Source organism: Chionomys nivalis, chromosome 21, assembly GCF_950005125.1.
Source record: "Chionomys nivalis chromosome 21, mChiNiv1.1, whole genome shotgun sequence".
NCBI lineage: Eukaryota > Metazoa > Chordata > Mammalia > Rodentia > Cricetidae > Chionomys > Chionomys nivalis.
The window spans coordinates 8579198-8650484 of record NC_080106.1 but is presented as its reverse complement, the minus strand read 5'-3'; the positions used below and the strand labels follow the sequence as shown (position 1 = coordinate 8650484).

The 71287-nt window shown below is 52.0% G+C and overlaps 1 protein-coding gene and 1 long non-coding RNA gene across 2 annotated transcripts; one reads left to right on the top strand and one right to left on the bottom strand.

Moving 5' to 3' along the window:
- Positions 1-36294: 36294 nt before the first annotated feature.
- LOC130863658 (uncharacterized) lies at positions 36295-66952 on the bottom strand. The gene is made up of 3 exons (XR_009055742.1): positions 66695-66952; positions 45618-45800; positions 36295-37011 (listed from the first exon to the last, which is right to left on the bottom strand). It is a non-coding gene; the product is annotated as an uncharacterized LOC130863658 (long non-coding RNA).
- Positions 66953-67804: 852 nt separating this feature from the next.
- On the top strand, positions 67805-70546 carry Foxf1 (forkhead box F1). The gene is made up of 2 exons (XM_057753784.1): positions 67805-69099; positions 70366-70546. Exons 1-2 carry the CDS (start codon positions 68124-68126, stop codon positions 70524-70526), a joined length of 1137 nt encoding a protein of 378 aa, XP_057609767.1. The 5' UTR covers positions 67805-68123; the 3' UTR covers positions 70527-70546.
- Positions 70547-71287: the final 741 nt, after the last annotated feature.

The following is a 71287-nucleotide window of genomic DNA, read 5'->3' as shown; positions in this document are numbered from 1 at the left end:
TCATCACTGCTATTATTTATTCCTGCTGTAGATCCCAGACAGCCGGCCTGGTTTCTCGGCTGGAAACCTCTTTCCTATCACAAATATTCTCAGGCACAGTTTTTAACATTCTGATGAGTTTTAACTCCTGCATGACAAGTCACAACGAATTTGCTAGGGTAGGGCGGGTGATTGGCTGCTTGTTTCATAAGTTAGATGTGAGTGACAGAGCTTCCTAAGTCCACTCTCCTTTATGTGTTCTGGTTCTGAACCTTTTCAAAGAAATCAAAAACTACCAAAAAAGCAAGTGGGCTGCACCCCAGTGGAGAGAGCATTCTCTCAGCAGGCACGAGATCTGGGCTGCACCCCAGCAATGGGCAAACCAGACATGGCGATGCGTGTCTCTCATACCAGCGCTTGGCAGAGGCCAGGAGACTCAGGAGGTCAAAGTCATCCTTGGCAACATAGAATGTGCTTGAGGCCAGCCTGGGTTGCATGACCTTCTATTTCAGAAGTAAAAACCAACTGAATTAAACCAGAAAGCGATAATTAGAACAGTACAATTGTCCATCACACCCCCAGACAGCATGCATGTAAGAGACTATTTGGACAGGGGATAGCCTGTAGGATCCCCTGCTCACCTCCCCAGCCCTGGCTTTAACCATTCCTCGCTTCCTTGAGAAAACAGGAGTCCAGCACGTTGAAGAGGCTTTGCTCCAGCACGTGCCAGGATCAGGTGGGGTGACAGTTGGGGGTCTTGGGGGTCTTAGCTGTCTTAAGCCACTGAGTTTGGGGACTTTGTTACACGATGATCCCTAACTAATACAGACACATTTCTTCATGCCCATCTGTCAACAACTATCACCGAGTCTGGCACACAGTACCATTCAAATTAACATTTGTTGAACAAGCAAACAGATGAAAGCATGAATTAAAATAGCTCCTTAGGGCTGGGCAGTGGTGGCGCACGCCTTTAATCCCAGCACTTGGGAGGCAGAGGCAGGTGGATCTCTGTGAGTTCGAGGCCAGCCTGGTCTACAAGAGCTAGTTCCAGGACAGGCTCTAAAGCTATAGAGAAACCCTGTGTTGAAAAACAAAAAAAACAAAAAACAAAACAACAACAACAAAATAGCTCCTTAGGAATACCATCTCGCACCCTTAAAGGAAACGAACAAGACATCCACCCATCACACACCAGCAAGCCCAGGGAGCAGCAGCCATTCCTGTGCACCTGAGCACCTCCCATGTCATGATGGAGGATCCCTAGCTGGGATCTTCATCCCTAGAGCCCCAGATGTTGGCAGGATTGGTGTCTGCTGAGTGCAACTGGGAGAGGGAAGAACTAGGTGAGGGGAGGAGGAGGAGGCAGCTGTGCAGATGGGAACCGCAGGGTACGAGAAGGTGGTAGGATTCTGGGTAGACAGTGGACAGACCTCCACGGTGTGACTCTAACCTGGGCTGCAGGAGGAAGGAGTCACAGCCTCTCTTCACAGACATTGGTTAAAGGGGGCCTTTCTTTTCACAGACTAGAAATCACCTACAGAGGAGCCTGACTTCTACGCCCTCTGCCGTTCTCTGCCAAGAAGACAGCAGCCATCCACTTTGGCGGACGCACTTCTCTCTCCTGTGCGGCTTCTACTGAAGCCAATGGGAACCTTGGGATTCACAGTACAGACAGGAGATCCCAGTCTCTAACGTTGACATCTGGGCTAGGTAGGCATTTGCTGGGGAAGGGGCGGGTGGGTGCTGGCCACATTGTAGCCCATCTAGTGTGCCCTTCTGTCACTCCACCTCAGTAACACCCCAAACTACAAGCTGGAGTACCTTCAGGAATTGCCGGGTATCCCCAGACCCCTGGCCCAGCTGGCAGAACCACTGGGAACTCCGCTGCAGGGAACCTGCTCATTTCACTTCTGACTGAGATCAATGCTTCAGGTCATCATGGATCCTTCCTCTAAAATGAGAGGCTTTCAGTTGACCAGGCTGCCCTAAGCAACAAGCCCTATTTTGTTAAGCACGCCTCTTGGCCTTCAAGTCATCCCACGGTTCCTGAGATTGTGTCGAAAGCCCTGGCTGGATTTCACCTCTGTTTTGCAAAGTCCACCTCAGGCCACATTTGGCCCCAGTCTTGACTCTCTTTGGTCCTGTAGAAAGTTCCTGGGAAGCTGTGGGCTGGGCTGAGCAGAGGTCTGTGGCAGAGGAACTGCTTTGAAGGTCCGGGCCAGTGTGGCCTTCACCTCCCTGTGGATTTCCTGGTGAGCTGGGGCCTGAGTCTAGGAACAATAGCCGCAGCTCCTGAGCCTTGGTGGCTCAACCTCTTCCCCTGAGGTTACAAACCAGCTCAGAAAGCACAGCTAGATTCTGAACATGGAGCAGAGCCAACAAGGGGGAACAGCAGCCTCAGGGGTCCTCATTTCCCTGAGTTACTCAGAGCCTCTGGCCAGTCTGCTGGAGTAGGCAGCCCTGGGCTTTGAGAAAAGAACAACCTGAGGTAGGCAAAGCTGTGTCTTTTCCTTGCTATGTGGACTCAGGCGTTTTGGAGCTTGTCTGACCCACGGCGTCTTCATCTGTGTGGTGACACAGGAATGTGTCCCCCTGGCCTGGGGCTGTGACTGCAGGCGCATTGCTGTCAACTGCATTCTCACAGGAGCAGAGACACAGGACTGATATTAGACGTAATATCATATTATGACATAATATTAGAAGGGGCTCTTTCAATTACAATCTTCTTCAATTAAATGCTGCTTCATGGGACCTCAGAACAGGAAAGAGAAGTCACTCTCAAAAGTCAGGTGACAACAGTGTCAAGAGTTGTGGGGACGGAAGGAGCACACTTGGGGTCTTGGTTGAGTATTGTGGGATACTGTAGAGGGGCTTTCCTGATGCTCACAATGAACTCACTGATTGAATGAAACTCAGGGCCCCGTGGGTGTATCTACACAGGGTCGGGCTCCTCCGCAGAGGCTGGTCATTGTCACTGCTGTAAGAAAACTGGCATGCTAGCACAGGTGACAGACTTGCGGTGTCTAAGAACAAGCCCTCAATTCCAGGTGGAGTTCATTATGGCCATCACAGTTATCATCACCACCATCACCTCCATCACCACCAAATCATCACTATCATTATCGCCATTATCAAAATCATCATCATCACTACCATGGTGACCATCTTGACTATCATCACCATCATCATCATCACCATGGTCACCCTGGTCACCACCATCCTCATCATCATAGATGATGACACCTTCAAACAGTCCAACGGCCTGCCTCACTCAACCATTCTGAAGAATTGGCTGAAATGGACACCTTTTCTCTAGGAAGCATCGGGACCTGTGACCACAGGACAACACTGCAGCAGACCCCTGGGTTTCTGGGAGCTGGGTACTCCCTCCATAGGAGGTCTGACTCCAATGCCACATAGCTTACGGAGATCTAGGCACTTCTTCACTTCAGGAAATGACAAAGAATCCCTGGGACTCTTGGCTAGGGGACTTCCTCGGAAAGGTTAAGTTTTACCTTGCTGTCCTGTTTTGTGTTGCATAGGGGACTCTTGGTGGCATGCAGGAGAGCTTGTTTAAATTTCGGGCCTTTGGGTGAAGTCAGAATAAGAGTCCTGCTACTGAGAGGCGTCGCACAGTAGGTGCTAGAAAGGTCAGTGCGCTAGATGGACCACAGGCTCACACAGGAAGAATCCAGCACTTCAGCCGCTGAGGTAGGAGGATCAAGACATTTGAGGCCAGTCTAGGCTGCAGAAGGAGACTCTACTCACAAAACAGAATGGAAATAACAAAAGGATAGAGAGATCAGAGGAGAAAAGGCCAAGGGGACCAACGGAAAAAGGAAACCACTGTGAATGGCTAACTTCACCAGATACATAATACATCAATAGGACAATTTCCAGTCTCCTCGGGAAGGATTCCACTTGGCAACTCGGTCTCGTCTGTTCTTAGATTACTACCCATGTACCTACAACCAATAAAGAAAATGCTCATTTTTGTATGCATCACTCGTAGTTGCTCATAAAGCATTTACTGCATTCTGCAGCATGTCATCTACACTAAGATCCCAGGTCCACGTAACCGCCTGCTTGCTGCAGCCCTGTTTATAACAGCAAAAGAGGGAAGTTCAATGTCTGTGAGGCAGGCAATGTTTAAACGAAGAGTGGGACGTGTTTTGAGTGAATTTAACACAGCTGTTAAGATAGATGGGGGGAGGGTGTCTGTACAGGAATGTGAGGTTCACTCAAGATGCATCAAGTAGGGAGGGAGCTGGGGAGATGGCTCTGAGGGTGAGGTGTCTTCCATGCAAGTGTGAGGACCGGTCTCTGGTCCTCAGAACCCATATCCTTAAAAAAAAAAAAAAAAAAAGAAAAGAAAAGAAGGACAGCAAGCAAGCTGGGCATAGTGGCGTACCCCTGTGATCTCAAGGGTTAAAGGGGGTGGAAACAAGCAGATCCCTGGGACTCTCTGGCCAGCCAGTCTAGCCAAGTCAGGGAGCTCCGGGCTCCATGAGACACAGAGTGTCTTAAAGATAACGTGGGGAGTCATTAAGGAATGATGTGACCTCTGGCCTCCACATGCATGTGTGCACGTGTACACACACACACATACACACACATGATTAACAGGTGGAATAAAACGAGGCAGAGGACAGTACGCACTGCAGGTCATGCATGTCATAGCATGTCATGGCATGTCATGGCATGCCTCCTGGTGGGTTCCAGCTGGGTCTCGAAGGCAGCTTCTGGAGGGAGCCGGTGCCTGAGCGAGGACAGCAAGGATAGGCTGCAGTAACAAACAACCCATGCCTGAGTGACTTAGCAAACTCTGCACCCAGCACTTGGGAGGCAGAGGCAGGCGGATCTTTGTGAGTTCGAGGCCAGCCTGGCCTACAAGAGCTAGTTCCAGGACAGGCACCAAAATTACACAGAGAAACCCTCTCTTGAAACTGCCTCCCCCCAAAAAAAGGTTATCTAGGGAAGCTAGCCACTCTTTTCACGTCTTCAGAAGTCCAGTCTATAAGCTGTCAATCTTTCCAAGTTGGCTTGTTGCCAGACCGAAGGCCACATGGGCCTGGAGGTCTGGATTGGACAAGACAGGGCTCCGACTTAGACACACTGCTTGTCTCTCTTGCTCTCAAGTCATTGGTGGATGCTAGAAGCATGACCTCTTTTGGCTGTAGGGGAGCTGAGCAGATGCAGGAGACACACATTCACTGGTGTCTGGAAGAGAAGAGCTGACTTATGTGGTAGGCAGAGGCCAAAGAGAATGAGCCCTCCATGAACCCTTAAAAAAGCTTTTTGTTTTTACATATATAATTCTTTTATTTTATGTTCATCGATGGTTTGCCTGCATGTATGTCTGTATGAGGGTGTCAGTCCCACAGAACTGGAGTTACAGACAGTTGCGAGCTGCCATGTGGGTGCTGGGAATTGAACACGGTCCTTAGGAAGAACAGCAAGTGCTCTTATCCACTGAGCCATCTGTCCAGTCCCCATAGTCCCCCTTAAACATCTGGTCACCCTTACTCATGACCTCAGATTTTTTTAACCCCTTTATAGAACTAAGGAGTGCACAGAGGTGAGCCCAACCTCAGTGCCGTTCATCACAGAAGTCATCAGTAATCAATGAGAGAAGAGTGAGGTCAGACCAGGCTGGACGGCTGGGGAAAGTACTGTCTGGCCGTTCATTTCTCAGCATGCACGTACATTGCACCCACTGTATGCTGGGGTGGAAGGGCTCTACAGTAGGATCGTGCAGTTAAATAAGACCTAGTTAGCCAGGAAGAGCGATGCACACTCACAATCCAATCCAAGCACTCAGGAGGCAGGAGGATCAAGCCGGTCCTGATTATAGAGTGAGCGCCGGGACAACCTGGACTACCTGAGCCCCTATTTCAAACAACAAAAAAACCCAGCAGTTCCCCCTGACACAGTCATGGTCTATAGTGAAATGAAACGCTGACCAAAAGCCAAACACTCAAGTTCAAGTCCCTCCTCCAGACATTGTTTACCTCCCACTTCATACCTTGAAGGCAACCAGGAAGATTTGCTGCACCGACACGGCTAAGGCGGAAGGTACATGGGCTGAAACACGGGGAGGAACAGCCAAGTGCAAAAGCATTGTACACGCTTCCTGTCTCTGCAGGGGATGGCTGCAGCCTGCAGGCGGGACGCCTGTTAGAGGGGGCCCTCGGTCCTTTCATTCTTTGGGCTGATAGACAGCTCCCTGACGCTAAAGGGAACCCTGTCCTGATCCTCGCACTAGCACCGTCTCTGAGGTCTCTCCAGTCAGTCCGCGTGCACGGGCCAAACTGCAAGCCGTCTGCCAGGAATAATCCCCTTTGCATCTTATCAAAACTTTGAAAGTTGAAGCTCTGTTCAGAGGGAGGCGTTTGGGGGCTGCGAAGGGGTGGGGGGGGAAGAATGCCAGGATCTTGGGATTATCAAGATTTGGATTAGTGTGCAATTTCCTGAGTCCCCGACTTCACAAATGAGGTCAGAAAGGTCCGTTCTGAATGGAGCCCATTAATCTCCGGGCCGCGCGAGGAAACGTGGCCAGCGCAGGTGTGAACAGTCTCGCTGTTATTTTTGGGAGAATGTGAGCTGAACAGTCACAGGAAGTGCACGGTCCCCCGCCAGCATCCTGCTGTATTATTTTAGGCTGCAGAACTGAGGCCTGTAAGCAGAACCTGGCTTTCAACACACCTTTAAAGGCAGAGGGGCACTTGGCAGACACGAGCCAGGCTACAGAGCTGGGGGACATCCCAACAACATGTGTGTTCAGAGACTGCACTCAGAGAGGGTCACCTGTGGACCTCCTGGGAGGCCACACCTATGCAGTGGTCACAACCTGTCTGACACAGAGGAATGGGGGGGCACAACCCAATTTTATGATTTCTTAGGCCTCATGTGAGCCAGCAGCTCAGAGACAAAAGACAGATCACTTCAGATCAGGGTCTGCAAGGTCTGTATAGGACATAGTAAAAGTTCCAGACTCTCTGGGTTGGATAGCCCTGTAGGAAGTGATCCACAATGCTGTCCAACTTGACAGCCATGGGAACGGCTTTATTGACAGCATGTCATTTTCAAGTGTCACCAAACACTCTTTCAGCCTGTCCAGCCGTGTTAGCAGGTAAATCCAGGCTTGGCTCTCCAGCTTTGGCCAACAGAGCAACTGGTTCTGAGGCACTGTTTACTAACCTCTTGGCCGGATGGAGTAAATACCGCGCTGACACAGTCACTAGAGGCCTGTAAGCTGAGCCTAGGACATGGGACAGAACACGGACCCTTATCCTCTGTCCCCAAACTCAGGGGAGCTATGCAGCAAAGACCTGAAGTGTGGTCATGCAGCTTTGGGAAGGCAGACAGGAAAGAGTCAGCTGAGGTCCCATAGCACAGCACTGAACCATCAGAAGGTCCGTGTCCCCCATGGCTCTCCAGGGTACAGGTTCTCTGATTTGCTTATTCATTTTCTATGCAAACATTTCCTGGTTACTTGCCACACAGAGACCTGGAGCTCTGAACAGGTTAAGACCCCGTCGACACACGAAGCATCCCCCCAGGGCTAGCCAAGGCACGGAGTCTGTGGAGTGGACATGTGGGAAGACAGAGGCCCAAGCGTAGACGGTGCCGGCGTGGATCAAGGCAAACCAGAGCTTCCCACGCTGCAGTCAGTGAGGCAAAATGTGGGAAGCGGGTTTTGCCAGCAGCAGTGTGTTAGGTTCCAGCCAGTGTCGCTGGAACCCTGGTGGCCTGGGGCAGCTGTGGCTGATGCCCCTCTCCCTCCTGCCCCCACCCAACACCATGCAGCTGTCAATCACCTCATCCTCATCTGCAGCCACAATCTAAAGCACATCCTCTCTAGCTCCTCCTTCCCTCAGGATGACGCCCATAGAACAGGGAGACCGGCTTGCTACACCCTGACCACCACAAGGATGCAGACCAGGGGATTAGAGGATGAAGGGCTGGGGGAGGGGCTGTGGCCAGCCTTAGGCACAAGGGCAGGAACACCTGGAGCAGCAAGCAGAACAGAAGAGAGGACCTGCCTGCCCAGAGCTCAACCAATGATGTCACGACTAGTGGGAGCCAACATCGGGAAGACCTCAATGCTTCCCTGCCAGGAGCTCACCTCAATTTTCCGCAGGCCTCAGTCTCTCCATCCGTCCAATGGGTGGAGCAGCCCCTATGTGCCGCATGCCCCATCTTGGGACCTGAGCTGCCACCTCCCTGTGAACTGTTGGTGCCTTCCCAAGGGGAGTTGTGGGGTCCTTGGCAGGGAGGACTGGGGGGCCTCCCTCGCCCCAGCCTGCCAGAGCAGCAACTAGAAGAGGCTCTAGCCGCCTCACATGATCAGACAGGAGAGGAAATCGCCAGCAATTGCCATCATAAATACTCACCTTCCCTTTTAGCACGTTTACAATGCTCCCTCTTTTCCGATGCAGTAACTTATGCTAATGTCTTCCTCCCGGCACATTTGCTACCCGCTGACATCTGTTTAAACATGGGGCCGGTGGGACCGAGTAAATCACCCTCTGTTGATTGCACGGATTTGGTTCCACCGTGTGCTGCAGAGACCACGCCAGCTTCACGGCCAGCCCGAGACCACAAACCCTGAGCATAGCTCTCAGCCTTATCTTGATGAACGGACATAAATCGTAACTCCTGAAAAGTGCGACTCGGGAGGATCTGGCGGATGCAGCGAATGACTTTCCCTCCATGTGCCGAGGTGGCAGTGAATCAGGTCTGAGGAGCCACCAACTCTGATGCCGAGACATCCGGGACCGGAGAGGGACACACCACTGTGGCACAGGAAAGGATCCCGGGCTCACTTTTGCTAATGCCCAAAGTCCCTACAAAGTGTATATACAATCTCCTGTAGTGCTGGGCTCTGCTGCACAGGAACAAAACAAAATTGAGCTGGTGATTGGCGGCTGATAGCTGCAATGTTTTATTCTTTAACATAAAAGGGAGGTTCATTCAGTGCTGAATGGTGGTTGCGTAAAACCGGCAAAGGCCTCAGCTTTTTTTGTGGTGGTAAGCTAGCTGCCTGGGCTTCAGCTCTCACATCCTGACAGCAAAATGCCCAGAGAAGGAGAGGAAAGGATTTGCCCTGCCCTTTATTAAAAAAAAACAAAAACAAAAACAAAAAAACCAACAACAACAAAACAAAATGTACTTTCTTCTGCACAACAGCTTTAGGGTAAGGAAAAACTGGAAATCACCCAGAGAGTCCCCTGTACTCTGCCCTCCTTACTGGCTTACTTCGGTGTGGGGTTCATGCTGCCGTTGGGGTCATCATTGACTGTAGGCTGTATTTGATTTGGGCTTGCCTCACTCACCTCCCTGTGTGATTTTCCTGGGGATCCCGTCATCCCTATCCTGCGTCTCCCCTCTGGAGCCACACTGTCTGACTTTAGCCTAAGCTGCCTACCCAAGCTCTCCGGAACCCTGAGGCTAACCCAAGTTATTTCAAGATTCAGGGTCAGGGTCTGAGAGATGGCCCAGTGCTTAAAGTACTTGCCTTGTACACATGAGGACCTGAGTTTGAGCCACAGTACCCACATTAAACAAAACAAAAAGCAGGCATGGTGGCATGCATTTGTATTCCTCGGGCTGAGGAAGTAGAAGATAGAAGCAGGTAGATTCCTGAGGCTTGCTAGGCACAGGGCCTGGCCTACTGGGTGAGTTCCAGGCCAGAGGGAGACCCTGTCTCAAAAACTTTGAGGAAATGACAAGATTCTTCTTTGACTCCACACACATGTATACATACACTTCCCTGAAGATACATGAACATATGCACATGTGTGTGCACTCACATGATTTAGAGAAAGGCTCAGAGAATGCAACATTGCTTGAGCATGCATTCTTAGAAGCTAACTGCAGGAACGAAAGCTCTAGTTTAAGGAGCCAAACTCTATACATGGTCCTCTCTCAACCATGGCCCCAGACAGGACTGTAGGGAGATATAGCTTCAAATATTCCCTGTTCCCCTGATCCCCTCGACAGGTTTCTCTTCACCCACCTTAAGTGTACTGAAGGAGAAAGATGCCAGAAACTTACTGGTAAGCCACAGCTTCATGGCAATACACAGATTAATAGAAATGGGTTAATTTAAGATGTAAGAGCTAGGTAGGAATATGCCTAAGCCATTGACCAAGAAGTGTTGTAATTAATATAGTTTCTGTGTGATTATTCAGGTCTGGGCAGCTGGGAAATGAAAGTGCAGTCTCTGTTTACAAGGAGGGCTTTATGTGGAGTTCTGGAAACCGTTTTCTAGGATCTGTGGGTGAGGGGTGGTCTTCTCTCCAAGTAGCAGATAACAGAAGACAGTAGGATCAGATTCGGGGCCAGATACCTCCGCAGCCACTGCTTAGAGCCCAGATAGGGTCATGTGACTCCATGAGTCAGGGAGGGATGGTGGGTGGGGAGGAGATGCAGCTGGTGGTGGCTGAGGTGCCTGCTACATAAACTTGGGGACCTGACTTCAATCTGCAGAGCCTGTGTAAAAAGCTAGGCATGGTGGCAAATGCCTGTAATCCCAAATTGGATAGACAAAGACAGGAAGATCCCCTGGGCTCACCGGCCTGCCAGCCTAGCTAAATCACCGAGTTCTAGGTTCAATGAGAAACCCTGTCTGGAAAACAAACTTGATGGCATCCGTGTACCCTGAAGTAGTTCTCTGGCCTTCATGTGCCCACATTAAAATGAGTACACGCACACTCACACACGAGGAAGAACATGGATGAGCTGGTCCAGCTCACAGAGCATCTCAAGGGCCTCCAAGGACAGAGTGGAGCTTCTTGGCTGGTGAAGGAGGAAGAGGTACTATGGTATGGAACAGAACCCTGCCCTACCACCCTTGCTTGGTATGCTTCTTCTGGAACTCGGGACTCAAGGCGTCCCAAATTTGCTGCACAGAGTTGTAACCGCTGTGACGGAGTCCAGTCCGAGGTCTCTAGGAGACACCCAAGAGCACACAGTGGGCAAGTCCCCTCAGAGCTGACCTTACAGAGGACTCCACAGAATCCCAGAGCTGCAGCCATCGATGTCACATGTCCTCCTGAGAGGCTCAGATCCCATGTATCCTCAGCACCCTGGGCCAAGGTACGGCTATGGTTTCTTACTCCGGTTCCAGTGGACTTCAGCAGGTGCCCACACTGGTCATGTGACTCCATGAGTCAGGGAGCGATGGTGGGTGGGGAGGAGATACAACTTAGGGTGGTCTGTTTAGAGCCTACAGTACAACCAAGAAAGGTGCAAATGGTGGCTGACGGGCAGACATCAACGCTAGCCCGCAACCCCTAATGAAGCTGACGGGTGAGCAGGGACCCGAGAGCCAGGCTGGCTGGGGCCTGCTGCCCTGATGTCACCAGGAAGCCCACCAGTCCTGCTGAGGAGGCTGCTGACTGTACAAGTAATCAGGAGAGAGTGGTGCCAGCACTGGAGACAGGCCCCCAGAAGGGACAGTCTGTGCGTTCTGTCATACAGAAGTCACCTGAGTGTCCATGAGCATCCACGAGGGCCTTTTCCTCTTAGATACAGCAGCATGCCAGCAAGTGACAGGATGCGGGCCACAGGGCAGGGTTTGCTCAGAGAGAGACCTCTGGAAGGGCGGCACAGCCCTGGCGCCTCCTGTCACCTTGCTGGGGCTGCTCTGGTTGGAGCTTCGCGTGTGACTTCTCTGAGTGTCATTTTCCTTCCTCCCTACAGGGGCTGCCAAGGCCCAGGCCAAGATTTCAGAGGGACTGCCAACTCCTACAGCTAGATTCTCAGGCTTCCGTCTGAGATGGTTCGAGGCCCAGGAACCGCTGCTGTACCACCCGCTGGTGTTCCGAGCCATGGGACATCTCTGCCCTGTAACCTTCTGGAAGCCAGGTCCACTGGCAGGCCCCACTGGAGGGCAGGCTGTGAGGACTGGAGGGGCTCTGTGCAGCAGGTGTGACACCAGCCTGGCATGATTACCCGGCAGAGATGAGTGGCATAAAAACTCATTTCGCAAGGACTCAAGTGGCCTCGGGAGGCATTTCTTTGCTGTCCTGTACTTGGCAGCCTGGAGATGCCCTCTGCTCGCCTCACCTGGAAAACAGCCAATGAGGGCCGTAGCCACCTGCAGCTGCCAGTGATACCAAAGACGACCGCTGAGAAGGTAGCAAGCCATGGGCCAGGCTAAGGGGGTGGGAAAGACACTGAGATCATGAACCTCTATAAACTCTAGGGTTTTACCAGAACCCGCCCTAGCTGTGGCACTGAAACGACAGGACAAGAAAAGATTCCTGTCCAGGACACAGCGCCCGGAGGGCTCCAGGCTGTACCGACCCTGGGGGTCCTCTCCTCCCCAGACAGCAGGGACACCGCCCTCCCCAACAGAGTCTCCCAGGCTTATCTCAGGGCTCCTAACGGGAAAAGGAGGTATTTACAAGGGGTCAAGTCTGCCCTGGCTGCTGGCCAGCTCACATCCTTCACAGAGGGCAAGTGTGTTTTCAGACTTCCATACTCTGTGGAGCTGAACCAATGCACTCCTGGTGGAAACAGAGAGGAGTCAAGTCAGCCTGGCTCAGAGCGGGAGAGCCAGCCTGTCCCAGCTTAAAGCTGTGAATAGATACACTCGGGAGGAGTGTGTGGGACCAGGGAAGAGCACTTGTCTAGATGTGCAGAGTCCTTGTTCCATCCCCCTGAGCTGAATAAATAAATGAGTATTTCCCCCTAAACCTGACATCAAATGGATCCCACACACACGGGCCCTGTGTCCTGTTATGTGAGGGGACCCAGAGCTGACAACACTGGAGTAAGTCCGTGACCCACCTGGTCACCAAACAGCAGCAAATCCTCCGGAAATTGTGTGTGTGTGTGTGTGTATATATGTGTTGTATGTATGTATACACACATATATGTGTGTATATATATATTATATATGTATAATTTCACATAGTTGGGGTGTGCGGTTTAGTGGATAGAGTGTCTGCCAAGCCTGATGACCTGAGTACACACACAGTGGAAGAAGAGAACTGACTCCAGAAAGTTGACCTCTGACCTGCACATGTGGGTCATGATGTGCGCAAGCACACGCGCATGCACAAACCACAAACACTCTTATACATAGATGTGAAATTAAAAAAAAAATAGATTGATCAGTAGAGGCAGTGAGATCATAGGTCAGTTATGACTTTCAAATACAGGGAAGAGATAAAAATATAAAATAATGAAGTGTGGCTGAATGTCAAGGTTATTTAAGGGGTATAAAAGAATGAAAACACTGCCAAGTGGGGAGGTTAGGTGGAAAGGGGTCCTCTAGCCCCCAGATTCCCAAAAGCTTTCCATGTACCGCACACTAGCAGAGACTTGTACCCCGTCCTGGAGAGCCACGCAAGGCTCCAGGGTCCCCCAGAGTCTCCCATCTCTGTTCTGGCCCCAGCTCCCCAGCTGCTCTGCTGATGCGTGAGGCGTCCCAGAACAGGGTGAGAGGGCTTGCTGGCCGTTCAGGCTCCACAGGCATTCAGCATCATTCCATTGTGTGGCCCAGCCCTTCTCTCGACACTTCTCAGTATTGTTCAGCTCTTGGCCCTCCATCCCCCAGAACCATGCCGCTGTGGATGCCCATAAAACACAGAGGCCCTCACCTTCCTGTTTTTCCAGCCCTGGCTCCCTCAGGATGTGTTTCACCTCGGAGCTTTGCTCAGGTTCCCAGGCATCTCTGAGTGCGCAGCTCCCAGATCTGCAGCTGCCCAGAGCGTGAGTCTCTAGGGATGGTCTTGAACTGTGAGTGTATGGGTGTCCAGAGAATTTTCTGGAACTTATGTAGCTAAGTATCCACTCTTCTGCTTGCGTTCTCATATAGCAAGTATTTAAGGAATGCAACCCCGTATATAGGCTCCCATCTTCAAAGACAAGAGTTTGAGGGGTGTCCCAGGTAGCTAATGCTGTGTAACAAATCACCCCAAACCTTAGAGCCTTAACTCAACAATCATTTGTATTGGCTGTGTCCATCTGCAGAGAACACTGGACCAGAATGCCGTTCCTATGCCAGCCCCCACTCCTGAGGGACTTATATAATAGAATTTTATTCTATCGAAGATCTGGAGTCCAAACATCTGACACGGAGATATCCACTGGGCTGGTTCGTTCTTGGAGTGGGAGGAAGAAACAGCTTGGGCCCCTCATATTCTGTCTGCTCTGGCACTGGGTTCTGTTTCTTGCAGACCTGTCTGCCCAGCCTCTGCCTTTATCTCTCCGCGGTGCTCTCCCTATGCCTACTTCTTGCTTCTGTCATGCTGAGTTCCAGCTCTCCCTCATGGCCTCTCATTTACTCTGCTGTTGCCCCGACAAAACACCATGATCAGAAGAACTTAGAGAAGGGAGGATTTATTTGAGCTTATGATTCCAGGGGGCTGAGTCCATCACAGCAGGGGGACATGGCAGCAAGCAGCATGCGAGGGAGATGGAGCAGGAAGCTGGGAGCACACATTTGCAATGGCAAGAAGGGTGCTGAGGATGCAAGCTGGGATTGGGGGAAGTTATATGCTCTCAAAGCCCATCTCCAGTGACGTACTTCCTCCAGCAAGGCTTCACCACCCACTGGGGAACAAAACATTCAACCAGCCAAGAAGATGATGGGGGCCATTCTCACGCAAACCACCACAATCTCCTTTAACTTGAGCCTCTGTAAAGACCCCATTGCTGAATAAATTCACCCAGCATGGGTTGTGACCTGCATCCTATTTGTCTGAAGGGTTCAAAGGTGTGCTCCTAGCCTCTCCCCTGGGTCCAGTGGTTGCCACAGTGGATTTAAGGTCCCACGCTCCTTAGGGTGCCTGAGCCCATCAAACCTAGCCATGAAGCACATTGTGACACAGCTACTCAGTGCCACAGCTGACCCTCTTTGTCACCCAGAATGGATACCTACATGCAGTAGTGCATCCCAGGGATGCAGAGGTTGGATGTGTGGGGAAAGCCCCCCCACCCCGTGCACCCACTGTTGTGGTCAGGGTACACATGCCTGCTACCACACAGCGCTGCAGGGAGTGTCAATGAGTATCCTAGAGCAGAGGTGGCAGCCTGAAGACCACCCTTTCAGGGACAAAGCAGATGCCCTATAGGGGTGACTGACTGAGCACAGGGAAACTAGGAACACACAACAGGTGCCTCCCCGGAAGAAGGAGGGGGCCTGAACTTGTACTTTCAGGGCAGATTCTCACAGGACCCCCAAGGCTCACTCCAGTCACGTCTAAGCATTTCTGAGACCCCAGTGCCTCCTCCTGTCGATATGCTCGTTCAACGTCACAATCTTCATTTCCCTCTGTGTGACAAAAATGCTTATCAGATTGACAAAAGAATATGGGAACTTGTAGACTTCAAACCTGTACGGAGACATTGCGCTTGAGATGTCCAAGGCTTTGGGCTGAGGAAACGGCCTGCGGGGTCAGATCTGAACACAGGACTGTAGCTGAGAAGCAAGGACAGACTGACCACTATAGGGCCTTCGCTCTGGAACACTGGTTTCCTCCGTGGACTTCCTCGGTGCTTCCTCGCTTTGAGTGCAGGTGTGCCCCTCCTACACAGAGGAAGAAGCAGGAGATGCAGCCCCTCAAAGGGTATTTGGGTATTTGTGGTGTGCCTTCAAACTCAGCTGTTTTACGGCATCAACGACTTCAAAACCAGAAAGGCTTGGAATCAAAGGCTTCCTGCTATAAATTCCCCTCAATACCTCAGGTACTGAGTGCCTGGAAGAGCTGATGAAAACTGAAATTGCTCCAAAAATAGTCTGGGGAAGGATGGGGTGGGGGAGTGACCTTGGAAGATCTGGGGAACTACCTTGTGTATACCAGAGTTCTGAAGACGTTTGAGGCATCTTACTTTTGTTATTCTAAAATCCTTAGCATTAAAAAAAAATATTTTGTAATTTGGCAGCAGAAGTGGGCATAGAATGGCTGCTACAATGGCTCAAGGTGGCTCCGTGGTAAATGTGTTTGCAGCCAAGCCTGGGACCCAAGTTCAATCCTCAGAACCCGCCTGGTGGAAAGAGAACCAACTCATGCAAGTTGTCCTCTGACCTCCACTCATGGGCCGTGGTACATGTGTGTGCACACACATGGCACACACAACAAACAGAATGTGATTTATGTATTTATTTAGGTTTTTTGAGACAGGGCTTCTCTGTGTAACAGTCCTAGCTGTCCTGGATCTAGTTCTTGTAGACCAGGCTGACCTCGAACTCACAGAGATCCGACTGCTTCTGCCTCCCAAATACTGGGATTAAAGGTGTGTGCCACCACTGCCTGACAGGACTTGGAAACAAGCAATGGGGCCAGCCACCAACAGTGTTGAAGACCATTTTAAAAGCATAGGGTGACGTGATTGGGACCTGCGTTTCCATGAGACCCATGACTTTGATGAAGGCAGGACAGTTCCCAGCCAGGCCCACACCACCCTTCTCGCTGAGCCATTCTCTTCCTTCAAGGTTGACTGACCCTCTGGGTCTTGGTTTCATTGAGAGAGCCAGGTGCTGAGGTGGCACAGTGCCTTCTCTGCTGTTTCCATGGCGTGTGTCGGTAGCTGAACATTCTCTATGTCCTTGCTCAGCTAGACATAGTCACCAATATTCATCATTTCAGCTGTCCCAAGGAGTGTGACTTTATCTCACTGTGGCCTCTTTCCTTTTATTTCTTCAGGGATATGTATGTTTGCATGTGTGGGGGCACATGTGTGCACTCGTGTGTGGAGGTCAGAAATTGATGTCATGAGGCAGGATCTTTTACTTGACCCCAGAGTTCACTAACTCCGTTGCTAGCCAGCTTGCCCTGAGGATCTCCATTTCCAAGTCTGGGATTAGGGGCAGGCTACCACAGCTGCTCAGCCTTTGCATGGGTGCTTTGCTCCAAACTCCGTTCCTCTGGTCTGCTTGTCAAGTGTTTACCTGCTGGCCCTTGCTAGGGTTTCAGTGTGCTCCTCTCTGCATGAGGTGGGGTTTGCTGTCTCCACCTTTGACTCAGGCGGGGGAACCCATCAAAGGCAGCTGTAGCACATGGCTGATATATCTTACAGCTCTTCTGTCCCAGGGTTTGGTGCTCCACAGCAGAGACTTGGCTCTGGTGGCTGGGAAGAGGCTAGAGAACAAACATACAGTTTCAAGGGATGGCTCATCAGAGGTAAATGGAAATGCCTGCCAGGGTGTGAGCCCGTGTTTATCTGATGCCCAAAACCACAATGAAACCCGAGTGCCCCCACCGACCCTCCTATGCTGCAGGCACCAGATGTTTGGTGTGGGGTAGCTGCATCTGCTGCTGAGCTGAGTATTCCAGTTGTCGGTCTCTTCCAGTCTTAAGAGACCCCTTACACCTCACACACCCACCAGGAAAGATCAACCTCATGGGAGCCAGACCCCGTTTATCCTGGGACACAGATCTGTCTAGAAAAGACTACAGATAGCAACAGGCCTGCTGGGCGATGGTGTCCAAGGTCACATCATCATATACTCTTCTTCCACTGAGTGGGGACTTTGAATGACACTATTAAAGGGACTCCCCCTAGGAGTATGGACTTTGAATGACAGTATTAAAGGGTCAGTGTGACACGTGATCAAAGCAGGCCAGGCGCAGGGGGAGCAGTTCAGAGCTGGCCGGGCTACGCATGGTTTCTCAACGTGGCCTGTGCAGGGAGGACAGGATTTCACCGACCTGCTTTACGGCTCCCCTAAGTAACATTATCTTGTTAAAGACATTAACCTCAGGCCTTGGCTGTTACATATTTAGTTTTATTGTTTTTTCATCCTGGGGAGAGACCTGTAGGAGACACTCCTCGGCGAGAAAAGGGTCGCGGGTCAAGAAAACATTGAATGTCAAGGTGGCCAAACGGCTGCTTGGGGAACGCGGGCCAAGTGCAAAGAACAGGCAGTGCTGCTCCTCACGGTCTGTTTTATGATCTAAAAGAAATCTATGAAATACCAAACGTTAATAACCCTTTCATAGCTCTGCCCAATGCGACACAGCTGTAGAGAAGACTCCTGAGCTCGATCGCGGGCGAGGCAGGGAAAGGCTGCCATCCTGTCCCGTGGGGTTGACGCCACCCTAGCTGGAGCAGGTCTTCATAATGAGGAAACCCATCTGCCTTGGCACCCCACAATCCCCACAAAACAGCGGCAGGACCTGCCACTCCAACCACCCGGGAAATGACTTTCATTCTGACTGGGTCTACGGAGCAGGGTTGCGGGGAGCTCACCTCTGTTGACAGACCCTGGGCTATGGTCTCAGCTTGCCTAAGATGTGGGATCTCTCTATCTGGAGAGAAGACTCCAGTTGGAGTTATGGATGGTTATAAGTCACCTGACATGGGTGCAGGGAACTGAACCCTGGCTCCTGCGCTCTTAGCTCTTGACCGTTGCATCACTCTAGCCCATGGATCTCCTTTCTAGATCTCACCCATTCCTCGCTTGATAAAAATCACCACCAAGCAGGACTTAGGAACACCCCATGCTTCTGTTCCCAGTTCTCTCTCATCTTCAGGACCCATGGGTGTCAAGATCTACACAAGGAAACGGGACTGGCCAGGAACCTTGGACATCAGTACCATACCAGACCCACGTTCTTTCCACATACCACACTGTTTTGGCGTGTTCACCCTCGAGATTGGCCCACAGACTCTGAGACCAGAAGTGAGTGACAGAAAGGAGGTATGGCTCATGGTGGGGCCAGGACTCCTCTCTGAGGTTCCTGACTGGTTGATCCCGGACCTGCCTCACTCTGGCTAAGCAGGAATGTCCTGTGAGTTCCTGGTCAGTCACCTGACCATCCTACATGACGTCATTTTGTCAACTTGACACAAGTCTTCTGGAGCCCTTGGATGTCCAAACATCGATTAGCCTGGGAATGGATGAGATCTAGAAAGAATGAGATTTCTTACTACTCCCTGCACTAATAATTCCGAAGTGCAAACATGTAGCAAGCTGATCCTGGGGAAGTTTTCCTGAGAGGTCTGCACAGAATCCAACTTCTCCATCTTTCCCCTCCTCCTTCCTTCCTTTGGAGGCACAGTGGACCATGGGCTCAGCTTCCTAAAATAACCAGAATATTCCAACTTGGGATATCATCTGAGTTTTAGTGGCCAAAAAGCCTCTGAAACACCAGAGTCTTCATTCAGGTCTTTTCAAAACCCTGTCTACCCTGAACCCTGCTCTTCAAAGTATAGATTTGTTCAACAGGCATTTCTGGAAGTCTATGTAGTAATATCTACCAAGTTTGAATAAACAGCAACTTGGCTTCTCCGAGGTTAGGGATTACGGAGAGGAAATAATTAAGGATGTGTGTGGACTTGACGATGAGATGTTCACTGCAGTGATGTTTATCTAGATGTCGGTCAGTAAGCCATACCAGCAGCTCTGAGGCAGGGCCCTAAACTGCACGGGGATTCCATTCAGAGAATGGAAATGCAGCCAGGTCATGTGCATCTGGGAAAGGGTAGGGGTTTGGGGTGGAGCTCAGCAGCAAGGCCTTGGTTCAGTTCAATCCCAGTACCACAATAGGGGAGGGAGGGAGGGAGGGAGGGAGGGAGGGAGGGAGGGAGGGAGATAGGAAAGGAGGGAGGGAGAGAAAGGAAGGGAGAGGGGGAGAGAAAGGAGGGAGAGAGGGGAAGAGGGAGGAAGAGAAAGAAGGGAGGTAGGGAGAGGGAGGAAGAGAAAGAGGGAGGAAAGAGGGAGGGAGAGGAAGGAGAGAAAGGATTGTTCCCCACTTCCTTCCTGGACAAACTGCCTTTGTTCACTTGTTTTTGTTTGTTGTTGGCTTTGCTTTTTATCTTTCTGCTCTGCCTCTCACCGTAATGTTAACTAAGAGCAGTGGGCAGTAACCATGCCACACCCTGGATGCCCCTGCTACCCCACCCCACCCATCTTGACATTTCCTGCACCAAAGAAATGAGCTCATCACTTTAGAAATTCAGGCTTGATCAAATGTTGAGGACACGGGTAGAATGTAGCCAGGTTTTTTGCAGGAAGGGGACCTGCATGACCTCTAGCTCAGTTCCCAAGAGAGTCCTTGTTCCACTCAGAAACCTCACTAGCCAGGTCTCTACTGCCCACAGTATAGTCTTCCAGGATCCCACCAGCATGGCCCACGAGGCTCTGCTGGGTTCCTTTAACCCATAGCTCCAGACACTGCACACTCCTCCAGCCTGCTCTCTTCAGAGAGGTCCAAGGACCCAGACTTAGATTTATAGTGGCAACAGTCCACTCTTTGGTGCCAATTGGTTTTCTAGTTGTGTCCCATCCTGTGGAAGTACTGCACAGCAGGGGCAGGTGCACACAACGCAGCTGGCCACACTGTGTCTGCAATCATGAAGCAGAGAGGTGACTTCCAGGGCTCAGCTGGCTTTCTTCTTATTCTTGAACGAAGTGTGGGCACTGGCCCATAAGACTGTGCCACTCACACTCAGGCAGGGTCCTTCCTCCCCAGTTAAGCTTCCATGGCAACATCCTCACCTGTACCTAGAGGCGTGTCTCTCAGGTGAATTTAAAGCCTGGCAAGTTAACAGTGAAGACGAATCAACACATACATATTTTCTTACAAGGACCTAAAGTATTCTAGATAGTGTCGAGGCCTAGCAGTGGTCACCAGCAGGACAGTGCACAGGGGTGGAGCAAGGGACATGACGTGAGTGGACAGATGGAGGGTTTTTGTGTTTTCCTTTTTTTAATCATTTTATTTTCTTAAGAGCAGCAAAACTCCAATGAGGGATTCAAGGCCGGTTGTGTCTCTGGCCATGTCTTCACGTGGATTAAGTGTGTGTTTCCCCGCAGTTGGTTTGGCTCGTCAATCTACTTTCCCCATCTGTCAGAAAGCACCAGGCTTTCTGTCCTACGTGACTTTCAGCACCACCGTCCTCTGTGGGTCCTGTTCCTCACCCGGACAGGTTTCCACCTAGACAAGAGCTGCATCCCCTCCCTCCAGGACAGCTTAAGCCATCTTTCCTTGGGGAAGTCAGAAGTTGACAAGTCCCAGCCTCAGCAGAGCACGAACTGTAGCAGGGCAGGATAGGGAGGGTGCTGACCCCAGGTGCTACAGAGGAACCCGCAGCGGGCAAATCCCACCCCCACCACCCCCACCCCCACCACCTCCACTCCCCCCCACTATTACCTCCCCCCACCATCACCACCTCCACCACCATCACCATCACCACCATCACTTCCATCATCACCACCATCACTTCCATCATCACCACCATCACCACCACCACCACCACCATCACCACCATCACCACCACCACCATCACCACCACCACCATCACCGTACCACCACCATCACCACCACCACCATCACCACCACCACTATCACCACCACCACCACCACCTCCATCTCCACCACCACCACCACCACCTCCACCTCCACCACCACCACCATCACCACCATCACCTCCACCATCACCACCACCCATTACCACCACCCATTACCACCACCCCATTTTACCCCCTGTCAGGACCCAGAACACACGGGGACTCCAGTGGGCTACTGCAGCCCATGTGACAAGATGGGGTTGTAGCTCCAAGTGGCCTTCTGAACAGGCAGGTGGAGACACAGGGTCCCTTGTCCTGGGCTTCAGCTGGACGGTTCTGAGCTAACTCAGGCACCAGAACTTGTAGAGATGGCAGAGGAGACAGGGCCAGTGACAGGAGCACCCAGTGACAAGGGGCACAATGGTCAGCCTTCCGTCCCCTGCAGGGTAGATGTGCACTCACAGCTGAGGGGTTCCCGAGAGTAGGACTTGATTCTAGAAAGTTCCACAGATGTGTTTCTCTTTTTCCAGTTGATTCAGAAAGCTGCCTCAGCAACTTGACCAGCTCCAGGACTCCTGCACAGGAACCCTCCTCCACCACAGGCCGCTGACGCCACGGTTGATTTTCCTGTATGCAGCTGTAAGAGAAGATGCTCTCCCACACAGGTAAGCTCAGTGGCCACTTGGGGACCAGGCTCCCTGAGTGTGACCCATGATGGAGCCAGGGGTCAGCCAGGTACCTCAGAGGGACATGAAAACTCACATTATCAGGCAAATAAGAGAAACTGCAAACACTTAACCCATCAGGTTAACACTGACTCTGGTTTGGCTGGGCAAGTTGTTCCAGCCTCTTACCCATCCCATGCTGCCAAAGTTCCCAGGTGCTAGCTCCTAGCAGTGACATTTCGCCACCACTACCGGCTCCAGGGCAGGGGGAGAAGGAAGTTCCCCAAACCGACAGAAACACTGTAAACAAGGCCAGGAAGGTGGGGGTAAGGACTAGAGTGGGGTGAGGGGTAGTAGTAACGTCAAAGCCACCAAGATGGGGTGACTCAGGTCAGGCTGAGCAGTGTTGGGCAAGGCACTGAGGTCCCAAGCCCATGAAGGCCCTCTTTAAAATGAAGACTGGACTAGGTACAAAGAGATGCTATAACTTAGCACACTATGAGTAAGGAGCAGTGTGGGTGACAGAAAGTCCCCAAGAAACTGTGGCTTCAATGATCTAGAACCTTCTCCCTGTGTTGTAACTGAAGATGGACATCTGGGGCCAGTTGTGCTGCTCCACAAAGCCCCCAGAGACTGGGCTCCTTCCTGCCTTGCCCTCCGTGCTCTGCTTTCTCACCACCGTGACAACCTAGTCACCGCTCCCATATGTGATTGGATCGGGATGAAGGCAGGGACTATGACAAAGAGTTGTGCGTGGGACCTGGCATTAGGGCCTGCTCATGGGGGTTGAGGAGATGGTCTAGACAGAGGAAGGAGATCCAGGTATGACTGCAGCAGGGACCTCAGAGTGTACCTCTCTGTTCCTCAGGTATCTGTAGAGTGGGACCATCTCCAGAGTCATCTTGAATTGAGGCAGGAAGGTGCCCATGTCACATGGATACTGCCTAGACTCAAAGCAGGCAGGCCACCAGTTTAGGGCACGTTCCTAATAGGATCCTGGGCTACCAATCCATCACCTATCAGCGTCCCGGAACTCAGTCACCCATCCTAGATGAAGGTCCTGAAAGAGTTCTCAAGACTCTCACAAAGCCTTACCTCACTGCCAGGAAAGCTGGACTATCATCAACTTTGTTCCCCTAAGTGTTGTAGAACCTAGAGAGTAGAAACGGGGTCCCACTTCAAAGAAAGGCAGAGGGAACAGACAGCAGTCTGTCCACGGCAATCCGTGAGAGCTGGCATTGCCAACACTGAGACACAGGCACACGGCTTGATTCTGCTGTCAACAGACAATAAAGAGCTCTCAGGGTCCAAGGCCCCAAAGAGACACAGGCCAGGTAGAGAGCAGACCATGTGACACCTGGTGGGACTTTGGGCAATTAAAATCAGAGTGGTCCACACACAAGACACCATCTGGAGTCTTTTCCCATCCTGTAACGCTATGAGAAGACACCCACCCTCAGCATCGAGAGGTGCGTCGAAAACCTGTTGGGCTGTGGTCTGCAAATAGGCCTTGTTGGATCAGTGTTTTCTGTGAAGCCTGAGGATGCTGTAGAACTGGGAGGCAGGCTGAACAGTCCCAGGGGTTATCTCAGGGTAGACTTTACTGGATATAGAATCATCTGGGAGACACATCATGTCATCAAGGGTGCTTCCGGGGAAGGTTTAACTGGTGAAGCAAGGAGCCATCCCAAATGTGGGTGGCTCCATTCCCGACTGAATACAAAACAATTTAAGAAGGGCTTTGCTTTGGTTTATAGTTTGAGGCTTCTGTCCCGGCATGGTGGGGAAAGTGAGGTGGGAGGAGTGGGAGGCGGCCGGCCACATGGCATCCACAGTCAGGAAGCTCAGCTCCTCTTCTCCTTTTTAATTCAGTCAAGGACCCTGTCCAAGGAATGGTGCCACCCCCTCTCATCTCATTAACTTCATCGCGATAATCCCTCCCAGGCCTGGCCAGAGGCTAAACTAATCTAAATAATCCCTCACAGCTGTGCCTGGAGGCCTGCCTCCTGGGTGACTCCAGACCTGGTCGTGCTGATGACCTGTGTTGGCCATCACCATAACCCTGAGGTCACCAGTTCTGTGGTTGGTTACAGACCCAGCTTTTCTACTCCCTGGCCACAGGCCTTGAGGAAAAATGGACTAGGGTTTTGGAGCCCTGGTTTCCACCCCGTGTAAGACAGAGGACGGCAGTGCTTGCTCTGAGGGGTATGAGGTGTTGAGGAGACCAGGCAGGCCAAGATCCTGTCAATCCTGTCACCATGATGGGTCAGACAGGGCTCCCAGATCCACATCTTTCACTTGAAGTGGATATATGGTGTGTAGCAAGCCTCCCCCAGTTCAGTGGGTACAGTATCAACCATTTAAATCCATATAAAAACACAGTAGCAATGCCGGAGAGAGACTCTAGATTGGGGTCAGTGCTTGACGAAGGTGTCCTTCCTTCTTTCTGATCTGGTGCTGTCAAGGCAGAGTTCACAATCACCCTCAGGAAGACAGCTGATGGTGAACAGTGGCCACAGAAGCACATGCCCACCCTCTGCCAAGTGGGGCTAAGTCACACACCAACTCATTTGTGGGGTCAGCTTGCCAACCCGACAGACCATCTGGACACATAGTGCTGTGATTTAACACATCCCCCAAATTCACAGGTGGGAACCATGGGACAGTATGAAGAGGCGGGGTCCCAAGGAAGAGACTAGGTCATAAAAGAGGTGTCCTTGTGAGTGGGATTAGGGCTTGAGGGGGAGTCCAGTCTATTCCTGTCCTTCCTTCTGCCACCCAAGGACATAGCATGTAAGGCGCCATTTTGGAAGCAAAAGACCAAGCCCCCACTAGACATAAAACCAGCCAGGCACTTCCCAGAATCCGGAACTACGAGAGAAAGAGAAGCAATTGTTTATTTATTGTTTATGGATTATTCCGTTGTAGCAAGACAGGAGAGTCACGTGGGATGCTCACCTTGGGATACCACAATTGCTTATGAGGCAATCACAGCCAACCCTGAGATGGACGTCCAGTCTTCAAGGAAATGCCCCTGGAGGCCAAAGCGTCCACCAAAGCCACCAAGCCTTGTGCAAAGCAGCACAGAAGCTCACAAGAGCTGGCTGTCTCCACTCTGTGTTCTGATTGAAACTCTTTCTTTCCTGGCCACTGTATTCAGAAACACCGATGTCCCGTTTGCTCCATGCAAGGCAAACATAAGCTTACAGAGTCATCTCGGGTAAATTTGAAATATAAGCTAGCTACAGGAGGTTGGGAGAGGGCTCTGTCTGTGCAGACATGAGGACCTGAATTTTGTATCCATCGTCCATATTAATAGCCCAGCATGGTGGCACACATCTATAATCCCAACAGTGGGGAGGCAGAAACAAAAGGATCTGTCTGGGACTCACTGGCCTGTCAGTCTAGCTGAATGAGTCTGCTCCAGGATTAGTGAGAGACTCTGTCTCAAGAGGAGAGTGACCAAAAAAAGAGTGGACGTGGACCTCTGGCTTCCATGCAGAGGGCACACACACACACACACACACAGACACACACACACACACACGCACGCATGCACGCGCACACACACACATACTACTGACAGTCATTCGTCTGAGGCATCCAAGGCTGAGTTCTGGTTTTGACCCGCACCCAGGAGAGAGGGAAATGGGTCCTGGCCCCCTCACAGCAGCCCCGTCTAAGCTCCAGGAAGAGTCACTGCCCTTCCCAGCCACTTCTGGCCGAAGAGCAGCCTCACCATCGGGAACTTCATCATAAGTCAAGCAGGGGGCACCGTCTCTCCTGGGCCCCCTCCGTTGGGCCCCTTGGAGCAGGTGTTCCCCGGGCGAGGTCTCAATGCTTACATAACCCTGGTTCCATTTGGAAGGATGAAAAATCGCCCCGCGGTTCACTGTAAACAGGCTTAGGATCACCCAAACACACTGAGGAAAGGTCAGCAGATTATTCATGAGCCTCTCCTGCCCCTATGTCCCTCCACCCCACCCCAGCTGCAGACATCCTGGTACCCACCCTCTCAACCTGGCCATCCAGGGCCTGGTGATGGGGGTCCCAGGTCTCCTCAGCAGCACTGAAGGGCCCTGTATTGGCAACCATTCCCATAAGAAGAGGCCGGGGGAGGGGTACAGGAAGTTACTAGAGAGACTGCAGTGAGTAGAAGCTTGCTCATGGAAAGGCCATCCTTCACCCTGACAGAAACGGAGCTAGGAACTCAGAGGGAGGGGCTAGAGAGTTTTGTTCAGGGGAACAAGGTCTCAGCTGTACACCAGCTAACGGCGCCCCATAAAACCTTCACACCATGCTTGGAGCATCCGCAGGTATCTCCCTCAGGCTTGAGACACTGGTGCAGGCCTATCTTAACAGCTGAGAAACCGAGCTAGGCCTCTACCTTGTGGGTTCTGTGTGGGTGCAGTCGGGTGCAGCTGGATCCCCATCCAAGATGGTATGGGCAGAGGGCTGCAGCTATCACCAACCAGGTGAAACCTGGGACGTCTGAGTGTCCCATCCGGAAATGGAAACGTGGGGTCTGTTGTAATGACTGCAGGCCCACACAGTGAGGCACACATTCTGCTAACGCACAGAAATGCTCTGTGGATAGGATCCCATACAGACAGCAGAGTCATCTGGGAACTGGTTGGAATTAGTCTGGGTGCTACCCAGCCCTCCTGAAATGCCAAGGAAGGTGGATGGGGCAGACTCTGTCCGTGCACTTTCGTTTGCTCGTTTTTGTTTTGCTTCGTGTGGTGTGTGTGACAGGCGGGTACACATTTGTGTGTGAGCGCACATGCACAGGTGTGTAGGCTAGGCTTCCTGGCCAGCAAACCCAGGGATGCCCAATCTCTGTCTCGCAGAGCTGGGGTTACAGGTGTGAGCAATTGTGTTGAGATTCTTGGGAATGAAACTCAGGTCTTCATGCTTCCATGAGAAGCACTATCCTGACCGAGTCACCCGTGTTCTTTAAAGCTACCTGGTGCTGTTGATATTCCACACACTCTGCAAACAGGCTTTCCGCAGGGTCTCTCTGGCCTGACTCAGAGGGTTAAGATGGACAGAATCTGTGTAAGGAGGTTGGACCAGTTTTTCATGCACCATTGTATCAACTCCAGTAACAAGCAGAGGGCTAGACGGAGGATTCCCCACCTCCTCCCCTGCCCATCGGGCACCTTGCCCAGAGAGTCATCAGGCCATGTTCCGAGGCCTCCCATGGACTCTGGCTGAAGCAGGAGACAGGTGGGTGGGGTTCAGGATGCCCTGTGAGCGCCCAGAGAGCACAGTGTTGTCCCAGAGTTGATGCTTGGACAGCAGATTGTGGCAGGAATGATGTATTGCGAGGAGTGGCAAACGTGAAGGACGGTCTGGGGGGTTCTGACTAGAGATCCAGATCATGAAGAGAAATCAGGGAACACAGACAGGGCAGAGGTAGCTTGGGGTGAGTGAAGCATCCTGGGCCACTGTCCCCCACCACAAAACAGGTTATGTAACCTATGGGTCCAATAGTTTGATGGAGTCTGCAGATCCAGAGTGTCTATAGTCATATCTGTCCTTATTTCTTCATCTATGGTGGTGAGACACTCTGACCTTCCGCTGGCTTTGGAAAACAACAGCAAAAAGCGCAGCCCACCTGGAATGAGTCTGCAGTGGTCCAGATTGTCACCATGAAGATGGAGCCAGGGAAAGCCTGGCACAATGGAGGCTGTGATGAAGGTAGGGACAGGAGGCACAGCCAGGTCAGGGCACCTTCTGTGTGTGCTCCTTACTCTCATCTCATTGTTTATCCTACAGAACTGATGGCCACGCATCTCAGACTAGCCCAGGTGAGGCTGGACACAAGCCTTACTGGGGGACTTGTTTAGGGACTCAAAGTTCATTGGCACCAGCTTTGGCTTGCCCAGTCCCCCTAAGGCAGAAGAAAAGGGGTGCTCATGGGTGGGTACCTGCTAAAGAAGGCACACAAAGCACGGGGAGGTGGCTTAGGGCACTGTCTTAGCTCTTCCTCTCAGGGAAGAAGGAAAGGAAAGCAGTAAGACATCCACATGGATGAGTAAGCCTCTGCCACCTACTCCAACATGGTTGTACAGACCACACCCATTCTCAGCCTTAGTTAGCAAGCCCTGCATACAGACACAGCTGACATGTTTAAATTCAGGCATGTAGGATTTGTTTACATCCAGTTTTACACCCTAGTTTACATCCAGACTTGGCTCTTCAACATCTGTGTGACTTAGGAAAGGTTATTCATTTCTGTAAGTCTGCCTTCCTGTCCACACAGCGGGGTTGGTAGGACATGATTTCAGGGAGATTGGAACCATGGCCTCCAAAAGTTACTCTAACAGCATCTGACGGTGATCCGGAGAGGACAGCGGTGATGATGATGGTGATGATAGTGAAGGTGGTAGTGATGGTGATGATAGCGATGTTAGTAACGATGATGATGGTAGTGATGGCTTTGTGGTTATGATAATGGTGAATGCTAGCCTTAGGCTTAATCCTACTGCAGGATTACCTCCTTGGAAAAAGAGGAGGAGAGAAAAGAGAAGAAAGAGGAGGAGTAGGAGGGGCATCATGGCTCTCTCCCTACTTCCCCTCATCTTAGTTAGGCACAATGGACCCAAGAATGTCTCCTACCTAGTTCCCACACCAACTTCACTGGATGCCTTTCAGCGCCACCTCTGATTTACTTCCTGAGCAGCTGGTCCCTTGCAATGTACCCTGGGGCATAGATGACCTGGGTTTTTTTCTCATCCTGCACAATGCTTCCGTAAATACAGGACATGTGGATTTGTCCCCAGTTGTGACTGTACAAAACACCAATGGATAGTGCATACTCCTTTTGGGGGGTTTTGTTTTGTTATGTTTTTGATTTTTTTTTCAAGACAAGGTTTCTCCGTGTAGAGTCCTGGCTGTCCTGGAACTAGCTCTGTAGCCCAGGCTGGCCTCGAACTCACAGAGATCCGCCTGCCTCTGCCTCTTGAGTGCTGGGATTAAAGGTGTGCACCACCACCGCCTGGCTGCACACACTCCTTTTTTAATCACCCCAATCCAGTCTCAAAGCTGACCTTCCTAAATTCCACATACAGATGGATTCCCTAGACTGTTTCAAATCCCAACTCCAGCTCTTTGAGAAAAAAAATTCCAGGCTGGCTGGGTAGTTCTGTAAAACACCTTGAAAACATGGTGGCATCACCCACCTTACCCCTAAGCAATGGTTGCTCCGAGAGGAGAGCCCCAGGCTCTGGAATAGGGAGGCCTGCAAGCCTGAGATCAAGTCCTAGCACTGACCACTTAAGTCGTGTGGCTTTGAATAAGTCACTCTGCCTCAGTTTCCCAACATGTCCAAAGAAGTAGTCATGGTAATACTTTCCTGGGAGAACTGTAGCTATTAAATGAGAAGTATCTGGTGTCTACTAATAATGCACACTGAGAGAGAGAATGCTTTGTTACAGATGAACATGTGCACACATGGATGAGTGGATGGTGAATGATGGATGACGGTGTGAGTGGGTGGGTGGGTAACAGACAGAATGGGTGGAAGATGAATAGAAGATGGGTGAATGGAATGTAGATAGATGATAGGCGGATAGATGGATACAGGAGTGAGTGGATGGGTGGATAGATGGATAGATGGATGGATGGATGGATAGATGGATGAAAGGATGGATAGATGGATGGATGGATGGATGGATGGATGGATGGATGGATGGATGGATGAATGGGTGGATGAATGGGTGGGTGGGTGGGTGGGTGGATGGATGGATGGATGGATGGATGGGTGGAAGGATGGGTGGGTGGGTAAGCTGCTGAGGGCCTGGGTGAGTGAATGAACGGGACTGATGGATGGGTACATGATGGATTGATGATGGACAAGTAGATGGTGGATGAACAGGTTAGACAGATGGGGTTGGGCAGATGGAGAAAAAAATCGATGGGTGGAGGAATCAGCCTCTGTCCACCACATACTTGGCACAGGTCCCTCTTTTTTTATCCAGCTGAAAAACACTAGGTATGTCCTGGTTCCTCGCATGTCACCAAGGGACAGCTGCATTTCTGTGTGGTGCTGCAAATATGTTATTAAAACCTGAGGCAGAGGCATTTAGAAGTGAAGCTGGAAGCCTCTTTAAGTCAACAATGCTGTGACTCAATCACAAATAGAGCATGCACCAGAACACAGGGTTCTCGGAAGTGCAAAGGCCTGATGGACAATTTTTAAGCTCAATATCCACAGCCATCAAGTAAATGAAAACAAAAGCTGCTTTGAAAGCCTATCTCCACCCTCCCCCCCACCCCCCGTCATGATGGCTATTGCTAGTGACAATGAATGGCAGCAAGGGCACATGGAAGGGAACCCCCTGTTGTGGAATATTTATTTAATTATGTAAAGATGTCTTGCTGTTTCACCTTGCCTGCCTAAGGCACTCGATTGGTCTAATAAAAAGCTGAATGGCCAATAGCAAGGGAGGGGGTAGAGGTGGGACTTCTGGACAGGGAGAGTAAGGATGAGGAGGAATATAGGCTGGGGGAAGAAAGAAAAAGAGACACCAGGAAGATGCCAGAGGCCTGTCAGACAGACATGGAAAAAGCAGAAAAGTAGGACATATAGAAAAAAAAAAAAGGTAAAAAGCCCTTCAGCAAAACATAGACAAATAAAGACAGGTTAAATTAAGTTAAAAAAAAAAAAAAGCCTAGTGGGACAAGCCTAGGATACATAATGAATAGTCTCTGTGTCTTTATTTGGGAGTCGATTGGAGGCCCAAAGAAATGCCAGCTGCAGCCCCCTTAGCCAGGGCTGGTTGGAGTGGAAATGGATGCAGTCACTATGGAAGCCAGTGTGCAGGTTCCTCCAAAAGCTAAGACTAGCCGGGCAAAGGTGGCACACACCTTTAATCCCAGCACGCAGAAGGCAGAGGCGGGCAAGATCTCTGTGAGTTCAAGAACAGCCTGGTCTACAAGAGCTAGTTCCAGGACAGGCTCCAAAGCTACAGAGAAACCCTGTCTCAAAAAACCAAAAAATAATAAAATAAAATAAAAAAGCTAAGAATATGACCCAGCTCATCTATCATGGAGATATGACCACAACCATGTTCATCACGGCTTCATTGACACTAATAGCTAGGAATGCAAACCTCCAAGTTGCCCATCAACTAATGAGAATGTGGGTCATAAACAGGATATAATTTTATTCAGCTCTAAAGACAAATAAGATTGTGATGTTTTCAGTATGAAGCTGTGTGCTGGCTAGTTTTTTTTGTCACCTTGACACAAGCTAGAGTCATCTGAAAGGCAGGAACCTCAATTGAGAAAACGCCTTCATGAGCTCCACCTGTAGACTGTTTCTTAGCGATTGATGTGGGAGGGCCCAGCCCATTGGGGGTGGGGATACCCTTGGGCTGGTAGTCCTTGGTTCTATAAGAAAACAGGCTGAACTAGCCATGAAGAGCAAGCCAAATAGAAACAGGTTAAATTAAATTAAGCAGCACCCTCCATGGCCTCTACATCAGCTCCTGTCTCCAGGTTCCTAATCTGTTTGAGTTCCTGTCCTGACTTTCTTCGGTGATGGATTACAACATGGAAGTGTCAGCCAAATAAGCCCTTCCCTTCCCAGCTTGATTTTGGTCATGCTGTTTCATCAGAGCCATAGAAACCCTGACTGAAACACACTGGAACATATCAGACTGTGAGATGATCCAGGCCCAGAGACACAAACACCACGTGTCCTCACTTTTGTGGATCTTAACTTTGAGTTTTTAGATTTGTGTGTCTAACCAAGAGTGTCTGGAGAGGTCAGAAAGAGCCCATGAGTGTGCAAGGGGATAGGAAAATGTGGTTAATAAACTAAGGGGGTGGGGTAGCAGAAGTTAAAGTGCTCCACCTGGGTGAGTGCTGGGAGATGGGAGAGGAGAGGCAGTAGTGGATACGTTAACCAAAGCCTAAGGGTGAATGGAAGGCCTTATGGCAAGCCATTGTCACCATTTCGTCATTTATGATCCGGCAATGCGGAAGGATGCATGGGCAGCCCGTTTATGGTGGTTCTCCAGTTGTTCCTATCCTGGGCAGTCCTGGGGCTTGTGTGATTGTCACGCCCAAGCTTCCAGTCTTCCTTTATGCTCTCTATTCAGCACTTGTGGGCCTTCCTCTTCACCTTATCCGGTGCACTCCTCTAGGCAGTGCTAACTTTGGGTATCTGCTAGCGTTCATTTTCATAATATGGCCGAAGTATCTCAAGTGCCATCACTGTATCTTGTAGTTTACTTGCTTCTGTAGATGGAGATGTTTCTTAATGTCATTGTTATGCAGCCTATCTCTTCATGTGATGCCTAGAATCCTCCTGAGACACGCCATCTCAAACACATTCAGCCGCTGATCTGAGGAGCGTTTCATTGTCCAGGTTCCGGAGTTGTAAAGAAGGCAGCTCGAGACAAGTGTCTCATATATTCATAATTTTGTTGTTGTCGTTATGTCTCTTGCTGACCAAACCTTTCCTAGTGCTTGGAATGCAGCCCTCGCTATCCCTATTCTCCTCTTGACAAATGAAATAGTTCCCTCTTTTGAACTGAGGTTTTCTCCCAAATAGACAAAATTGGCTGTTTGCTTGAGATTCTGATTATTTATTAAATGATCAGCTTAAGACAATCGTAGGAGTGTTGCAGGGATGCGTCCTCTCATCAATACTCTTTAATATATTCCTGAATTAATCATAGCAGCAGCCCTGGAGGATGAGGAGATAGACGTGCGGATGGGTGGTGTGTGAATGAATAACTTGCGTTTCCCCGACGATACAGCACTACTTGCTGAAAGTCCAAATAAGCTGCAGGCCGCGGTAAATAGAGTGGTGGAAGTCAGTGAAAACCTTGGTATGGGGCTGGAGAGATGGCTCAGCGGTTAAGAGCATTGCCTGCTCTTCCAAAGGTCCCGAGTTCAATTCCCAGCAACCACATGGTGGCTCACAACCATCTGTAATGAGGTCTGGTGCCCTCTTCTGGCCTGCAGGCATACATGTAGACAAACTATTGTATACATAATAAATAGATAAATATTTTAAAAAAGAAAAGAAAACCTTGATATGAAAGTAAACACTTAATGACCTGGATTTCCTCAGTTTCCCCTCCTTCTCCACCCACCACAGAGCCAAGTAAATGCTCTGAATCAAATCCTATGCAGGTTCAGCAGTCCTCTTTAATGCACATTCCCCACAAACTTGGGGCCAAGACTCTGAGTGACAATGATGGGAAGGCCCCCACCATGCCCAAGAGCTCCGGCCACTCCAGGAGATTCTGCAGTAACTCAGCTGTCAGTCCGTCCAAGGCTTCATTCAATAATGTCAAGGGGAAGCTCCGGGAGGAGGGGCCGCGTGACGTGAGTCACCACAGCTCCTCCCCACCACAGTAGTAATACCAGCCTCCACCATGCCAAACCAGGGGCAGGCGGGAGCTGCGAGTTCAGTTTATGGGTCTCTTGGGCCGCTTTCGGGTCTGTATCGTCAGCAGGCCGCGGGTCAAATCTATTATGACTGGGCTTTTTCCAGCCCTCAGTGGTTGGAGGCAAAACCAGCCTTACAGAGCCACTCGTCCCACGTCCCCAGCTACAGCTTTCCTCGATGACACTCCTACCTCACCACTTCCTGATGGTCATCTGCCCAGCGCAGGTGTGCCATGACCCCCAAACCTTCCCCTTCCTCTTTTCCTAATGGGATGGGTATGAACGGCTGCCAAGGGAGATGATGGGTCTTCCTGAACCCCATCCGCACACCGAGGGACAGTGGGAGTCAGAAATGACCAAGTACGCCCCGGGAGCTCAGGTCTCAGGCGGACCCTCAGCTTCTACTTAAGAACCAGTGCCTCCCAGACATTAGTGAGAGATTCCGGCGAGAGAGCTGTTTCCATGGCTGCTCACGGTTTTCGGAGGAGCCACATGAGAGGGATCAAAAATGAACTCTCCACTGTCACCATGCTTCCTGTTCAGTAAATATGGGATGTGGCCAGGAATTGATATTGTTCATAGTTATTTTTAATTAGCATGCAAGGTAACGGGTTCCGGGGGATGAAGTTCCGTGCTAGATAGCTTTCTTAGTGCGTGTGAAGGTCAGAGTTTGATACCCGATGCTGGAAAAAGAGCAGTGGGCTTTACTGTGGCATTTCTATACTAACTCTGTCTTGGTGGGCCTCCTCCTGACTCACAGAGCCTCTACTCGGGAGGCTAAAGGGGGAGGGCACAGAGTTCAAGGCCAGCCTGAGCAACCGAGGCAGCCTGCGCCTGGATTGGGCCGTGGCTGCTACCCATCATGTCAGGGACACCCTCCTCACCCTGCCGGTCAGCCTGTCATTCCCAAGGCCACTTCAGGTTTCCTAGGACCCCCCATGTCAGGTGGAGATGTTTGGGGTCCCCCAAAGCCAGTTGCTGAGGGGCAGCACACAGGGTTCACTGCCTGTGCCTGGGAGGAAGCCAAGAGCTGCCTTCGGCCCTTTTCACTCTAAAATACTGCCAGCTGCCAGCAATCTTCATCGCTGTCCACAGCCACGAATGTGGTTCAGGCCCAGATGCTTGAGCAGATGTACAAGTGCAGGTGGTCTCTGGGATGGCATCTGAGTTCTCTACTCTAGCGGTGCATGATGGGACTTCCTGCCCCCTTCTTTCCTGACACCTGGAGACCCTGGCCAGGAGGCACCAACTCCGCATCCCACTCATGGACTTGCACTTTCTACCACCAATGGGAGGGGGGCTTCCAAGGCCAGCCGTGCCATTAGGGTTACCATAAGCCCTGGGTGGCCTCCAGGTACCAGGCCAGGGTTCTCACAGTGACAGTGAGAGAGCTGGAGACCCAGGAGAAACAAGACGACGTCAAACCTTTCCTGGCTGGGGCAGGGACTGCAGTAATCTAGTGGAAGGCATTTGATTTAAAGAATGAAACTCAGATGAAAAAAACCACAGCCCTCGCTTCCCATGAGTGTATCATGTAAAAAAAAAAAAAAGCAGTTGTTTATTAAAATCAAAATTTTAAGGATGGAGATGTGGCTCAGAGAGTGTAAGGCTTGCCCAGCATGCATGCAACACTTGGGTTCTATTCCCAGCGCCACGAACAATACTGGGTATGGTTGCACGTGCCTGTGACTCCAGTACTTGGGAGGAGGAAGTAGAAGGATCAGAAATTCAAGGTCATCCTATGTGCTCCTGGCCAGCCTGGGCTACGTGAGATCCTGCCTCAAAAGATAAGTCAAAACTGCAAAACTCCATAAAAAGCAAAATATCAAATTTTTTCAAAGGACAAAATATGACCTAGACTTTATAAAACCCTTACTGGCTGGTCCGTCCCTGATTCTGGTCCAGGGCCTTAGTAAAACTTTATTTATTAAAAAAGAAAGAAAAGAAAAGTAAAGAAAGGAAAGGAAAGGAAAGGAAAGGAAAGGAAAGGAAAGGAAAGGAAAGGAAAGGAAAGGAAAGGAAAGGAAGCCAGGTTGGCCAATCACAGCAGATAAGGGTTTAGCACCGCAATTTTTGCTCCTATGCTAAAATACCATTTCTCTTGATGGCCCAGATTTCAGGTATACTTCTGTTTGTTTTACTTAAGCTGCTGGAGACAGACCTCAGGGACTTGGTGCTCAGTAACACTCTGCCACCAGGTTGCACCCTCGGCTCTCTATTGCATTCTGCAGGTGGCCCTGCCCTGTGCCCCACTTCCTGAATCGGCCTGGGTCGATACATACCACATTTGGGGCTCATGAGCAGCAGGGCTTGGATTTGGGGGGTACAGCCATTGTATTCTGGGTTCTGCCCTGCCTGATGAGCCTACATATTTGCAGAGAACGTTCTGGGGTCCATTCTGCTGACGGGGCACAGCCCTTGCCAGGGGTACTGGCATCAAAGCCTTTTCAACTTTAACGATGTATGACATTTTGGAGACAAAATACATTTGGGCTAATCATATTTTAATAGCCCTACCTTTTTGCACAGCGCTCCTGCCTAGTGCACAGTGACGTTTTAATTTCCCAGCTCTGATGAGCCTCATTCCAACTAGGCATTCAGTTTCCCCCACTTATAAATTTCTCTCCCAGATGTCGGATGCCAGGGAACTCTCCAGAACAACTCCACAAATATAGTATTTAATATTGGATGTCAGTTTGGGTGTTCCACTCAATTTCCTGGAAAGAGCTTGAACCACCTCTCCTTTTGGGTGGGACATCCAATCAGCTCCGTACTCCCAGGCTAGGGGAGTGCCGTGTGATACCAGGCAACCGAGTGCTCTCGTTTCTGAAACACAAATTTGGAGCAGATGTGAGGACAGAGTGTCATTTATTTCCAAATGCAGCCATTATCAGGCAAGCAGGGAGAAGGGACAGTTATCAGGGGCCAAGCTTGTGAGCCCCTTCCCTCCACTGCACAGCAGGCTTTCTGGGCAGCCCACCCACCCCCCCTTAAAGGAAAGGCAGGCAAAGGTGACTAGCATGGTATCCCACTCTCTGCTCCTGAGGACCAATGAAGGTAAGATGCAGAGGCTTGGAGCAGGTTTTCCACATGACTGGGATTTCATTTTATTAAGGAAAAGGTCTCATATAGCCCAGGCTGACCCCAAGTTCACTATGTAGCCCAGGATAACCTTGAATTTATGCTCCAGCCTCTACCTCCCCAGTGTTGGGATTACTGGCATGCTCCATCACACCGTTTATGCCATCTTGAGACTGGAACCCAGGGCTCCTTGCATGCCCGACAGGAACTCTATCAAACAATCCACATTCCCAGCCTCCCACTTGGAGTTGGAGAGCTACATTATTGGGGTGCCGACACAGGGGAAACGTCAGTAGCCTCCCGTCAGCCACCCCAGCTGGAACTTAGGCTCATGAATGTCCTCTGTTCAGCTGTCTCTTCATTTCTTGAGGTCACCCAGTTTTTTGAGCCTCGAAGTTTCTGTTCCTGGCAGAGGTTCCCTGGTAACTTGCTGCTGCGGTAAGCTGGACTTACTGGAGAGAGCCCCGGGGCGCTGACAAGGATGGGAACACAGCCTCAGTCATCCAGAGAAGCCTGGGACCAGAGTGGACAGTGTGCCACTGGTGGAGGCAAGATGCCAGCAGGCAGTCAGTTGCACCATCCCATGAAGAAATGATGGGTCCTGAGTGGGGTCCTCCTCTGTAACAGACAGGAGAGAGAGAATTAACAGAGCTTGGAACTAGAACCTCACAACAGGACAGTGAGCCCTGCATGCTCGTTCTGGGCCCACGCATAACTGAGGCAAGAAGGCAACAGAGCCTTCTCAGGAATCTGATGTGGAAATAAGTGTCATGACGTCAGAAGGTTGGGGTCTAGTCCTAACTCTCGGGCCTCTGAGAAACGCACTTGACCATCGAGGCCTCGGTTTCCCGGCGTCAAAACTAGAAGTGGGCCAGAGGAGTTGTAAGTCCCTCCTGGAGCTCAGGTTTCTCCCCTCTACCTTTGCTAAGGACAGAGGGTGAAGACAAGGCTCTTTGTCACCTTCTTGCCATGACAGAAGGCAGCCTGTCATGTGGAGACCCCATGTGGGACTTTAGGAGCCGCAGCTGCAGTTCCGTCTGGTGGAAGTGTGTGGGCAATTCCTGACCGCCTCCTTGCTTCTTGGTCTGGCTGAGTGTTCAGGAGTATGTCTGCCCCTCACAAGACTATGGAGCCGTCCTCTGCACCCCCATAACAAGTGACTGGACCTCCCATCTGCTGAAGTTTTTTTGGGGGGGAGGGTCTATTGCTAATTCAATCGCAGATGATCCCACCTCATGACTGGAGGTCATGAAATACAGACTATAGGGTGGGGTTACCTGGGACCTTCTCTGCAAGGCCCAGCCTGGTGCTGGACACGGTGGTGGGATCCTGAAATGGCCCAGGCAAACTGGGGCAAAGACAGAGAACCCTTGGCTTCTGGGAAGGTCAAGTCCTCTGTTACCATGGTAAAATGAGTATCCGAGCCATCCCATTATACCCTGACCCATCACACACCATGGGACTGAGCAGTGAGTCCCCATTAGCCCTGTGTCCGTCTCTCTGCTACACCATACACACATTTGCCCACTTATGGAAGCCCTTTCACAGCCCTGGCTCGGACACAAACACCAGGGACACATGGGAACACAGGAACAGTCCCCGTAACCAGAAATATGGACACCCCAAAATGAAACCATGCTTCACAGCCTCCCTTGCTGGTAGCTGATGTTATCTAACCACAGTATAGCTAATAAGACTAAGGTAGAATGTGGTTGCCTTATCCCTAAAACATCAACCAAACCCCTACAGCTGACTGGAGTCCCTGCTCGTCCTTCTAGGCAGTGCTATTTCCTGCTGATCGGAATAGAGACGTGATACACAGCACTAAAGCAGCCTTCTTGTGTGCAGGGGCATAAGGTCCACACTGCAGAGCAACCAAATAGAACTGTCTTGAAGGTGCCATGGAGGAGAAGTGTCAGAGCCCTGTGGTCTTGGTGTGAGAGACGGGAGTCTTTCTTCTTGCTTCTGTTGGTTCTTTTGCTGTTTTCACCTGGAGACCACTGACATCCACCAGAGGCTACAGTGGGTGTTAGAGGCTCTGGCTTCACATAGGATGCTGCTGTAACTGCCCTGTGGGGGAGCTCTGGACCCCTAGGGACCTGAGAGGTCCTGCTCTGTCTTATGAAACAGACCTGAGACACCTGTCCCGTGTCAGAGGGAAAGGTTGTGAGCCTCTGATTGGGTGCATGTCATCCTGTACAAGATGGAACCACCTGAGTGTGAGGACAAGTCCTGACCACAGCTCCAAACCAGGGGGGGGGCACAGTGTCTGTGGTGTGGTGCTCATGGCACGCCCAGTGTGGTGCTCACTGTACAGTGCCCACAGCGTGGTGCTCACTGCACGGTGCCCAGTGTGGTGCTCACTGCATAGTGCCCACAGCTTGGTGGTCACTGTACGGTGCCCATAGCGTGGTACTCACGGCATGGTGGCCACAGTGTGGAGCTCACTGCATGGTGCCCACAGCTTGGTGCTCGCTGCACGGTGCTCACCAATCACACCCTCATTCATAGGTCCTCAGTCCAGACCAGACCAGGGGCTAGTCCCAGAATCTTGGACCCTGGGTTCATATGCTCCTTGACCTATATTCTAGCCTCCTCTCTCCTCACTCCCCACTGTTCTCCAGATAACCTAGTGAAATCACTGAAACTATCTCAAAATTAAAAAAAAAAAAATAACAGGGTTGGGCAGGGCTACTCAGTGGTGAGAACCAACTCTTGCAAGTCGCCCTCTGACCTGGACACACGTCACACACTCACAGTAATAAAATTTAAACTTCTACTTATTCATCTTATGTGCACGGGTGTTTTGCCTGTCTGCATGCGTGGGCACCATGTGCCTGCCTGGTGCCTATGGAGGCCAGAAGAGGGCATTATATATGCCCCAAGAATGGAGTTACAGATGGCTGTGAGCTGCCCTGTGAATGTTGGGAATCCAACCCAGGCCTCTACAAGAGCAGCCAGCATGCTTAACCTCTGAGCCATCTCCACCCCACCCCCATTTTTAGGGGTTTAAAACAAACAAACAAACAAAGGCACGCACATTTTGGCACTCTACCCTGGAAGCTCCTGGGGGCACTGACTTGGGTTCTGGCTGTTTTTTAGTTAACCATCAGGACCGTGTGTCTGATCTCGGCGAGCATGAGTCCAGCAGGCACTGGAGGTTGACAAGGGCTGCAGCTACTTGAGCATCCACGAAGGCTGGTACAGGAGACCCTCCACTGCAGACTTTGCAAAAGACCGCTTCACGCAGCATTCCCACACTGTGAAGAACAAACTATTTTCTCATTTGGGGGCAAAAGTGTCCTTTTATGGGAAACAGGCTCAGCCCTGGGTATGCTCCGCACATGAAAGCCACGCCGCTCTCATTTGTGGCCTCCTGACCACAAGACAAGATCTTTAATTAAAATCGGTTTGGTTGTATGTGTGTCTTTCAAAGAAAACCATGGAAATAGTGTTTGTGAGTCAAGACCTAACAGATGCTACCCCAGTCACCCTCCTCATTTAGCCAGTCCTCCATGAGACGCTGGAGGGCTGGGAGTTGGCACCACTGTGGCCCTGTGGCGAACCCCTCTGAGCACACACGGCCTGGTCTTCACCAAGGGCAAGAGGACAGGGCAGAGGAGGGTGCCTAATGTATCCTAAGGGCATGCATAACCCAGGGCTGGGGAATGCCTGGCTCTGAATGGCTAGAAGGCCAGGGCCAGCCCAGGCAGATTTGCTCATTATCTGCACATGGCCAGGGGGAATGCGGAATCACATGGCTTTGGGGAACTGTTTCCAGTCCAGGAATGAGCCTGCGGGACCAGCGTGCCATCTAGCATGTTAGCGAAATGAATGCTTAGCCATGTTTTTGGGAATCCTGTGGTTGGGCGTTCCATGTTTTTTCCTCTGCCAACAGCGCTCTGCGCTCTTGACCCCCCTCCTCTAGCTGCAAAGAAGAGCCAGGGCTGCACACGACAGAGCCCTGCTCAAGCAAGATCTAGAAGCTCCAGGCTTTGCTCGCAGGCTTGCCCACCCTCTCAGGGCTTCCCTCCCACTCCCAGAGGGGGCTCCTCCTTGCCACAGACCTTTTAAAGTCTGTAGCATGGACCTGGAGTCTGGCACCAGACGTGTGTGGCATTTTCCAGCTCTCACTCCTCCTCAGCTGTGCTGGACTAGCTATGCAAGCCCAGGTGACTGAGGAAGCTGCTTTCCAAAGGCAGCAAATTAGCTCTGCGGCCTAGGGGTAAGGGCAGCGTCTGATCATGTGACAGGATACACAACACACTAATTTGGGAAGGGAAGTAATGGGACACAGACAGTCAATGACAAAATTTGCATTTTATCTGGAACCAACAAAACTCTAGAATAATCAAAGTGAGTTTCCAGAAAGGTGGCTGAAGGAGATGCTAAAAATGAGACAGGAGGGACGCGGGTGGGAGTGTGCACACCCCAAACACTACGCACAGGTATGCGAGTCTACCGTGTATCAGTCATCCTCTCTTTGCTAGGACAAAATTCCTGACACACACAGCTTAAAGAAGGAAGGCTTTATTTCAGCTCACACTTTGAGGGTACACAGTCCATCCTGGTCGGGAAGGCACGGTGACAGGAGCGTGAGGCGCTGGTCACACGGCATCTCCAGTCGGGAAGCACGGAGAGATGAGCGCTGGTGCTCAGCTCACTTCCTCCTTTATTCAGCCCACCATCCAAGACCATGAGATGGTGCTGCCGACATTCAGCATGGATCTTCCCACTTCAGTGAACATAACCTAGAAACTTCTTGACTGGCAGACCCAGGGGCTTATTTTCATGGTGATTTTGAATCCCATCATGTTGACCCTCAATTCAGATCATCCCAGTGATACAAACCTGTTACACTACTAGAGCGATTTAAATCCCATCCTCAGCTGATGGGATACATGAACAAGATAAACCAGTAAAATTAAAAGGCTGACCCAATCCTACCCATCATCTTGATCTCAGGGAATTCACACAGTAATCATCCAGCAGTTGTAGGTGCCTCATTTTTTCTGAGTGCATGAGAAGCATATACCAGACTTAGTGCCTGCTGGGTGGGCAGTAGGACATTGTCACTTGTCACAGGGAGCTCAATGTACAGCTGGCTCTCTGGCTGCAAGTGGGGGCTGTCTAGAGCATTTCAGGATAGCTGGACGGTAAGGAACAAAGTCGAAGACCTGCCACCAGTGCCGATAGAGCATGACAGTTGCAGGGTAAACCAACTGCTTTCTGATGGGATCTGGGGTCAGCTTCAGAGGAAAAAATTCAAGTCCAGGATACCTGGTCAAAAGCTGGAGGTCGCCGGGCGGTGGTGGCGCACGCCTTTAATCCCAGCACTCGGGAGGCAGAGGCAGGTGGATCTCTGTGAGTTCAAGACCAGCCTGGTCTACAGAGCTAGTTCCAGGACAGGCTCAAAAAAAAAAAAGAAAGCTGGAGGTCAGGGCCCTAGGGGAGAAACCTCTACTGCTGCTTGGTTATGCTTGGTTAAATGGGCATGTTAATCAAATTGCCTCCTAAATATTTCTGTTTACACCCTGCTCATCCTACACCAGCACCGCTCTCAACCTTGGTCAGAGGAGCTTCCCTTTGCAGTATAGTGGTTAGCGCTACAATAAGTGACTATGGGTACTGAACCCTAAATGGGACATCTCTATCCATCCTTTCCCTGCAGAACTCAGGGAACACTGTGGAAGAGGAATCGGGAAGAATGTAAAAGCTGGAGACTGGGGGAGGCCTATGTCATGCTGTCTTCTGGACATGGCATTGCCATTGCCCCTTACAAACGCACAGCAACCATGGTGACCTACAATCCAGTCAGCATCTAGCGTGGATAGGAGAGGGGCTCATAAAATTCCATCCTGGCTGAACCTACTGACAACCGATGGCTGCTAGGAATGGAGGGCCAATCTTCCCGAAAGGTATGGCAACTGGTAGACTACCCGTGCCCCTCGGATGGCCAATACCCACATGCATCTGGGCAGCACTAACTGGACTCTGTTATCATAAAGAAGGGGAGGAGAAGAAGGAAGAGGAGAAGCGGGGAAAGGTGGGAGAGGAGGGAGAGGAAGTATTGAGAAAACCCAGGGGAGTGAGAGGGCTGTTGCCGTGGATGTGAGCAACATACATTGTGTACTGTATAGAACTGCCAAAGAGAAATGATCTCCCAAGACCAGTGGCAGCAGAGAAGAGCGAATGCTAATTTACTGTGTGTGACTAACCGGATCCTTGGAGAGAGAGACATGGTTGATGCCGTATCAGCTATGGACGACTTTCAAGCGGGTGGTGTGAGCATCTGTGTTAGGAAAGAGAAGAGGGAAGCAAGCCAGACGCGAGGTCAAAGGAAGGGAGAGCAAAGATGAGAAAACAGTAAAGGGCCAGTAAGATGGCACAACAGGGTAAAGGAGCTTGGTGCCACGGCTGATGACGTGGGTTCAGTCCCTGGGACCTATGTGGTGAGAGAACTGACTCCACAGAGCTGACCTCTGACCTCCACATGCATGTGCGGGGCATGCGAACAGACAAACAAATGTAATAAAGAGAACATTAAAAAAGAAAAGAAAAGAAAATCAAGGAAATAGGGGAAAAGAAGAAAGAGAAGGGAAGCCCAAAGCAGCACCTTTGAAGGAGCTAATACAGTTGACATAGGTCTCTTACGGGTTTGGTTTTTTTTTTATGACCTGCAAATCATGGGGGCAGGTTAGCATGAATAAATTCAGTGAGAGATAAAAATCCATAAACTCTTCACACACACACACACACACACACACACTTGTGTAAAACCACAAGAGACAGAGGTCTCCTGTGCTCAAGCTATACTCAGTGAGACAGTTCACTTCCTGTTGCCCACAGGTCAAGATGTTAGACTCTCAGCTCCTTCTCCAGCACCTTCTCCATGTCTTCCTTTATAAGAGTTGCCATGGTCAAGCTGTCTCTTCACAGCAATAAAAACCCTAAGTAAGGCAGCTTCTGCATGGCACCTGGGGTAGAACCACGAAGCAGCTTCACTCTGGGCCAGTCCACAGGCGGCCAGTGCTCCAGAGGGAATATTCCACCTCTCCACTATTGCTTGAGAAGTTTGGGTGTTTGGAGTAATTTCCGTTCATCTTGCAGAGGCCAAAGTGGGCCAGACTGCAGGAATTATGTGCTACATAAAGCTGCCCCTGGCCAGAGCATTTTTCCCAGGTGGTGAAGCCCAGGATTTAAGTCATTGCACTTTAAAGACATCCCCTTCTCTCCCACCGTCCATATTTCCTTCCCAGAAGCCACCAGTCCTAGCAAGCACCTCACCAAGGCAGCAAGGAAGACTGCCCTTCCCCTGGTCTGGGAGCCATTTTGTAGGGAAATGGAAGCAACATTTTCGTTCAAGGACAGGGACGGAGCATTCACCAAGAACGCCCCAAATCATTTCTGTGCTGGGAGCCACCAGCACTCAGCTTAGTTACACAGCGGGCCACGCCTTGCAGAATGCAATCACACTGCAGAGCTACCCCAGAGCATGCGCGGGCACACACAGCATCCAAACTTGGTAAGCTCCGAGCCTCTCTCATCCCTCCCTCCCTCCCTCCCTCCCTCCCTCCCTCCCTCCCTCCCTCCCTCCCTCCCTCCCTCCCTCCCTCCCTCAGGAGTGTGTGTCTGGCTCTTTCCAGGGTGGAGGAGTATTCTGCTGGGCGACTTGTCACACAGCTGACCAATCCAGAGTCCACAGGCCAGGGAGTCACATTTCTTAGCCCTACCTTGTCCTGTCCACAACTGAGCTAGGAACTCAGAGGCTAACAGCCTCGCTTGTACCTTTCAGAATCCAGTCACACCATCTACCCCTTCTGCCATGTCTGGTCCAACAAGGAAATAACTTTCTACCACAGAAATCTGTTGGTATTCTGTTATATTTATTGTATTTACAGCAAATACACAAACCCACAGCTCTCTGTCCCCAGCATATGCATGTGCACACACACACATATATACACATGTGCAAACACACCCATTCACATGCATATGCACACACATGACTGCGCATGCAGACACACATGTACTCAATCATACACACATGTGCACACACAGACACATGCATGCATACACTTAGGCTTATGCATACACTTAGGCTTATGCATACACATGCGCACACATGCAGCTCCCAGTGCACATGGAAGACAGGGCATGTCCCAAGGAGTCCAGGCCGCTGAGGTCCCCTCCGCCCCATCAGCGTCTCTGAAAGGCCCCTTTGTGACAGGAGGGCTTTGACCCTACACAATGCTCTCTTGTCCACTGGCCTCCAGAGAAGGAAGGGAGTAATTTCGCAGCGGTTTCCCCAGCGCTGAGTTCTGCAGGAGACTCACGTTTCCCAGACTGATCTGCAACGCAGACTCTGTCCCCAAGGAGATTCAGCCTGGGCCTGGAGAAGGCCAGCAGGGTGGAACACAGGAACTCGCGCCATCCTACCTGGGATGTCACAAAGCCCGGCAGGGCTCTGGCCACACCCTAGCAGGCCACTGGATAAAAGGTACTCAGAAGGAAAGCCCATTCAGCAAGCCAGGCAGTGTACCTTTCTTCCTGTGATCTGAAAGAAAAGCTTTACGTGTTGGAGAGGGCTGATTAAACACAATGCTCTGTGGTGGAGGTGGATTTTCTTATCACCTCAGCATCAGTCACAGAAACGTCGTCCAGGTTACCACCTGCAGGTGCACCTGGGGACAAACTGCACTCTCATTGTGGGGCTGCATATGGTTCATATCTCTAGAACTCCTACCTCAGCCTAGAATTCCCCCCAGAGGCCACTGGCCTGTGGTACCCAAAGCATGAGCCCCCCAAACCCAACTGACAGATGATTTGTGTTGGATCCGGCAGGAAGAAAGTTTGGGGTATCATGCTGTCTTTGGGTGAGCCCGAAGCCAACCTACAGCTGATTGAAATAAACAAAACTGGCATTTAGGAAATTCTTTCCATGCTTCTCTAGAGTAAGGAGCAGGGGTGACTTCTCAGAATGTTCCAAAAAGGGGAGCCTGGAACCCAACTCTCCACTTTAAGGAGATATGCCCTCTTGATTGTACTTGAAGGTCTGTGGACCCTTCCTGGTTGTCAGCACAGTGTGACACGGAGAAGTGGCATTCCAAGATGGAATAGAGAATCACCTGCCTGACTGTGACTTCTCCACCCAATGGCCCTGTAACTCTGAGCGATGTGTGTAACAACAGCCCCCGGGTATACATAAGGGAGTTAGTACTTACAGTGCTTGAAGGCTGTGGATGCATAATATGTCCTTGATGCTGAGCATGTTACTGTGGCTGTCTTCATTCTCTGCACACGTGTGACAGCCCCATTAGCATCCCACATGCAGGGTTCAGCTCTACTGGAAGGGCACAAAGGCCAGTGATGAAGGCTGGGACTCTGTCACTATGCCAAGCTTGGTCCTGGAGAATGTCAAAATAAACTCTAATAAACAACACGTATAAATACACTGGCTGAGGAGCCAGAGGCCCGGCATGATGGCTAACACAGGCCTGCCCAGTGGCTTAAGACTGGGCCTACAGGGCAGATGGACAGCAACCATGGCAGATGCAGTGCTGACACCTGATCAGAGTAACCCAACAAGTACCAACTCTGGTGGAACAGCTGAGTTCATCGCGCTCCCACCAGGGCCTCCCGAACCCCCACCTCAATCCCTCTCCACCATCTGCAGAGACAGGAACTAAGCCTTCGCCAGGACACAAGCAAGTCTGCATTTTGCTCTTGGACTTTGGTGCCTGGACAGGTGAGAAGTGAGTCTTTCTGCGTGAAGTGACGGGATCCAAGGCATCGTCCTGCTACGAACCACCACCCTGTACATGTAGACGTTGGCTCCGTGCTTCTGCAGATCCAGAAAGGTCTAGCCAGAAAGTATCAATCACCATCATCTTCCAGCACCGTTTCCCCAATACTGCCCCTCATGTGTTATCTGGTCTGCTTCTGGTCACTCTGGATCCTGTCCGCCTGTTGTTGATCTATCTTGCTGTGTTCCTCCATGTGTGTGATGTCTGGTGTGTGATGCCGGACAGAAAGCTGCTGGGCATGGGCGTGAATATTAGGGATGTACCCTGTGAACAGGTCTCAAGACTCCCAGAAGCCTGCGCTTGGATAGGTGTGTCCCTTATGCTTCCTGATTCTGCTTCTGCTCCTGAGCTCTGCTCTTAGGTGGACAGGAAGGTGGAGGTCCTGGAGTTGACACTGCCCTTCCTGCAGGCTCAGGTGCTGGAGGCTGGGTCCTCTGTGTGGCAGAGCTGGGTCCTTTAGGAGACGGCTCCTAGGGAAAGGTGACTGTGTCTTGGGGAACGCAGCATGCAGAGGAGCCGTAGGAAAGCACACTGCCATCAAGTGAGGCTGCTCCTCTCAGTCTCCCGGCTGCTATCTAACCTTGCCACCTCCCCCCCTCCCACCCACTGCCACCATCATGCCATTAGTTCACAGCAGGGCACAGCCAGGGCTTTAACCTCACCAAACCCCATGCTGGTTAGTGTTCTTCTGTCAACTGACGACAGGCTGGCGTCATCTGAGGAGAGGGAGCCTCAGCTGAGGACTTACCTCTCCCACACGGACTACAGACAAATCTGGGCAGCATTTTCTGGGTTGGTGATTGATGAGGAGGGCCCAGCTCACTATGGATGAGGCCACCCGTGGCTGAGTAAGCCAAGGAGAGCAAGTCAGTAAGCAACACTCCTCCATGTCCGCTTCAGGTCCTGCCTCCAGGTTTCTGCCTTGAGTTCCTGCCCTGATTCCCCTCCATGACGGACTCTGACCTGGGATGCCTAGGCCAAATAATGCCTTTTTCTTCTCACACTGTTTTTGGTCATAGTGTTTATCAGAGAAACAGGAAGCAAACTACAACACACGCACATGCACACACACACACACACACACACACGCACGCACGCACACACTGCCATCAACCTTGCCTCCCGATAAAGCGCCAAGCCTCGGGTGTTTCATCCTCCCAACAGAAGCACTAAAGCATATTGCAGGAGGGAAATCTGTCCCCAGACCCACAAGGAGATCCATGGGAGGCAAACTTTGCATGAACTCTCCTGGGCTAGCAATATCAGCCAGGGCAGGAACAACATGGTGGCTACGGCACACTACCATAGGGCTCGTTTCTCGGAAAAGTTCCACGCCCATGCCACAAAGGAACAAAACCCCAAACCCCACAGACCCACCCCGTGAAGCTCTGCCTCATGCTGTCTCCACAGTGCCTGGAAGCTCATCACTGAAGTGGGTTGACTCCTTTCTGTTGGTTTGAAGAAAAATAACTTCTCTTGTTTGTTATAGCCACATTTGTTATTTAAAGGGATAAAATAATTAAAACAAGTGGCCCCACGCCATGCCGGGTTTTATCTTTACCATCACATTTGACGTAATAATTGGACAATAACCCGGGTCCATGAACTTTATCTGTCACCCATGACTTACAATACTCATCTTTTATTTAACAATACATGGAAATTGGGTTCTTCGCTGTAGCCAGCTTCCTGGGACCAGCTTCTCTGTTTCTCTCTAGGGTCTCTCAGACAGCACAACCTATTTTCTCTCTGCTCTGGAGGCCAGGAGATGGAAGGTGGGGGCACACACACCTCGTCCTTTTGGCGACTCTGGAACTGTTCTGCCTCACTCCAGCATCCCGTGTTCCCAGTCATCCTAAGCATTCCTCACCGAGATGACCTCACCCATGTCACCATGAGCCCTTTCTAAAAAAAGGAGGGGTGGGGGGCTCAGAAGTTAAATGTGCTTGATACCAAGCCTGAGTTTGATCCCTGGAACCCACATGACAGAAAGAGAGAACCAGCTGGGCATAGTAACACACACCTCTAATCCCAGCTCTCAGGAGGCAGGCAGATCTCTGTGGGTTTAAGGCCAGCCTGGTCTACATAACGAGTTCTAGGATAGCTAGAGCTACACATTGAGACCCTGAAGAGAGAGAGAGAGAGAGAGAGAGAGAGAGAGAGAGAGAGAGAGAGAGAGACCAACTCCTGCAAGCTGTCCTCTGACCTCCACATATAAATAATTTGATAAAGAAGCTTTTTGTATCATCTTTTTACTAAACTGGCTAAAAAGCCAGGACCATAACCCTATCTGCAGTGGGACGTGGTGACTCCAGCTGTGTGGGTCCTGAAGGATGTGTCATAGATCTCCAGCCTGTCATACTCAGGGTCTGTCCCTCCAGGCTCTTTGGGGACCACACAAGAAGATGCAGTCACATACCTGCCTCAATGTCTCTTTTTCAGTCATTTCAAACATCAAGTTTAAATGTTCATTTTATTTTAAGGAACATCACATGAAATCTTTATTTTCTTGCTTTTTTTTTTTTAAGTCAGAGTCTCATTCTGTAGCCCAGGCTGGCCTCAAACTTACAATGATCCTCCTGCCTCAGCCTCCTTTCCTTCTTTTCCATAAACAGGCACCCCCTCCTGTTTTCGTCCCTCGTACATTCTAGAATGCAGAGAGCATAAAAAACTGCCCAAGATCCCAGGCAGCAGACTCTTGGTCCCGTGTCTGTGAGGTGGCTTCTCTGCCCTGGCTCCACGTTGGGGCATCTCTACACCTCACCCACTCCTGTTTGCGGCACTGTGCCCTCCTCTGTTGGTATCTCACACACAAGGTCCCTCTGCTTCCATTCCCTTAGCTGGGGATACCTGTGACCCTGGGTACCTGGCCAGGTGTGCCAACCTACGCTGGTGGCAGGACATTCACAGGAAAGCGGTTCACTGAGGCGACATTACATGGAATAAAGAGATGCCCAGCTCAATCAGTCCAGAGAACCCTGACTTACAGAGGCAGTCAGTGCAACCCAACTCCATCCACATAGAAATGTGCACAGACACAAGGCTCTGCTGCCCAATGGGGTACCACACGGCAATGAAAATGTACCTCTGTGTAGGGGCCTGGGGAATTCTTACTCCCGGTACAGGGTGTCTGGCATCAGCACACTCACTGTCAGCTTTGACTTACACATGACAGCAGGCCTTTCTCTGGGTCTTCAAGTCTGGAGAGGTCACCAGTGGGTGGCAGGGCTTGCTTTATAAGGGTCTTTGACCCTTAGAATCTGTTGACCTTGAGAAAATTGTCCGGCTCGGCCGTGGACGCTTCTGTAGTATTTCAGTTTCAATACAATGACTGATGCTTTCTCTCAAGTCTGTGTTGGTACTGACTAGACAAGGTGATAGCTGGCTTAAGAAGTGGGACAGCCAAAGCCACCCCTCCAGCGGACACAGGCTTCTGGGAGTGTGTTTGGGGGGGTCCTCTCTAGTCCCAGAAGAGGGACCTGTATCTGCTGTGACTGGAGGCCCCTTTGCAGATATAGCCTTGGTCTAGAATCTAAATAGAATTTGGATTTCCCAGAATCCTTTGCAATGTGCACAAGCTGGAGAGGGTTAAATTCAGTGGTTGCCCCTTGGTGTTTTCTACACAGAGTTCCAACCTCCAGGCTCCAGCTGGGTGGTGTACTGGTGTGCATTGTAATTCAATTGTCCCGTGGTCACGTCCTGGTTCTCTTCAGAACTCTTTCTTGAGCCAGCTATGGGGTTCAGGCCTCTGGTCCTTCAGGTGACCCTGTATCAAATCCCATCTGGGCAAATGACCTGGGTGCATCAGTCACAGAACCTCTCAGGACCTAGGTGTCAGGAAAGATAAAGAGGGAGCGGTGTGTGCATTAACTGGAGGCATTACATGACCCAAGTATCTGGTTTGACACCCCAGGCTCTGGTACCAGCTTGCAAATATCCAGACACTTCCATGTGAGGTGCGATTGGTACACAATTCTATTCAGGGTATTAAGAGTGGTGTATCCCTTGGGATGGTCACGTGAGCCAGATGTCCCTGTTCCCCAACCCAAGCGTCTACAACCCCCAACGATGCCCTGAGGTGGCAGGGCTTCTAGGAGGAGCCCTGTGGTGGCCTTAGAGCCTCCATGAAAAAGACAGGAAGCATCTTTGTCCCCTTCATGCCGTGTGGGAAGGTGACAGAACAACATGGCCCCTGGAAGGGGGCCCTACCATGTAGTACCCGGGCCTGAACCTCCCACCCTTCCAGAACTACAGGAAATATGTCTGTTTTCAAGTCACCACCACTGCCAATGGCACTGTGCTAAGGCAGTGCTGACTGATGAAGAAACAGAAAGTAGGGTTAACATTGTCCTCTTTTGAGAGGCAGGATTTCAAAAATAACAACAATAATAATAGTAATAGAAAACTGGGCATCTGCATCAGCTGGTCAGCTACAGGATCAGGCAGAGCTCCAGGCCTTTCTGGTCTCTCCTTCTGGCCACCTTACCCCTCATAACACACACACACATACACGCGCGCGCAAGTAGACAAGTATGTGTTCACTTTTGTTCTGATGCATGTGGAAGGAAGAGGTTGACACTGGTGTCTTCCTCAATCCATCGCCACCTTCTTTTGGAGACAGGGTCTCTCACTGAACCTGGGGGGAGTTCAGCTAGGCTGCCAGGCCAGCAACTCAGACCCTCTGGTCTCCACCTCCCTCCCCAGTGCCAGGGCTGGAGGCAGATACCACATCTGGCTTTTTATGTGGGTGCTGGGGACCAGCACTCAGGTCCCCAGGCTGGCAGAGCAGGCAGACTCTGGAGCCATTTGTCTCCCCCAGCGCTTCTGGAAACTTTATGTGCCTGGGATTTTTTTCACATGGAGGGTGGCTTTTTATTTTGTTTGTTTTGTTTTTTTCAAGACAGGATTTCTCTAGGTAGCTTTGGAGCCTGTCCTGGAGCTCACTCTATAGACCAGGCTGGCCTCAGACTCACAGAGATCCACCTGCCTCTGCCTCCTGAGTGCTTGGATTAAAGATGTGTGGTCAATAAACTCTGTAGTTCCCTCTTTTCTTCTGTGATGATTTGAATGAGAATGGCCCCTGCAACCTCACAAATTTGAGTGTCTGGTCACCAGTTAGAGGGGACTGTTAAGAATTAGAAGGTGTGGTCTTGTTGGAGGAGGTGTGTCATTGTGGGGAGGGTGGAGATTTAAGGTTTCAAAAGAATTCTTGCTGCTGTGCCTTCGACTGGGTATCAGGGCTGAAACCACACGCTCAATTAAATGCTTTCTTTTGTAAATTGCCTTGGTGTGTTGTCACAACAATAGAAAAGAAACTGAAGTCACACGTGGTGACTCAGGCCTTTAATTCCTGCATTCTGAAGGCAGAGGCAGGCAGACCTCTGAGTTCAAGGCCAGCCTTGTCTAAGGGGCGAGTTTCAGGATGGCCTGGAATTCTCAGAGAAACCCTGTCTCTGAAAACAAAAGAAAAGAAACTAAGACACCTCCCAGTTCACCCTGTGGGACCAGCTCAAGAAAACAACAATTTCAGGCTGTGCACAATGGTTCACACCTTTAATCCCAAGGGCTCAGGAGACAGAGGAGACAGATCTGTGTGAGGCCAGCCTGTAGCAAGTCCAAATGAGCTGGAGCACTATATAATGAGACTGTTTCAAGAAGAAAGGAAGGAAGGAAAGGGAAAAGTCAAATGTATTCCTTTCTAATCACAGAAAAATAAAATGTAACAACGTGAATACCATATTCAACCTCCATGCACTGAGCCCAGCATCAGCCATACCAACTCAGGCCTGTCTTGTTCTTTTTTGCCTTGCCCACATTCCCAACCCTCCGATTAGGCTGGGGTTCACCCTGAGTCTGTGGATGGGACTGGCTTCCCCCCATGTGGGTCACATTCTGACATATCCTGTTTGGAAGTGTCCTTATGAGGGACAGAGGCCTTACTTTCTCAGGGGAAAAAAGCATGGTAGGAACACACACATTCACATGTGTATATACATGCATGCACACATGTGCACGCACACGGGCATGCAGAAAAGTCATGCCTGGGCATGCCACACACACTCATGCTGTGCACACACAGGCATTCACACATGCACACAGGTGTGCAGAATTGGTGCACATGCACTGTGACTCTAGGTGCTTGGAAGCCCTAAGTCACCATGAGCATAGATTAAGGACTCACCTTGGCACCCACACATCCTGAGCCCAACTCTTTCAGCTGTGGAAAGTGAACTCTGAGACTCAAGCTCAACCCCTGAAGGTCACGAGATAAAAAACACCAGACACACTAAGGACTTAGCCTCCAGTTCTGCCTCTGGTCTGGATTCTGGTTCCATCACTCCCCAGTGTGTGACCCTGGAGGAGGATTCTACCTCCCCCATGTTCTCATCCGGTGCCTCCCTCACCAACTAGCCTCTAGTCAGCCTCTATGATGCTCAGGGATGACCCCTAGACATGCAGTTGCAGCAGCCAGATGCTCTCCTTCTCAGCCCCCTATGTGTCAGTTGTGATGATCCTGGAAAGCCAGGAGAATGGGCCAAATCCAATTCCAGTAGGATACAGCCTGCCGGGGAAGCCTAATCCTGAGTCTTCTGAGTGTCCCTGGACCAGTCTCTCAGAAAGTCCCACTCCCAGTCCCACTCTCAGAGGGAATGACGCATGGAAAACAAAAGCTCCTTTGGAACAGAAAACTCAGGCTCAGTCCTGAGGTCCTAGTACCCTTTCCAAGGCACTGCCGTCCTGATGGAGGTAAAACAGTTCTGTAAACAGAGTCCAGGAAACAAAGTTGCCATCTCAGACCAACAGAGCCCTTCCCAGCCACCAAACAGCCCAATATGTGGAGACACTGGCTTCTGGTACAAGGAGCAGGTGGCCCAAGTCCAGTGACGAGACTCAGAGTCTGGCACTAAGGTATGGAACTTGTCGGCAGAGCTTGTCGGCAGAGCCGCCATCCATGCCTCACCCCTTGGAGGCCCTGAGCAATTCAGGACCAATTCGGCAATCTGGACCACTTCCTGCTCATGACTTCACAGCAATAATTCCCATATCTACACCAGCCACCAAAAAATGCATCTATAGCTGACCTAGCACAAACTCTGATGCCGATGAGCATGTGGAAGGACTCTGCACCCGCTTCTCCCAGGAGCACACCCGCTATTCTGATTCCTAACACCAACCAAGAGGAGCAACCTAGGCTGCCGAGCTTACAGACCTTCTCTCCGAGTGAAAGCTGTGAGCCCTTCAACTCTACCTCTCAAATCTGTACTCCTCACTTGTACCACCTGAGAAACAGAGAGGACGCACACCTCGAAGGGCTGTGGGAACTGACCACCTGTGAGGAACCCAGCACTTACTTCCCAGAGTCACACAGTGTTGCCATCTCAGAGGTGCCAGTGACCCACCCTGGAAACATGCTGTGTGTGTGTGTGCACGAGGTCAAGCACGTGCACTTGTCTACAAAGGTGGCAAAGCTGCCTCTACTCACCGAGGCTGAGGTTCGGGCCCAGCCCCATCTCTGGTTTGGAATGGGTGCTAAGGAAGAGACTGCATGAGTATTCTGGAGGCCAAGAGGCTGTGTGCATGTGTACGTGTGTGTATGTTATGTGTGTATGTGGTATGCATGTGTGGACTCCAGCAGGCAGGACCTAGAAGACCAACACAGCCCACACCACTAAGGCATTCAGGACCCCTGGGCAGGATGATGGTGTAATGGTAGAAGACCTGGGATCTTGTCTGACCCGGAAGTTGAAAGCTGAACCATGCATGGCTAGCTGGCTGGAGACCTAGCCTCAGATAGCAGCTGCTGTATTGGGAGAGGGGGCTCAGCCTATGACTAATCTGCCCTCCAGAGACCTCAGACAAACATTTAGACTGGGGACTCCCTCCTTTCTTCTGATATGTCCAAATATTTGTATTTTGTGGGTCACCCAAGCCTCTTCCTGAGAGTCAGGATTTAGGATGCTCCTGCCCACACAATCCCAGTCCCTCAGAGTGAGGCTGAGAACCTTCAGTGTGTCACTTGGGCCACCTGTGCCCAGGATGGTGAGGAAGGGGGTGGTAGGCTGGCCGGAAGTGACTTAGAGCATCTTTTGCTGAGCCCAGGCTCTAGCTGACAGAAACCTGGGGCCTGGACTGGGAGCCAAAGTCTAGCCCTCTACCCTGGACCCCAGTTCTCCTCCACCTCTCAGAAGATTCTGCTCATTCATTCATTCCTCCCAGCAATCCAAAGTTACCCTCTACTCCCTGCCCTTCCCTCCTCCCCCTTCTCCCTTCCCTCCTCTCCTCTTCCCCTTCTCCCTAGGGCTTCAGGCCTGCTCTCCCACTGAGCTGCACCCCCAAAATGACTTGCCTGTCTGCTTCTGGAGCTCCCTCCCTGACCTTCAGGGTTCACTGAGTTCTCTGACTTTCATTCCCCTCAGAGGTCCTGGGAAGAGACTTGACTTCTCCCCCAAGTCACAGATGAGACTGTTGCAGTAAAGAAAGGCTGAGTAAGCCACCCAAGACAGCCCAGAATCAGGGGCCCACAGACCTGGCTCACTCTCACACTGTTGCTGGCACCTCTGTGGACAGTCTTTTTAGGACTCCCCACTGCAGGCCTAGGGGGCATCTGTCAGGATACCAGCTCCTGCTCCACAGTGGTACAGCAACTCACAGGCAGATGCCAGGCCTGTGGTGGGTACAGGCAATGCCAGAAAGGGCCTGGAAGCCGGCTGCTCCTGCCTGGGTCTCCTGGAAAGCCCAGCCTGTACTTAGCTCTCATGGTAAATAACAGTCCTGGTTTCTGCTAAAAGGATTCATTCCCAGAATGCAGTCATTTCCATCCCCTGCCCGCTACAACCCGTATTTTATGGCTAAATATACGCCATAATGAGGCTCTGGCCTGATAGCGTCGTTAAGGAGATATTTGACCTTGGGTTTAATTGCAGGATGGAAGAAATGGCTGGGGCGCACACAAGGGACCCTGCCAGCGCATTCAGGACTCAGCATCTGGTGTCTCTGGCCCAGGAGAAAGTGGAGTCACAAGAAAGCTGTGCCTGAGGCCAGTGATGCTCAGCCAGGACCCATCCTGGAGTCCCCAGACTCGCCACATGAGGGCCACCCTAATCCTGAGGGACTTCAGTCTCTTAGCTCTTCCTTATGCCTGACTCTGGCCTCTCCAAAGTTCCGGGGGACTCGGGGAGCCACTGCACTCCAAGAGCGAAGGGAAGGGTTAGCCACCTCTTGGGACAGACCAACATTATTTGAAGCGGAGTGCACCTGACTAGGGTCAGGCCGAGATGGACGCAGGACCTGCCCATTGAGTTAAGATCACAGCCTGGCTGGAAAGTGGGGGTGGAGCTGTAGCCTAGCTAACCGACAGGGAACTCAAGGCCTGCAGCCACACAGGGACTCCCCACTTCCCGACCCCTTGCTCTGTACCTCTGCAGATTCTTCTCTAGACTGCTCAGTGTCAGCGCTCCGGAGCCTGTCAAGCGGGTGTCAGTGAGTGCCTGGGTTTGAAGAATGTCTTTGAAAGATGGCCGCCTGCCGATAGCTGTGACTTAACGCCCACTTTGTTCTGTTTTGGGGGATTAGGGACCATAAGTATCTGGGGAAGGTCAGGACGCTGCTGTTCCCCCAGTACAACCACACACCTACCTTGCCACCCAAGATCTTTTGATGACCAATTAAGAAAAACCCAAGCTGATCAGGGTATCATAGACCTGTGAGTTCAAGGCCACCCTGATCTACAGAGCAAGTTCCAGTCTGGCTCCGGCCATACAGAGAACCCATCTCAGAAAGCAAAACAACAAGAAAAGGGAAGGAAGGAAGGAGAAAAAGAAAGAAAAGTCCAAAGGTGTCACTGGCTCTATTACAGAAGGTGGAGGGCTCCCCACGAGTGTGTGAACCTACTGGATGCCTAACCTTAGAGTGAGGGTTCTTTCTGGCCTGTAGTCCAAGCCTTCAGAAACTGAAGCAGGGGCATATCAGTGAGTGTAAGGTCAGTTCGACTCTAGAGGAAGAACCTGTCTTAAAAGTGAATACATTATTCCCCCCTACACACACACACACACACACACACACACACACACACACACTGACAGGGTTTGTCTGTGTAACAGCTCTGGCTGTCCTGGAACTTGCTTTGTAGATCAGCCAGACTAGCCTTGAACTCACAGAGAGCCGCCTGCCTCTGCCTCCCAAGTGCTGGGATTAAAGGTATATACATATACATATTTAAACCCAACCCTCTCCTTCTGAACCCTCCATCCAAGCAGACATCATTTGAGTCCCCTCTCCTTTGAAAGGTTGTCTCCTGAACTCGGTTGGGCTCCTTGGTGCTAAGCTGGCTGAGCACCCAAGGCCTGCTGAAGTTATGTAGGTGTGTTTTACACATAGGAAGAAGCAAAGACCCCAAAGGATGAGATTGTGGAACCCCAAAATTGACCTGAGGTCCAGCTCTCTAGGTGGGAAGCCAACTGGGCTCCCCCTTCCTGCAGGCATCGGCTGCAGAGCTGAAATGAGGCCATACCCAGTCTTGACTGCACAACACGGGCAGCGAAAAGAGCAGAGGAAGTGTCAGATAACCGAAACCGCCCTCCGCTGTCTCGTATAACCAGAACGGCCTGGTCCGCTGTCTACCAGGAAAAGATTAGACAAGGCTTGAGCTGAACAGCTGGGTGGACAGTCCGAGTGGGTCTGGCTTCATAGTGTGGCCAAACTGCTGATCTGGAAAGGGGCTGGGGACACTTTTCCAAAAGTCGGTCAGTCCTCTGTCCTGGTTCTGGTAGACACCCCTTACCTACCTAGCTAAATAAACCACCACCACCCACTGCCCAGAGGAACCCTGAGGCTCCTGTTTTGATTTTTATTTTTTTATCCTGAGTTCTCCTTTGATAGAAGAAAATATAAGGGGTGGGTAGCCTGCTCCACTGCCACCGGGCTTTTCCATAGGCAGCCCAGAGGTGGGCAGGGGTACAGCTGTCCGGAGAAAAAGTGGGGAAAGATTGTCTCAGGAAGGCGGACCCAGGTTCGCGTTTGGAAAGACCAACTGCTCTGGGGGAGGGAGGTGCCTGGGTGCGGAACAGGAGTCAAATCCCTGGCAAATTCTATTACAAAAGGAAAGGGAAAGTCGGGCAGGGAAGGATTAGCGCCCCTCCCAGGGCCGTTTTAATGAGTCCTTTCTCCTCTGAAAATCCAGTGGTACTGCAGCCTCGGACAGCACGGTTTTCCAGTCGGGAGGATTGGAGGGTGGAGGGCTCGCGAGTTGGAGTGGGGGTTCCTGAAGCAGCATCCCAGGCTGGGGTGGAGTTCCTGCTAAGTCTCCCAACGCCAAACGAGAGCCCTTTCAGCATAGAGTCCCCCAGCGGCCCCTGACTCGGATCGTGTGCTGTTTGTAACCCCATCCTTTTTCCATTAACGTAAACACCACTTGAACAAAAATATACAGGGCCACCTACTTCGCCGGGAAGATGGTCCAGCGCCCACCGACCGGCTTCTGTCCAGGAGGCACTCAGGGACGCCAGGTCCTCCCGCCCCCCCCCCAAGTCACGCACCTCAGGTGGCTTTGAAGCCCACCACTCCAGCCTCTCCAGTCTCACCCCCATGTCAAACATTGGCTGGTCTGGGGGAGTCCGGAGTTGTCAGCTCAAATTTCTGATTAAACCACTTGCTTGATAAAGCTGGCCAAGCTGGCTCCTCTCTACCTGCCCACCGCCATGATGCTCCCTGCCCTGCCGCACAGGCCCTGTTGCCCACCACCACCTTGCAAGGAGCTGTTTGAGTTGGAGCCGCTAGGTCTTCCTTCAGCTGGAGGCCGAAGGCGGGAAGGGGTGGGAAAAAGGCCAGGCCTTGACCTCAGCTAGGCATGGCCCCCTGGACCTTTTGGTGGCATCAGATCAGATGTGTGAAGGGATGAAGATGGTATCTGTAATCCTCAGTAACTGAGCACTGTGGCCATTCAGGGGCTCCCTGGCTTCACTTGAGCCCTGTGATCATGGAACCTGAAAACTGGGTACTGGAAAATAAGTCAGACCCCCACCAGCTTCCAAGGCAGGTCTCCAGAGGCCCAAGCAGGTGGAGTTTGAAGCTGACCTTGCCACCACCATACACCATATGGAGCTAACTAAACCTCTACGTGACAACACCCCTTATTAGCCTGATCGCCCTCGAACCACTGTCCCCCAGTTTAAGGGCACCTCTTTGTTTTTCATAGGCAAAAAATCAGATGGAAGCACCCCCAATTCACAGACAATCACCTCGGAGGCAACCTGGGCTGCAGAGTCCAGCACGGAAGTCTTCTCCCTGGCCAGTACTCAGGGTTGGGTACTCAGACCACAGCCAAAGGGGCAGAAGATGCTGGACTGGGACCGCCCCCTTCCACAGAAGGTGGCTGGTGTGTGTCCCTGTGCCCTGACTCCCTGGTCCCCCTATTGCCAGAACAGGAGGAAAGAACTGAAACCTATCCCAAGTCAGACAGGCAATGCCCTGATGGTACGCATAGAGACGGATGCATTAGGAGAGTGCCTAAGCCAGTTTCCCAGCAGAACGGTCAGATTTGGGGCCCCGAGGGTCCTTCCCCAGCTCGCACTCCTCCCCCGACTGGTGGAGGGAAAATAAACACCGAGTTCACAAAATCAGGACCCGTCATTAGCCCAACCGCAGAAAAAGAGCTCTTCACAGAGCAACAGAAACCAGCCCGGACTGCCAGGGACCCTCCTGCTGCTTTGCCCCAGGGGACTCGGATCCCACTGCAGCTGGGGCCACCAGGCCAGAAAGGAGCGGACTCAGTCAGCTACTAAGGGTACTTTCTCTGCCTCCACCAGCATCCAGATCAACGAAGTACCGCCTCGGCCGAAGGCCAGTCAAAGATGTTTTTTTCTCCCCCTTCCCATTCCCCCAGGGACTGCGATGGGGGGAAAAAGGTTCCAGACAGACTCACAGAATTGAGGGAGTCTCCGCTGCTTAAAAAGGAGAGAGAGAAAACTTAAGAGCAGGTAGGAAGCAGCCAAGGGCAGCTCGGCTCTCACCTCCTAGGAAGAGACCACGAAAGCCCGAAAACCCGCTAAGCTGGGAGGGAGGGTGGGAGGAGAGAGTGCTCGTTCAAGCCCACGAAAGAGCCAATTCGATTCCTAATTAGGGTTGGTTTTCATGGTGAATTAAATAGGTCTCGGCCCAATTTGCAGGAAAAATAATGACCCCCTCATCGGAGGGCAGCGGTGGAAGACTGTCTTCAGTTCTTCACAGAGAGAAGGGAGGCGAGAGGGAAGATGAAAAATGAAGCTGACCTAGGGATATAACGAAGTATTCGAAATATGTTTGGGTTTATATTTTCCCAAAACAGCTAATTGTGAACATCCTCCCATGCCAGGGACAGCTTTTTTTTTTTTTTTTTTTTCAGGCAATTAATCGAGAGTGCGGTGTGGGAGCTCCCTGGTGCTGGGGTAAAGACTGAAGTACGAGCAGCAAGGCAGGGCGCTCCTTTCCAAAGAAACAGGCATTCAGTCAGGAACCAACTGGGAAGGGCTGGGGTACTTCTGAGCTTTGGGAAATTACATTTAAACATGAGAGGATGAGAAGGCTTGGGCGCTCTGTCCTCCTTTTGACTCCTTTTGTTTGGTTTGTCAATTTGCAGGGTAGAAAGTGGCTGGCTAGGCTGGGGATGTGGTAGTGGTTAAATATTGCTGGCTGGGAACAGGGTGAAAGTTGAATGGGTAGCAAAAAATAAAAAATAATAGCCCTAAACGAAGAGAAAGAGAGGAGGCGCAGAAGGAGGAGGAGGAGGAGAGAGACAGAGACCGACAGAAGGGAGGAAAAGAACCGTAAATTGCAAGGGGCTAAGGGGCTCTCTGGGCACTGGTGAGTTCCTGCAAAGGCCCTAGAAGAAGAATCTGGTTCATGAGCAACCCCTCCCGGGTCTGTTTATGAAGGGAGTGGGAGCTCTGGCCTCTAAGAAGCAAGTCCGGGTTTCTGCTCAAAAATCCTTGTCTTCCAAGCTCAAACCTCGAGAGCGGCCTCATAAGGACTCTCTTAACTCTTCAGAAAGGAAGGTCAGAGGATGAGTCCCCCTACTCAGCAAGACCACCCTAGAACAATTCTGGGGACACTGCACTGCTCCAGAGGTGGCCAGCCAGTCCCACTCCACCCCCTCCCTGGCACTTCTCAGAAACGGGGCAGGAGAGCGTGGTGCCGGGAAACAGTTGCTCCCCAGCTTGCTGGTTCTGCTCTCTTGCCAAATGAGGAGGAGGGGAAACCAGTTAATGGGGCTGAGGGGGGCAATGCTGGAGGTGTACTTTTGTTAAGAAACGTGGTGGAAAGCTAGAACATCAAGCTTGCTCTACACTCTGGTAGAGTTGGAGACCTTGTGTCTGGCAGCGATGAAGATATCTGTACGGTTGCAGGTTCCATTCAGAAGGCAAGCTCCTTCAAACAGCTCTCAGAGTACTGGGGCCCTCCTGTTTACCCCTGGGTGAGCTGTACTATCCTGCCAGGGAACGGGGCTCAGAGCTGGCAGGTGCTCAGAGCTTCTCCAGGGTCCAGGCTGTCCTTCAGGAAAGCCCTAAGGGGAAGCCAAGCTAGTTGCTATCAACTACCTGGAAATCACAGTCTATGAATGGGGAAGGAGCCTGCCCCAAGAGAACACCCCTGACCAGGTGGGAAGCTCCTTCAGGGGTTCCGAGGACAATAGACTGAGACCAGGACTAGTTCTGTAGAAGAGGGCTCCCGCGTGGACTAACCCCCCCTCCCCGCACCTTGTTCCCTCGAAACCAGGCAGGGATCCTTGCCCCTGAGAACCCCTCACCTGTCTCCCCACCTCCAATTCTCTTTTCTACTAGCCCTGAGCCCAGGCTAAGACTCCACAGACTCTGAAGAGTTGCTTCAAAAGGGGGGTGTTAGATCTCACCCTTGCCCTGTGAACAGTAAGGCTCCAGGGCTCTCTGCACCTTGGGAAGAACCACCCCACACAACTATGACCAGCCGACCTGCTCTCCCCGACCACACAGAAGAGAGGTGGTAGCCTTATTCTTGCTTGCACAGAGAGGCAAGGTCACTGGCTCTGGGCCACAGAGCGGTGGAACCGAATCGTAACCATAAATCGTTACTACGGGGCCCAAGTGGTTATGTTTATTTGTTCGTTTAACAATCTGACATGGTTTGAGTTTACGCTGTCTTTCCTCCCTGACCCACCAGACTCCTTGAACACCACAGTTCTGATGTTTCTCTTCTTCTCCATGGGTCAGGTCAGGGATGTGCACTGACATTATTCTGATGGCAAGATGAGGGAACTGAAGCCACGGGAGGCAGAAGGAAGCACCTTGATGGGCCTGGAACAGAATGTCTGCCTCTGTGCACAACAGTGGATGCTCACAGCACAGCATTTTCACTAACACACACATGCACACACACAGAGAGACCTGTACACACATGCACAGGAGTGTACACACATGCACAGGAGTCTTCGCCCCCACACACATATGCATGTGCGTGTACACTCACGCGTGCGCGCGCACACACACACACAAACACATTTCTTTTTCCTCCTAGGATCCTATCCTATCTTCCTGAGGGTTCTCAGTCAGGCTGGGCTTCAAGCATCTCTATGGACACCTTACTCTTTGCTGCTGCTCCAGGTGAACCTTAGTCCTCCTGAAAGCCTCATCCCCCCTCAATCCCTGTCTAGAGCAAGCACCCCCATTCTCTCCAGGTGACTCCACTGACTTCCCACTTCTAATTTATTTTGTTCGTCACACTCATGGAGATCCTTCTGCCTCAGCCTTCTGGGGTTGCAGGTTCCAGGCATCACCCCCCCCCCACACACACACACACCCGCTTAAAACCTCATTTCTTCTCTGATTTCCCTGAAACTGCCACCTCCCCCAGGCCACTAGTTCACTCTTTTACCTGAGTGCCCAAAGCAGGCATGACCACAAGGCCAAATAGAAACAATTCTAACCCGGCTGGGACAAAAAAGGAAAGGAAGGAAAATAAAAAGAAAATAAAATTCACACTGTTGCTGGCAGGGGATATGAGAAAAGGGTACCACCTTTTCTTATGGGGCTCTGCTGGGCGCTGGCAGGTGAGAGATAGCTTCTCTCTGCAAAGGCAGTCCCCACCCTTTTCAGTGCCCTCCAATGGGGCAGGCTGGTAAGTGTGCATGAATGTGCAGCAGCCACTGGCTGAAGGCAGCTTGGGAGTGAGACCTGCACACCAGCAGGTTCCCAGCAGCAAATAGTTTAAGAAACAAATCTGAGCCTGTTTCCCAGTCCCGACTATTTCAGCAAGAGTACAGCCCTGCTGCTGAACCCTCTCTGCTTGGGGTGTTCACGCAGACTGTGTGTGTGCTTGGGTGTGCTCGGTCTTATAGCCTCTCTCTCAAACCTGAACAACATAAAAATAAAGATATCTGGTCCTTGACATTCAATGTGTGTTTTATTGTTGACTTGTTTTGGAAGCTCATTCTCATCTTCCTCCCCCTTTGCCCTCCACCTCAGTCCTACATTTCCCTAGGGAACCTCAATCCCCACTCCATCCTCACCTCTGTGAGCACTTATCCTCTGCTCAGACCTGTCCTGAGAAACCCCGCTCTGGTGTAGTGGTCTCTCTCTCTCTCTCTCTCTCTCTCTCTCTCTCTCTCTCTCACACACACACACACACACACACACACACACACAGACAGAGGCAGCAACATTCTATCTTTCTAAGTCCAGATGCTCAAGCAGCTGGGATAAAAACGTTGGAGACACTTGGAAGGAAAACGCTGCCTAGGAACCAGGCATCATCAGAAGTCAGCCTGCAAGAGACGGAGTATCCCTGGAACCTTCTCTTTCTTGGAGTAATACCATCTGATCATTCAGGAAAGCTCCCAACCATTACCCAGGGAAGAGCTGTGAATTCCGGAGCTGCGATGCCATCAAATATTTCACTGAAGGACGTCATGGAAAATGACGCTTTGGGGTAAAGGGCCAGTGGAGGAAGAAAGCTCAGACCTTAGCACTAACCTTATTTATTTGTTTAGACAGAGTTAGCCCAGGCTACCCTTAACTCATTGTGTAGCTCAGAATGACCTTGAACTTATGATCCTCGCCTCTACTTTCCAAGTGATGGCATGTACCAAGCCTGGTTTATCTGGTTCTGGGTATTGAATCCTGGGCAAGGTAAGTGGGTGTTTTATTTTTATACTACCAATTGAACTATATCCACAGCCTTATTGTTTAAAAAAAAACAAATCATTAACCCGTTTTCAAGGTACAATGCACAGGGAAGCTATAGGTTCTAGAAGCCGCTGGTGGTGGTGGCACTTGACAGGCCTCAGACACGAAGAAGAGCCAAAGAAGAGCCGTGAGCTCCTTCTCCTCACCTCCTTCCTCCAATAGCAAGTTCCTTAATGCTTGGCTACCAGAACACCCAACAGAACCCCCTCCTTACTATGAGGTGTACCCCAATACCAGCGGCAGCATCGAGCCTTGTTTCAAAAGCAGCACATTGTACCATCTGACAGAAACCACACACAGTACTCTGGACGTCCCAGAGCCCCATTTCTGTGGTCTGCTGAGTTACAATATTCTGTCTCCTGGGCACACATTTAGAACACACTCCAGAACATTCCACCTGTAACATGCAGTCCTGATCACATCTCACCACTGTGCACGATGCAGTTATGTCTTGCAAGTTCTTTACAGCCCCTCATCTCACACTCTAGCATTCTGCACACACACATCCGGGTGTGATGTCCACATAGTTATTTATTTGGGACAGCATCTCGGCATCCCGGCTATCCCAGACTGATCCCCAACTTGCTAAATTCAAGGATGACCTTGAACTTCTCCTGCCTCCACAACCCGAGTGTTGGAATTACACTGCTGTCCTGGTTTACCAGTGCCGGGGAAGGAATTGAGTGTTTCTGTACACACTTTCGCTGGTCACTCTACCAAGTAAGCCGGTGGATAGATTAAAACGGAGCCCTGCCCAGTAAGAATCTTCAAATACTCATTACATGTGAAACCATCACACCAGATCGAAATACTCCTCCAGTCGTGCGCAGGGCAGAACGGACGGAATTTGTTTGTTCGCCTTTTGCCCCTCTACATCCACCTCCCACTCTCAAGTTTTCAGGGTCATCCTTGGTGCCTGCTCCACGCGCCCACTTTGCCCACGGGTCAGCCTCTGTAGGCAGGCAGCACTTTGGATCCTGGTGCCCACTGGCGATTTTCCACCCACGTTCCCTCCCGTCGCCACCCCTGCACTTCAGCCCGCGTCCCTCGTGCTCCCTCCTGATTCCCCGGGATGCGCAATCTCTCGTGGGGTCCTGACCACGCTAATGCGCAGCAGGGCGGCCGGCCTCGCTGTGGGTGGTCGGCGGCGCCCGCGGCCCCACGGCCGAAGCAGGATCTGGTTCCGCGCTCGGGTTTCGCCGGGCGCGCTGTCGGCCGGCGTCTTCACTTAAGCAATTAGCCAATGCAGATACCTGGGGCCCCGGAGAGTGGGGGGCGTCCTCCCCGAAACGGGGACATGGGGGGGGCAGCGCCGAGCGCGTAGGGATTTGATTTGAGAAGGGGGATTTGATTTGAGAAGGGGAGGACGTCTTGTGAATGTTCAGCCAAGTGCAAGTATCTTCCTACAAACTCTCTGACCCTGCCTCCCTGGGGACTTTGTTTGACATCGTCCTTTCCTGTAGTCCCAACTCATTGTTGCCACAACCCTAAGAAATGGGTGCTGCAGTTGAGGAAGCGTAAGGAGAAAACTTGGTACAGTACAAAATGGCCAAGTTAGGAGCATCCTAAGTTGGGAGTTCAAGCCCTGCACTGGGAATATGGGGAGGAGGCTCCCACAGTCTCTCAGGAAACGTTGCAAGTCTGCTCCTGCAGTCAGACTCGATCCCAGTTACACAAAATGACCAAGGGCTTGGCATGGCCACCCCCCAGGTCCATCCGAAAAGGAACCGCTTGTGCGGTTGACACTTTATTAAAAAAAAAAAAAAAAAAGGAACCACCGGTGTGGTTGACACACTTTGGCGGTAGGTAGCTTACTGGGACCCTGAGTACTCGTCCAGAAAGGGGGGGGGGGCATTGACAGACCCTACCGCTGAACCTCCGATTTCCCTCTTCAAACGCATGAGATTTAGGAAGAGCAAGGAGTGTCTGAGAACTAACTTTTCTTGGAACTCATAGGCAAGCCCACCATTGCTATAAATGTAGTTTAACTGTATAGGGGGTCCTTTACATTACAGGACCAGGCTCTCAGCCTGAAAGTAAGTATTGGCATGAGCCTCAGGATGCTGGGGCCCCTTTCTTTCCTGCCATGGGACTGGCGACTGCTATCAGCCCCCACCCTCACAGGCAGCTTGAGGACTGAAGGGCAAGTGGGACCCCGACTTCAGTTTCTTCCCTGAAAAAGGAAACTACCTCACCACAAAACCTAAGGTGCCCCCAAAGAGGGGCTCGTCTGCGGTAGTTCAGGAAGGGAGGGGACAGAGTTGGAGGTCACCTATAGAGTCTGTGCCTGTTTTTGGAGGCCCCCTTGGCCTGCCGACCTAGGCAAGGCTGCTACCATTTTCCTGGAGCACCCCCTGCCCCCCACTCCCAGTGCAAAATGCAGCCTGTGCTGGCTTGGAAGTTGGCCACCTCCCTCAGCTCACCTCTAGCTAAAGGCCAGATATGTAGCACCCTTCTGGAAACTTCCCTCCCTGCCAAACAGTTCAGAGACCGCGCGACTAGTGTTACCAGTGGAGAGCAAAATAGGAAGAAAAGGAAAAGAGGGAAAAGAAAAGGGGGGAGGGGAAAAAGAAAAAAAACTGGGAGTGTGGGAGAGAGTGGTTTGGGTTGGGGTGTGCCCTGGCGTATAGGGCCCATTCTTGTGATAGTGTGGTTATGTGTGGGCGCAGGCACAGTCCAGTAGCATGCAGGCTACATGCGGTGGTGTGTCCTCCCCAGGGTGGGGCCCCTGAATTGTACAGAAGTTCCCAGGGAAAGTTCAGGCCACTCTGTGGATGGTGCTGAGGGACGCTGGCTAGACCGTCTGGGTGAAGCAGAAGCCTTTCTCACAGGGCATCTATGAGGGCGAACATATAACCATATATAAGCGCTCACGTTCCCCTCCGCTCTTTTTCCCTGGTTTGGCCACAGAGTTCCCAAGCCCGTCCTGGAGAAAGTTCCGGGAAGGCGACTTTAGTCTCCTGCGAACCCGGCCCAACCAAAGGAGGCTGCGACGGAGCGGCAACCTAAATCAGCAAACCCTTAGCCCCTCTCACAGACGCGCCAGGCGCCTAGAAGGCGACAAGGCGCCTTCCACCAAAGTTGAAGGCGTGGGGGTGGGGAGAAGATGGGGAACTAGGAATCCAAAGAAACTTGAGGCCGGCGGGCTTTAAAGGAGACCCGCACACACCTCTTCTTGCAGCTCGCGCCAGGACGCAGCCGCTTGGCTCCTCCGTGCCTCGCACTGACTCGCGAAAACGTCCTTCATCACCCTCCCTGCCAGCGGGACCCGCGTGCGCGTCTGTGATGCGGGAGGCCCGCACTCACCTGATTTCGGGCGCGCAGAGTCCAGCCGGGTCTCGCGCGCGCCGTGCTGCATCCCGCACCAACTTCCCACGGCCGCGACCCCGCAGTCAGGGCCGCTCTCTGCCGTGCTCCCCGCCAGCGCCGCCCGCTTTCCGGAACCCGGCCTGGCGCGTAGTGTTGGAGGCCCCGCGGCGGCGGCAGGCCGAGCCCATAGGGGCATCAGGCCAACTCCCCCCGCGCCCGCAGGCTTCTCTACTCTTATTATTAAAGGATCCCCCGGAACGTGTTTACGTTGAGCCTTGTAAACTTCCTGCCCCGGACTTTGCCATCTCTCAGGAAATCAGAACCTGCGCTTGTAAAAGGGGACTCGGGGCCGCGGGGCCAACTGAGCGGATTTCAGAGTTGAGCGTGGGGGAGGGGGTCCGAGGAGACTTTGCTGTATGCGTTCTGATCTGAGAGTGGCGTGTGTGTGAATGAAGGCAATGGCAATAGCAGCTCCCGTGGGACCCTGGGGTACGTGAGTGAGGCGCGCACTGGGTGCAAGTTTGTACGTCTGAGTTGGTGATTTGAGGATTCGCTTGGGGCATCACTGCGTGTGCGCTCCGGGCGCGCGTTAATGCACGCATGTGTGAGCTTTATGAATGAGTGAACCGGCCGTCCCGCTAAGGAACCTGTGCGGTTCTTGGCGCTGCAGGAACTAAAGCCACTCGCCGGGTCCCGCTTGCAGCGCCGGAGACAAAGCGCCCGCGAAGCGGCCTGCGGTTTCGTTTTCCGCCCGCGCTCGGCCGGGGCAGTGACTGCAGCCCGGCTGGGCGAGTCCGAGGACCGCCGGGCGCCGGCGCAGCGCTTCCCGGGGCGGGGAGTGAGGGGAGGCGGTCCCTCTCGGGAACTTACGCCGTCCTGCCTCGAGGGCCGGGAACCCAGTCGCTTGCTCTGCCCGCGCTGGTCACGACCCAGGCCTCCGCCACCGCCGCAGCCCAGTGTGCTGGAAAGACCGGGGCCCCGGGCGCGTGTCCAGCCCAGTCGTCCGGGCCTAGGAGGCGGGGGCCGGCGCACCGGGTCCAGGTCGGCAGAGGCGGGGCGGGCTGCTGAGCCCGGGTAGGGCGGGGGCCGAGGGGGTGCGCGGGGAGGGACCTCGGGGACTCGCGCCCGCTGAGTAGCAGCGGGGGATCGGACGCTGCAGGCTGCGGGGGCGCAAAGGCGTGCAACCCGGGGGTGGGGGGCGGTGCCGGGCCCCCTAACGCGCGTGGCCTCCCGCAGGGAGGAGGAGGAGAATCGCGCGCCTGGGGAGGGCGGGCGCGCGGGGGAGGCGCACTCGGGAGCCGCAGTGACGGCAGAGGTGCAGCCGCCCCGCGCAGCCCCCTCCCCTCCCTCCCCTCCTGCTCCTCCTCCTCCTCCCGGCTCGGCCGCGCAGAGCAGCGGCGGCAGCGGCGGCGGCAGCAGCCACCCGATGTCCGCGCCCGACAAGCAGCAGCCGCCGCACGGCGGGGGCACAGGAGGAGGCGGCGGTGCGGGCGGCCAGGCCATGGACCCCGCGGCGGCGGGACCCACCAAGGCCAAGAAGACTAACGCCGGCGTGCGGCGGCCGGAGAAGCCGCCCTACTCGTACATCGCACTCATCGTCATGGCCATCCAGAGCTCGCCCAGCAAGCGCCTGACGCTCAGCGAGATCTATCAGTTCCTGCAGGCGCGCTTCCCCTTCTTCCGCGGCGCCTACCAGGGCTGGAAGAACTCCGTGCGCCACAACCTGTCGCTCAACGAGTGCTTCATCAAGCTGCCCAAGGGCCTCGGGCGGCCCGGCAAGGGCCACTACTGGACCATCGACCCGGCCAGCGAGTTCATGTTCGAGGAGGGTTCGTTCCGCCGGCGGCCGCGCGGCTTCCGAAGGAAATGCCAGGCGCTCAAGCCAGTATACAGTATGGTGAACGGGCTGGGCTTCAACCACCTCCCCGATACCTACGGCTTCCAGGGCTCCGGAGGCCTCTCATGCGCGCCCAACAGCCTGGCGTTGGAGGGCGGCTTGGGCATGATGAATGGCCACTTGGCGGGCAACGTGGACGGCATGGCTTTGCCCAGCCACTCGGTGCCACACCTGCCTTCAAACGGCGGCCACTCGTACATGGGCGGCTGCGGTAGTTCTGCGGCCGGAGAATACCCGCACCACGACAGCTCGGTGCCTGCTTCTCCACTGCTGCCGACCGGTGCTGGCGGGGTCATGGAGCCGCACGCCGTCTACTCCAGCTCTGCAGCAGCCTGGCCACCCTCGGCCTCGGCAGCTCTCAACAGCGGGGCCTCCTACATCAAGCAACAGCCTCTGTCCCCTTGTAACCCAGCGGCCAACCCCCTGTCTGGCAGCCTCTCCACGCACTCCCTGGACCAGCCGTACCTGCACCAAAACAGTCACAACGGGCCAGCGGAACTGCAAGGTGAGTGCATGGGTCCCAGACCCCTGACAGCCTGTTAACCAGCCCTGCTTGCTGAGGCGTTAGCCCCAACCCTGAGGGGAGGCAGCAACCCTCTGGGGTGCCTTTGAGTACCATTCCTCTCTGAGGAATGAGTGCGGTTTGATGCCCTCCGATTTTAGGCTGGTTTAGTTTCTGTTCTGGCTTCTCTTTGCTGGCTGCCCCATGCCAGATCAGGTAGGCCCCAGTCTCATCCAAAAGATTCAGAACCGAGCATTCTGAGTCCATTGGGGCATGCGGGTTTCTTCATATCTAGCAAAGGCTCTGTATCTAATCAGGGGCCTAACTTGGCCAGTAGGCCCACCTTTCTGATAGTCCCCAAGCAAGGAGTCTGTTTTAGGCAAGAGCTGAGTTAGGCCCAAACCAAGAGTTAGGCCCAAAGCCTCCTGGGCCCAAAACTGAGAGGCTCAGCCCAGGCTCTTCAGGAAACCTGGCCTGCTGCTCCAGGGGCATTTTGTACTGACAGAAGCTAGCCCGTGTGGTGATGGGACCTGGAGTTGGGGGTCTGAGTTATAGACCCCAAAGCTTTTTGTCTTTCGGGATCCAGGTTTCAAGATCCTTCAGTGCCCACCCCAAACTCACCCCACTGAGAAAGAAAAGAGCCAACAGCTCACTTTACTCTTAGCCCTTACTGGGTAGCTTTCTTCTTACTGGGCCTTGTTCTGGAAGGGGAAATGGGTAGAGGGGTATTCAGAAATTAGCAGTCAGAACCCCTGGGAAGCAGAACACTAGGCTAGACCTACTGGGCCACCTCTGACCCCCAACTTATGTCAAGTTAAAATCCTTTTTCCACCCATCCTGGGCACCCTGCCTGTCCTTCAGGGGGACTGTTCTGGGTTGAAGCTCTGAAGTTTGTTGACCCCACATTGGGCCCCTGACTTCATCAGAGTGGAAATTGACAGCTGCAGAAATCTCAGTCTCCCAGGTTCTGGGGCGTGAGGAGCCGTAGCTGCTTTCTCTGCCTTCCTCTTCGACTAAAAGAAGCCCTCTGGCAGGCCCTGTGTCCAGGCAGGAAAGGCCCCAGGCATTGGAGCTCCCCAAGCAGGACTTCTAGTATGGGATACTCTAGGAGGGCCAGTCCCCTTCCCCAGTTCCTTCCACACTTGAGTGGGGGATGCGGTAGTGCCAGAAAATGCTAGGGCCAGGTTGGAGGTGTGCCTGGCCATCAGGGCTTCTCGGCTCAGAAACTAATGTTTTGCTCCCCACTCTTGCTGTGCCCTCACCCGACAGGCATCCCTCGGTATCACTCACAGTCACCCAGCATGTGTGACAGAAAGGAGTTTGTCTTCTCTTTCAACGCCATGGCGTCTTCCTCTATGCACTCGACTGGTGGAGGATCCTATTACCATCAGCAGGTCACCTACCAAGATATCAAACCGTGTGTGATGTGAAGCCGAGGCGGCGGCCGAGGCGGGCGGCCGCGGGCCCTCCAGCCCAGTCTGGCCGGCCCAGGGACCAGGAGCCCACCCCCACAAACTGCTTTACTCTGGAGGTATAACCGTCAGCAAGAGAAAAGGACCCATCCCCTTCCCTAACGGATTATTTGGAAAGAAACCCCAACACAAACCTGGCACTGTGGTCTGAGACGCCACCCGGCTGCTCCCTCACTAATTTCTAAAAAAAAAAAACCAAAAAACAAAAAAAAAACTGTGGCCGTGGGACGGGATGCCAGATCGGACTGCAACTGACAGTAAAATAGATACTTGTTTTCAACCCCATTGAAAGCAGCCACGAAGGTGCTGTGTGTGTGGGGGGCGGGGGAAGCAGCTAGCTACATGGAAAGAATTCTGCCGAGGTCTCTCCACCCCTCCCACACCAAGGGACAGTTTTTAAAAGCACGAACACGTGAGACCGGTCATTATCAAATACTTTTATTTTTGATTGAGTATTTATCTTTTAATTTTTAACTTTTTGAAAGAATGTCTTGAAATGCACAGTTTCTCCCCCTTCAGCCATCTTTTTTCCCCCTTCTGGGGAGGAGGAAAGGATCTGGCGGGCATCTCCCTCTCCCGACCCGGGTCTCCTCCAGCAATCACAGGTGGATCTTCGTGGATAAGACTCAGATACCTGGAGCCTCTGTCTTTTCAAAAAGAAGAGCGGCTGAGGAGCTGCCCCAGCCTCTGGCCCTTTCCGTTTTCTTCTTCCTCCAGCG

Coding starts and splice junctions, on each gene's coding strand:
- Foxf1 (XM_057753784.1), top strand. CDS start 68,124: ATGTCCGCGCCCGACAAGCAGCAGCCGCCGCACGGCGGGGGCACAGGA. Junction 69,100..70,365: donor CGGGCCAGCGGAACTGCAAG/GTGAGTGCATGG, acceptor CTCACCCGACAG/GCATCCCTCGGTATCACTCA.